General features: G+C 41.3%; 2 pseudogenes across 1 annotated transcript; one reads left to right on the top strand and one right to left on the bottom strand.

The window, feature by feature from the left end:
- Nucleotides 1-26,487: 26,487 nt before the first annotated feature.
- LOC148035875 (14-3-3-like protein pseudogene) lies at nucleotides 26,488-27,013 on the top strand (annotated as a pseudogene).
- Nucleotides 27,014-64,204: 37,191 nt separating this feature from the next.
- On the bottom strand, nucleotides 64,205-65,780 carry LOC148035874 (uncharacterized; annotated as a pseudogene). Its single transcript, XR_015690985.1, has 2 exons — nucleotides 65,077-65,780; nucleotides 64,205-64,981 (listed from the first exon to the last, which is right to left on the bottom strand). The product of XR_015690985.1 is annotated as an uncharacterized LOC148035874 (transcript).
- Between the last annotated feature and the right edge of the window lie 6,309 nt (nucleotides 65,781-72,089).

The raw sequence follows: 72,089 nt of genomic DNA, 5'->3' as shown, positions 1-72,089 counted from the left end.
GTGGCAGATTCATACCCCCACTTGAAGTGGGTAGACTTGGTGGAGGAGAAGAAGATCTTACACTTCCTCCTGCACCTAATGGAATAGGTGAAGTAGTTAAATGACTCCTTTCAGGAGAATAATGGCTTACAATCTCTAACCGCCGTCTAGCCCTCTCAGCACATTCTGCTTTCTGGATTTCAGCTTGACGGTCCTTGTCAGAGGACATAAACCAACTTCCTTTTGGTCCCTAGAAACCCTAGATCCAAAAGCCACTACTTATAAGTGGCTCCCGACAGACGCATCACTGATGGGACCTGAAATGGGTCGGCACTAGCTATAGCACTAGCCGGACCTCATGCTCATGACACACAAATAACCTCACGGCCTTGCAGACCAAGAGCGTCAATCTAATGCTAAGGGACACACTGCCCTAAAGCTTAATTCCTACATTTATAGTTCATAGTCCAACGTTTCCCTAAAACTCCTCAGAGGGATATCCCTTATACATTGGCAATGCCATGATTACACACATATAGGAGGCACTTCACTGACTAATAGTCGCGGAGCCCCAGTGCAACTCTCCTACATCGCAGGGATTGGCCCTTTGATGCGCTGCTAAACATATAACACAAACGAGCACAAACTCCTCTCTTTTATATTTCTCATATTTCCAGGAGATATACCATGCTTCCTCACTTCACAGTCCCTTAAAAAACCGACCCTCTACCCTACGACAAGGGATAACCTCACACTCTCAATCGTGGGTCAAAGTCCTAAGAAAACAATTGCTATGCAGTCCAGGAGATTTTTCCTTCGATACCATGAACCATGCATAGTGCATAATGTGAATGGTTTAGTGCAAAAACAATAGAAAATCAGCATTGTGTATCGTGTGAAACCAATCTTTTCATGATTTTCATGCTAACGTTTATGTATTGAAATGAGTGGAGACACCGAGCCTTACGCTCATGCTGCCTTTTCCTTTATTTTAAAAAAACGTCCTATAGCCATGATGCAGCACATAAATCAGATTTAAGAGTGTACTTTGATGCTCAAACTCCCCTCTCACCCTACCGTTTAATGTTTTGCAATCGTTGATAGATGTAAGAGTCGTTTTATGTGTATTTCTTTGTAGAAAAAGCAATAAATACGGACAAAAACATAGAAATGAGGGTAAACCAAGGCTAACCTTGTACTCTACCTTCATTATACATTGCACAAACACTTATGTATTTTTTTGGAATTTTTCTTTTACCGTTTTCTAATTTTCTCCCATTTAAAACACATTTTTCACCATTTTTTGGTATTTTTTCTCTAATATTTTCAATAAAAAATGACTAGAAATTGAGATTTATTGTGGGCTATGGCCCTTAGATTCTTTGATAGCAAAATTTCAGGTTTTATTGATGTTATATCTCATGTTTCTCCTTTATTTTGCAAAAAACCCCCATTTTGCCTCTTAAACACGTGTTTTACGGGTTTTATACCATTAATTTCAGTCATAACACTTATGTTTTTCTGATTTTCTGAGCATAAACTGATCAAACTCATAGAAAACAGTAACATAATGCATAATCAGCTCATGGGAACAATATTTCATCAACCAAATAGCATGAAAACTCATTCTTTCTTCATAAAAATTGAATTATCGCTTAGGCTTTGTGTCTTGGGATCTTGGTTTTGCTATGGGACTGCGTGTCAGCCCTCATTCAATGTCCAGCATCTTCAAAATCAGCATTCTTTATGTCTTCATCCATCCGGAAGCAATCCGGTCTCATCCGAACAAGCTTTCCTCCATCATTCTTCATTGTCTTCTTCCACACAAAAACAACCCCTTAAGGGAGAGAGAGGGAGGAGAGAGAAATACTAGAATTAGAGATCTCCAACCAGGCCACCATTTGACGGGCGAAGGGTGGCAATAGACTCAGCATCCAGAGGGGAGTCACTGCCAATGATCACTTGGGTGGGTTGCATTGAGGCTGAAGATTGATCATCAAGAGCATAAGCGCAAATTTCGGGCGTAGATGGCGCCATGTTCTTCCCACGATTTCATGCTTCTCTTGCATGAAACTTTCATGCCACATTAACAGTTGGGCTCTGAAGGGTCACTTACCCATTTTGGCCAAACTTTGTCCACCCCTTCGCATCTTGACCGTTTCCTTGGCCTTTTCCCCGTCCGGACTCCGAATTGAGCTCTAAAAAATCTTGGGCGTCCGGCTTGACATCCCGCATTGGCCGCTAACTCTTGACAACCCGCACAGTAGTCTGAAAAATTATCAAAAATCAACAAGTGTCGCTCGGGCGCCTTTAAAGCACTTTGACGCTTAAAATCATCCTAGGTTGAGCCGCCGCCTTCGACGTTGAATATTTTTCCCTTGATATTCATAAATTTTAGCTATTTTAAAGCACTTATTGACATCAAAATTCCGCTCTCAACTAGGAAGTGACTGTGTGGTCAAATACCACTTTCATCAGTTTTGCAAATTTGCCCTTGTGAGGCTGAAGCTGTGTTTTTTGCAGGGATAGAATTTTTTGCAGTGTTTTGTAATGGCATCTGATTCTCTTTCACAGATTATCACTAAAAAGCTTGACAAGAACAACTTCCAAGCATGGAAGTTTAGAATGACAAATTTCCTTATGGGAAAAGGATATTGGGAATTCGTTGAAGGAAGTGAAGAAGAACCAGTTCTTCCTCATGTTCCCAATCAACAGCAAATGCAGGCATTTAAAGGATGGCATGAGAGAGCCAGAAAAGTTATGTACTAGCTGTCTATCAGTATTTCAGACTCTATGATTGTGCATATTCAGGATGCAAGTACGCTAAAGGAGGCATGGGATACTCTGTCAAAAATGTATAGCACAAATACGCAAGCCAGGAAAATGCAGCTCAAGCAAGAGTTGCACAATGTGCAAAGAGAAAGTATGAGCATCAATGACTACCACATGAAGGTGAAGAAGATTGCAGATGCGCTTGTTTCCATTGGGTCACCAGTGGAAGATGATGATTTAGTTTCTGTGACCTTGAATGGTCTAGGAAAGGATTATGCACAGTTTCAAACATCCATTTCCGTCCGTGAAAGATTTCCTGATTTTGAGGAGTTGATTGCCCTTCTAATTTCTGAGGAGTAGAGAAATGGTGGTGCATCTTCTTCAGGAGGAACTTCAAAAGAAGTTGTCTTCTACTCAAATGCTAGAAGAGAAAGAGGCAGAGGTAGAGGAGGCGGATCTGGAGGCCATGGTAGAAATTAGAATATGCAGCAAACTCAAGAAAACCAGTCCTATGGAGGAGGACGTGTTAACTCTAGAGGCAGGGGGAGCCAAAGAGGTCGTGGTGGATGGCAAAGAGGCCAAAATGCAAACAGCAATGTTGAATGCTACTATTGTGGTAAAATGGGTCACATGGCTAAAGACTACTATAAAAAGCAGAATGACATCATGAATGGAAAATTGCAACAAGGAAATTATTCATCTTCTAGTAGACAGGGTGATGACAGAAATGAGCATTTGTTTATGGTACAGCACATGACCAATTCTGTGACAAGTGTAGAAGAAAGCAACAATGTGTGGTATGTTGACTCAGGTGCATCAAACCACATGACAGGCCATGCAGAATGGATACAGGATGCAAGGAAAATGGAAAAACCAGGATTTGTGGAGACTGGTGATGATACTGCACATCCTATTGTGCAGATTGGAAATATTCCTTTGTCTATGCACGATGGAAAAAAGAAATACCTGTCGGATGTATTTCATGTCCCGAATATCACCAAGAACGTGGTTTCTGTTGGTCAAATGGTTGAGCAGAGCTTGCAGGTCAGATTTAGTTCTCATGGATGCTTTGTTGAGGATATGAAAAATAAAGGTTGCTTGATAGCAAAAGGAAAGAAGAAGGGCAGAATGTTTACGTTGGAAGCAGACATGCCTGAATTGAGTGCAGCAATGTTTGCACATGGGACCGGTGTAGTTGTAGATATTGATATCTGGCATAAATGCATTGGTCATGTTAATGTACAGCGACTTAAATCAATGCAAGCCCAAAATATTGTTGCAGGATTGCCTAAATTCAAGGTTGCAGAAATGCATAAGGTATGTGAAGCCTGTCAATTTGGAAAACAGGCAAGGAAACCATTTCCTAGACATGTTCAAGAGAGTAAGAAGCCATTGGAATTAATCCGCTCTGATGTGTGGACTACTAAAGCTACATCTCTTGGAGGCTGTCATTATTTTGTCACTTTTATTGATGACTATAGCAGAAAAGTTTGGGTGTATTTTATGAAAAAGAAAAGTGAAGTTTTTGGGCATTTCAAAACTCTTAAAGCTATGGTTGAAAAAGAAACAGACATGCAAATAAAATGCCTAAGGTCAGATGGAGGGGGAGAGTACCTCTCAAATGAGTTTGCAAGGTTCCTGCTGGAGTATGGCATAAAGCAGCAATATTCATGCAGTCATACCCCACAACAAAATGGAATTGCAGAAAGGAAAAACAGGCATATTAGAGAGGTATCTCATGCCATGCTCAACGAAAAAGACTTGCCAAATTTTTACAGAGTTGAAGCAGTTGCTACAGCAGTCTACATAATGAACAGGACTCCCACTGTAACAATACATGGGATTACTCCAAAGGAGAGGTATACTGGTAGGAAACTAGATATTTCTCATTTGAAGATTTTTGGTTGCATTGCCTATGTTTATGTGCCAGATGAGTTGAGATCCAAGTTGGATCCAAAAGCTGAGAAGTGCATCTTTATTGGTTACTCTCTACAGCAGCAGAAAGGGTATAGATGCTATAACCCTTCTACTGGTAAGTTTACAGTGAGCAGAGATGTTGTTTTTGATGAGATGAGTAGCTGGTATAAACCAGTAAATGTGATTGATGATGTAGATGCACAAAATGGTAATGCTGCACAAAATTCATAGCAGCAGTCACAAAATATTAGTGGACTTGGAGTGTCCTCTAGGAGTGGTTCACATTCTTCGCCATGGACAGGCAGATTGAGATCAGGAAAATCTCCTCAAAACAATGCAGATAGTGGTATGCAGGTTTCACGAAAAGGAAAAGAGAAGGTAGATCAGCCCATGTTTGATGTGAATGTAGGTCACTCTTATGTGGATGGTGAATCTAGTGGCTCAGAACAGAGCATTGATGATGAGTTGGGTATTCATTTTATTGTTACACCTGGAGTAAGGAAGATCAGGGATGTTTTGAGAGCACCTGGGAGTGAACCTACTTTGCGCAGGTCTACCAGAGCTAGGTATCCTGTGGATAGGCTGAAATATGATGGATTTATAGCCATTCACTATGCCTATATGGTCAAAGTGATACAAGAACCAGAACCCACTTCTTTTGAGCAAGCCATGGGAAAAGAAAAATGGGAGAAAGCCATGGATGAAGAAATGGATGCCTTGGAAGCAAATGCTACATGGGAATTGGTACCTTTGCCTAAAGATAAGAATGCAATTGGTTGTAAGTGGGTTTATAAGGTGAAGCACAATGCAGATGGTTCTATGAACAGATACAAGGCAAGATTAGTAGTCAAGGGGTATGCACAAACATATGGCATTGATTATGAAGAAACATTTAGTCCAGCTGCAAGGATGGCAACCGTAAGAGCAGTCATTGCTATGGCTGCATCAAAGGAATGGTCTTTGCATCAGATGGATGTAAAGAATGCCTTCTTGCATGGTGATTTGCAAGAAGAGGTATATATGGAGCAGCCACCAGGTTATGTGCATGCTGTTCATCCTGAGTTTGTTTGCAGGTTAAAGAAAGCCTCGTATGGCTTGAAGCAAGCACCTAGAGCATGGTCTGACAAGATAGGACAGTATCTTGTCACTATTGGCTTTCAGATTTCCAAGGCAGATTTCTCACTTTATGTGAGAAAAACAAAGAAAGGTATTATGCTACTTGTCATTTATGTTGATGATTTGATTATGACAGGGGATAGTGATGAAGATATCCTTCATGTGAAAATGCTATTGAAGCAGAAGTTTGAGATGAAGGATTTGGGAGAGCTATGTTATTTTTTGGGCATTGAGGTGATTAGATCACCAAGTGGGATACGGCTCTTGCAGAGGCAGTATGGATTGGACATGCTGTTGAGGGCTGAAATGATGAACGGATTGCCTCTTACCCATCCAACCTCCAATCCTCACTAAGAGAACTAAAGAGGGGCACCACCTAGCCAAAGGGAGGATGGGCTAGGACATCCCTTTTCTCAAAGAGAATCAAGAGAACCAAGACACAAATTTACAAGAGAGAATATATGTGCTAGACACCATATTGGAATATAAGAGAGAGAGATGAGAAGAGAGGGAGACAAGAGGAGAAGAGGTAGAAGAAGCTTGCCATTATGCTACATGGAATGAGAAGATGAGAAGAGAGGGAGATAATAGGAGAAGAGGTAGAAGAAGCTTGCCATTATGCTACATAATAAAAGAACTTACTCATAGCTTACCTCAAAGAGATGAGGATATTGTAGAGTGCTCTCATGGACTTGTCATTCTCCTTCCTCCCTCTTTTCTAAAAGAGAATCAAGAGAACCAAGACACAAATTTACAAGAGAGAATACATGTACTAGACACCATATTGGAATATAAGAGAGAGAGATGAGAGGAGAGGGAGACAAGAGGAGAAGAGGTAGAGGAAGCTTGCCTTATGCTACATAATAAAAGAACTCACTCATAGCTTCCCTCAAAGAGATGAGGGTATTCTAGAATGCTCTCATGGACTTGTCATTGTCCTCCTTCCCCTCCTTCATTCTCCATGGGCTCTTTATATAGCCTTCATGAGGGATTAGATTAAGCTAATCTTCTTGATTAACATAATCCTAGATGATGTATGGCATCTTTGAAAATATGGAGAGTAGTGGATGGGACAAGTCCCCACCTTGGTCATCATGCAAGAAGCCAAGGGTGGTGGTAGACAAAATAGATAAATGGAGCTAGATTACAAGAGGTGGGTGGCCAAAGCACATTATTATAATATATTTACAAGAAGGATAGAGTGGAAAGTTGGTGTGGTGAAAGAGAGAAGAAAATTGCATGTAGCCAGCAGTCTGCGCCTTCGTAACTTCAAATCCGTGAGGAATTTGAAAAAAGTTTCTTCTGCAACTTTGTAGACCAGGTCGAAACCGATCGGCTTTCGCGGGAATTTTCTTGAAATTAGCTTTTTCTTGGGAGTTATTGAGATTATAAAAAAGGCTTCCAAAAGCTGCTTTGACTTTAGTATCCCATATGTATATAAATACATATAAGCATGTGACAAAAGGGGTCCATGCTTGTAAGCTTTTGTGCAAGATCCAAATGACACCATGATGTGGATATTGACTTGTGTGCAAGGGTGAGGTGTCCTCTAATGATGGTGATAGATTCCAAATCTTAGTGATGCAGACGGGGCCCATGTGTAGTTGGAGGCTAGTCCTTTGAAAAATCCATGCATTCACTCAACTCCTAGGTGTAATCCTTTTTCATCTTCACTAAGATAACCATCCCTTTTACCCTTTACATTGACATGCCTCCTAAGAACTCGTTCTCCCCATTTGCTAGAGTTATCGTAATCGAGAAGCAATGTAGCATACCTAGTGCTTGAAGAGTAAACCCAGAGTGATATGGTAGGCTCTTGATAGGGGCTTTGGCCAAAATTTTGTGGTAGTAATCCGGGTTGTAAAAAACCCGGATCATTAGCCCTCCCCTTAGGCTAGAGGTATTCATGCCTCTAGCTTGATAATGATGGTCCAATAGAGCAAGGAGGACTACACCCCCTCATTGGTGGCTCTTCATTGAATGACTGCTCCAAAGTGTTCATATTTCTTTGAAAATAAGGCTTCAGTCGCCATCCATTTACCCTTGTCTTGTGAACCTTCCCTTCCATGTCACCTAGCTTATAGCTGCAATTTGGATATCTCCTTATGACCATGAATGGCCCTTCCCACTTGAACACAAGTTTAGCATCCTTTCTGTTATCGAAGCGGTTATCATAGCGTAGCACAAGTGATCCTTCCCTTATGTGTTTGCTAGCCAGCTTCTTATTAAAGGTCTTCCTCCTCTCTTCAGCCTGCATGGAATAGTGTTGGACTGCTGCTTCTCTATCTACCTCCAGCCTCTCTAGATCCAAGATCCTTTCCTCTAACTTCTTATCTTGATTCTTCTCTTGACTCGCTACTAAAACACGCAAACTGGCCAGCTCCACCTCTATAGGAAGCAAAGCTTCTTGGCCATAGACGAGGTGAAATGGAGTATAGCCAAGCGAGGTTCTAAATGAAGTCCTGTAGGCCCAAAGAGCTGCATTCAATTTTTTATCCCAGTGCTTGGGGTGCATGTGTACCTGCTTGGTAATTATCTTACAAATCAGCCCATTCACTTTTTCGACCAAACCATTACACTGTGGATAGTAGGGAGTAGAATGCCTATGCTTGATTTTTAGCCTTTCCATTAGCTCTCCTACTAGGTTTGCCCTAAAACCAGGACCCCGATCCGAGATAATTTCCAAAGGTGTGCCAAACCTGCAACAAATATTTTCAAACACAAATTTTTCCACTTCTTGGGCTGTGATCCTACTAGTTGCTGAAGCCTCTGCCCACCTCGTCATGTAGTCCACTCCCATTATGATGTATTCCTTGCCAGATTGAGTTCGTGGGAGTGGCCCTATTGCATCAATTCCCCATTTCTCAAATGGGCCATATGTAGTTATGGGATTTTGTTCCTCATGCACTAGCTTCCTTGGTCCGGCCTTTTGGCAATCGTCACAAGTGCGGCACCAATGTTGCACATCTCGGTGTAGACTAGGCCACACAAAACCGGCTTGGAGAATCTTTCTGCTGGTTATTTCTTGAGCAAAATGTCCGCCACAAACCCCTTCATGGCAGCTCTTAATCACATCTATAATCTCCTTTGCTGTTGGCACCCTTCTAAGCACTGCATCCTTTCCTTTGCAGTACAACACATCATTTATCAAGCGGTATTTAGTGGCCTTAGTAGCCAGCCACCTTTTCTCACTTTTACTCATATGTGTAGGTGCCTCACCTTGCTCGAGAAAATAAAGCACATCTTGTAGTTGAAACTTTCCTTGAAACAAGGGAAGCTTTACGGCAATGATGCCCACCATTGCCTCTTTCAATTTTTCAGCTGCTAGAGCATCTGCGTCGCCATTTGTGCGCCTTGGCACAAAATAGATTTGGGCTTTCTGTAGCTTTCTCATGAGAGTTTTAGCTTCCCTCATTTTCACTGCTAAGTTATCATTTTTACAAGCCCAGATTCCTTTCATTTGCTTAACAATGAGCATAGAATCCCCAAAAACATTAAGCCGAGTGATACCATGTGAGAGACACCACTTCAAACCTAAAAGCAAGGCTTGATATTCTGCCTCATTGTTAGAATGGACATCCTCCAAGCTGATACCTTCTCCATAAAGTTTGTCACCTATGGGACTGAACACCACTATTCCTGCTGCCGCTCTGTCTTTAATACGCTTGTAGGCTCCATCAAAGTAGAGGGCATGGGCATTCTCCACCCGTGGCGGCTCCTCAAGAGGAGGTGTCTCCTCTTTTACCTTTCCCTTCTCATTTTCCTTCTTTTGATGGCATCTATGGGTCAACAAATCAGCTAGGCAAGCTCGAGTAGAATCCTCCACTTTGAAGGTGTAGTCAAACTCTTGGAGTTGTATCACCCACTTAGCGATTCTAGCTGAAACATCCATGTGCTGTAAGGCATAGGGAAAATGCTCTTCTGTCGTGATCACTGTGAATGGCCTAGGGAGAAGATAAGGACGAAACTTTCTTATAGCAAACATTAGAGACAAAACCATTACCACGACCATCTTGTACCCTCGTTCTGATGCTGTCATTACTCTACTAGAAAAGTAAACCGGTCTCATTAGTCCAGTTTTAGCATCCTTTTGTATTAGTGCTGCCCCTAGAGCATTGTCCCCAAAACTCGGGTTGACAAAAAACTCTTGATCCCAACAAGGCTGTAAAATTATAGGAAGGGTGCTAAGAGCCTTCTTCACCTCGTGAAAGCACCTTTCGCTTTCGTCACTCCACAGGAGCTCCTCAGAGTGGGTTAACTGTTGCAGTGGAAATATTAATTGGGAGAGGAGATGAATGAACCGCCCCATATATCGCACCTTCTGAATGAAAGAGGTTAGTTGCTTCACAGAAGATGGTGATGGCACCGCCAATAGGGCCTTAACTTTGTTTGGATCAGCTTCAATGCCCCTCTCACTTACGACATGCCCTAACAAAGTTACACTACTTTCGCCAATTCGACACTTCTCATGGTTTAACTGCCCCCCCATTTGTGCGAGTCGGTTGAAAGCTTCATCCACCTTCCCTAGATGTAGAGCCTTAGAACTATAAATACAAAAATCATCAATAAAGACCCTGATGGATTTCCCAAAATATGGCTGGAAGACATAATTCATGAATCGTTGGAAGGTAGCTGGGGCATTTGTTAATCCAAATGGCATTACTTTGTAAGCAAAACAACCCCAAGGTGTAATGAAGGTGGTCTTCTGTTGATCCTCCTCAGCTATTCGGATCTGGAAATAACCTGAATACCCATCACAAACAGTGTATCTCTCATGCCCAGCCACCTCGTTGAGTATTTCATCCTGAAAGGGAAGAGGAAAGTGATCTCTCTTAGTTGCGGCATTTAGCGGCTTGTAATCCACACAAATCCTCCATTTTCCATTCTTCTTGGGTATCACCACCACAGGTGAAACCCACTCTGAATCCCCTATTGGATAGATAAAGCCTGCCTTTAAAAGTCGTTGCACCTCAGTGAGTAGAGCGTTTTGTTGAACTACTCCCAATCGTCGTAGTCGCTGCACCACTGGCCGTGCTCCCTCTTTTAGATTAATGTGATGTTGTACTGCTGTCACACCTGTGATGTGTTCATAATCAGAAATAAAAAGTGCAGAATGTTTTATCACCACTTCCATGTAGGCTGCCTTCTCCTCAACTGATAGATCCTTAGCCAACATTTTTTCTAACCCCTCCTTCTCGACCTTTGGAAGCTGCTGCGGAATTTCACTACTAGAAGGCCCTTTTAATGTAATCCCCATCACTTCTAGAGAGCTTTCTTCCTCCTCATTAGAAGACTCTCCCTCTGTCATAGATGACCAACCCTCGCTGGAACTCCATTCATCAGCGGTGGTTTCTAACACAAGATCCTCCTGTCGGCCCTCCTTCATGTGTGTCTGGCTTTCATTCCCATTAGCCATGGTCGCCCAAGAATGAGCGGATAGCCATCCCCCTTCACTGGCATCACATACATGTCAAGCTCCAATTGCACTCCACACACCTTTACCTTGACTTTGTTTATAACTCCCAAACAATTTACTACCACATTGTTAGCCATTTTGGCCCCAAATTTAGTATTTTCATTTACCTCTAATCCCAAACGATGCATCAACTTTTCCGTCATGACACAAATCTCTGCACCTCCATCCACATATGTCTTTGACACTCTCTGCCCATTGATTTCGGCTTCCACTAGAGGTACAATATCTTTCATCTTTCTAGCCTGGATTGCATTCACATGTCTATTCTTCATGGGTCTAATGCTTACCATCTTTGACCATTGTCGCCGCACTGTTGGAGATAGATGTAGTAATTGTGGCCATGAAATTTTTGGCCCTTGATTCCTCACATCAGCAAGCAAATCATAAGCTCTAGTACCTTTACCCAAGGGAAAATCATCTGGCTCAATGTGTCGGCGTGAGCGAGTCCTCCTCTTTTTACTGTTGCGTGTCTTTGCAGCCACTGATGACTCTGCCTCCTCTTCCATATTTTCAACCTCCTTTTGTGGTGTAGGCTCCATCTTCTCAATTCTCCGGGCTTTCTTCACCGGCATTGCTTCAACCTCTACGACTTTGTCATTTCCTTTGACATCACTCTCATCTAAACTAATTATCCTAACATCATGATTCTCTGGCAGTTGAACAGGCAAGGGCGGCACCTCTGCAAGTGGTCGAGGATGCTGGAGAACTTGAACCGGTGGTGGAGGCCTTGGATTCGGTGGAACAAACCTTTCTCTAGGTGGTGTCACTTGTTGTCCCCTCCTTCTTGGTTGGAACCCATTTCCTGGAAAACGCCTAGGATGAGGGCAAAAGTACATACCATGGCCAGTCTCCCCACAATTATAGCAAACATACTCTCTTTCTTGTCTTCTTGGACCTCGATTGCCTTCATTTATGAGGGGAGGGGGCCGCACTCCTTGCACCAAATTTAATGAAAGGCTTTCGAGTTGATTAGTAATGCGTTGTAGGAGCTCTTGCTGTGGTATCTCTGGTTCAGGTGGGGCCTCTGCTATTTCTCTAGGCCTTGGCATGGTTGGTAAAACCTGCATGGGCTCAACTCCCCCCTTCAACTGGGCTTGATACTTCAATTTTCTATCTTTCTCCCTCGCATAAGTGACTGATTCTTCATATGATGTGGGAAACTTTCCTTTGACTTTCTCCCTTAGTAGAGGATGGAGTCCGGCTAGAAAACAATCTTTCTTAAGGCAATCAGGTACTCTTTCTCCCTCGGCTAAAGAGGCTGTCCATTTATCCCACAATTTTATAAACATGCCTTCATAGGTTTGGTACTCCCCTGCTATGGTTTGGCGAAGATCTAAGAGTTGTCTCCAAATATCTTCAGGTGGCTCTGTATCTTGGTACTTGTGCATGAATGCGGTCTTGAGATTCTCCCAATTACCCCTTGTAGCCTCTGGGAGAGCTTGATACCACACTCGAGCATCACCCTTTAGAACTAAAGGGAAGGCCCGTACTTTGGTTGCTTCGTCATCCCGGCCTGTGACTAGGAAGGCCATTTCTAAGTCATCCAAAAAGTCCAGAGATTTCTCCCCTTTGTGCCCAAAAAAACTTGGAAAAGCCATGATAGGAAGATGTTGATCTAGCTCAATACAAAATAAAGATGAACACGTCTAGGCCCAAGTCATATCTTATTAAGGGTAGAATAAATGGATTTACAGATGCATTAATCTCAGCAAGACGACGAGGGCCCAATAAGACCCTTATAACATTTTGAAACCTGAGCTTTGTGCTAACAATTATATGCACGGTTTGTCTAGCAAGTGGACGGATAGGTCCATACAAGTCCCTATGGTTCATGGGATACACTTAGAGTAGAATGAATATGTGTACATTAAAGGAGATGTTATAATCCAAAATAGGGAGTATTATGGGATCAGGTGACAACAAGATCTCTCTCAACCTCTCAGCTCCAAAATAGAAGACCAACCTTTGCTGAAAATGTATCTTTCTACTAATGCACACATCCACTCGAATGTTTTGAACCGATTGAAAGTTGTAGAAAGTAGGAGTAGTCATTTATGCATTAACTACAAATTTACACTACAAACTTTCATGAAGCGTGTCGTTGAAGCTATGGCCTCTTAGATCCCACCATTCGAGAGATGCGAAGGATTTGCTCACCACTGATTAGCGTAGATTTTGTGTGACCATCATCAGCCTTGTAAAGTTCATAGGCTTCGATAGCTATCTTTTCAATTACTTTGAGTCTTCTTGCTAGTAGTAGTTGAAGCGCATCACCATATGTAGCCTCTCGCCAATACCGCACACCATTGATGTGTAACTCACCCTCCAAAAACTTGTTAATCCCCGAATTTGAAAGCGCCTTCACCACTTGAAGACGAAGCTCCGTAGGGAGTGTCTTTACACTAGACACCAAGCACTCAACACAATGCCTTAACGTAGAGACTTGATGAGAGCAAGATTTCTCATGAAGCAAAGAAGGATGTGTGTAATTAACTTGCTTTACCCGCATACGTGCCGTTTGTCGATAAAGGTCCTTCTTCTCTTGAGCTTCTTTTGGAGACCATTGCGGTACTCTTGAGCGGCGAATCCCTTGAATAGGGTTTGATGAAGATTCCTCCTTAGTGATTTCTTAACAAACACTCGTTGAAGAAGAGGACAACTCCTTAGATGTTTCTTTCTTCATGGAAGTTGTAGAGCATAGCTTGAGAACTCCTCAGTGGGGGCACCAAAAATGAGGGCTGAAATGATGAACGGATTGCCTCTTACCCATCCAACCTCCAATCCTCACTAAGAGAACTAAAGAGGGGCACCACCTAGCCAAAGGGAGGATGGGCTAGGACATCCCTTTTCTCAAAGAGAATCAAGAGAACCAAGACACAAATTTACAAGAGAGAATATATGTGCTAGACACCATATTGGAATATAAGAGAGAGAGATGAGAAGAGAGGGAGACAAGAGGAGAAGAGGTAGAAGAAGCTTGCCATTATGCTACATGGAATGAGAAGATGAGAAGAGAGGGAGATAATAGGAGAAGAGGTAGAAGAAGCTTGCCATTATGCTACATAATAAAAGAACTTACTCATAGCTTACCTCAAAGAGATGAGGATATTGTAGAGTGCTCTCATGGACTTGTCATTCTCCTTCCTCCCTCTTTTCTAAAAGAGAATCAAGAGAACCAAGACACAAATTTACAAGAGAGAATACATGTACTAGACACCATATTGGAATATAAGAGAGAGAGATGAGAGGAGAGGGAGACAAGAGGAGAAGAGGTAGAGGAAGCTTGCCTTATGCTACATAATAAAAGAACTCACTCATAGCTTCCCTCAAAGAGATGAGGGTATTCTAGAATGCTCTCATGGACTTGTCATTGTCCTCCTTCCCCTCCTTCATTCTCCATGGGCTCTTTATATAGCCTTCATGAGGGATTAGATTAAGCTAATCTTCTTGATTAACATAATCCTAGATGATGTATGGCATCTTTGAAAATATGGAGAGTAGTGGATGGGACAAGTCCCCACCTTGGTCATCATGCAAGAAGCCAAGGGTGGTGGTAGACAAAATAGATAAATGGAGCTAGATTACAAGAGGTGGGTGGCCAAAGCACATTATTATAATATATTTACAAGAAGGATAGAGTGGAAAGTTGGTGTGGTGAAAGAGAGAAGAAAATTGCATGTAGCCAGCAGTCTGCGCCTTCGTAACTTCAAATCCGTGAGGAATTTGAAAAAAGTTTCTTCTGCAACTTTGTAGACCAGGTCGAAACCGATCGGCTTTCGCGGGAATTTTCTTGAAATTAGCTTTTTCTTGGGAGTTATTGAGATTATAAAAAAGGCTTCCAAAAGCTGCTTTGACTTTAGTATCCCATATGTATATAAATACATATAAGCATGTGACAAAAGGGGTCCATGCTTGTAAGCTTTTGTGCAAGATCCAAATGACACCATGATGTGGATATTGACTTGTGTGCAAGGGTGAGGTGTCCTCTAATGATAGTGATAGATTCCAAATCTTAGTGATGCAGACGGGGCCCATGTGTAGTTGGAGGCTAGTCCTTTGAAAAATCCATGCATTCACTCAACTCCTAGGTGTAATCCTTTTTCATCTTCACTAAGATAACCATCCCTTTTACCCTTTACATTGACATGCCTCCTAAGAACTCGTTCCCCCCATTTGCTAGAGTTATCGTAATCGAGAAGCAATGTAGCATACCTAGTGCTTGAAGAGTAAACCCAGAGTGATATGGTAGGCTCTTGATAGGGGCTTTGGCCAAAATTTTGTGGTAGTAATCCGGGTTGTAAAAAACCCGGATCACTGTCTAAATATGGGATGACAGGCTGTAAGCCTATTTCAGTTCCTTTGGAGCAGAATGTGAAGCTGAGCGCAGATGCAGGTGAGCTTCTCGAAGACCCTACTATGTACAGACGCATAGTAGGAAGTTTGATTTATATGACTATTACCAGGCCAGATTTGAGCTATGCTGTTGGATTGGTAAGTCAGTTTATGCAGGATCCAAGGAAACCGCATTTGGATGCGGCTAGACGCATACTCAGGTATGTGAAGTCCACATTGCAGTATGGACTATTTTATGAGACTGGGGTTCAGATACACTTGCATGGATACACTAATGCTGATTGGGCTGGTAGTATTTTTGATAGATGATCTACCAGTGGATATGTGTTCTCTTTTGGGAGTGCTGCAGCCAATTGGAGCAGCAAGAAACAGCCTACAGTTGCCTTGTCGAGCACAGAGGCTGAGTATAGGGGTGCAGCAATGGCTGCATGTGAGGTAGCTTGGTTGCTATATTCTTTTAGTTCAAACCTATGTACTAAATAACACTAGCCCATATGCTAGTACTTAGTAAGCACTTGGCCATGTTAGTTAGCTCTACTATGAATTGTCGCTAGGAATACTGATAGATGTTGAGCTAGTAGCATGCAAGGTATCATAGTAATATGCAAACAATGCTAATTATACTACAATATAGCTTGAAGCCAAGAGGATTGAGTGTAATTAATACACTTTCTCATTAAGTATAGACATATCATTAGCCAACTTTTCTATACCATCCTTTCCAAAATTTGGATTGAGTGGTAAGCTTGTCTAGCATAGGTGAATTGCACCATCCTTAAAGAAAATCAAATTCCTACATCTTTTTAATTCTTACAATCCTTCTAGTCATTCTTAGTCTTGTCACACTAGATACATCATCATATAAAGCCTTCATGAATCAAGTTTCTTGGTGCAGCAAATAAACCTTTATCCTCTAACATTGCAAGCTTTATTTTTGGGTCACACATACTCTTATAACCAAGTCATCTATCACATCCTCTTTTACAATGATAGCTTTATAAACAAATTACTTTCTTGTATGCTTTCAGAACTTGCTAGACGCCAAAGGGATAGGCCTAGCATGGATCCTAGCCCATCTTCTTTGTCTCTTAACAAGCATAGAGACAACATCCTTAACATCTTGCCATTTTTCCTTTAAACCCTATTCTATGGTTTTATCCTTAAGAATATCTAATATCAATTGCAAAGTAGCACTCTAAGAAAATCAAAGTAGAGGTCAAGATGCATAACATCATTAGTGAACATTCTTATTTCTTGTGAAAACTCACCTATATGCATGTGGTGGTATGTTTCATTCAAATGAATATATAATGCTAATTTTGACAAGTTTTCCAACATCTATTTATTGAGTCAAGAAAAAAAACATACACGTGATCTTAAGATTACATATATGTGTGTCTTTGGTTTGGCTTCTCTTTTGAGCAAAAAAATAGAAAGCACATTTGAGTCTTAAATATTTTTTAAATAGAAAATATCTAGGATGTTCCCACATGTTATTTCATGTGTGATTTACACAAGAGACCTTTTAAGTCACAAAATACGATTATATTAAGCATTGAGAAAAGCTAAAGAAGGAAAAAATTTTGATGTGGCAAACATAGAGAGAGAGAGAGAGAGAGAGAGAGAGAGAGAGAGAGAGAGAGAGAGAGAGAGAGAGAGAGAGAGAGAGAGAGAGAGAGAGAGAGACATAGTTGACTGAAAGTGCTACCATGTGCTAGAGTTCTTATACCTCTTGTTCTTAGAACATCCAAGGTTAGCTTTGTTTCCAATATCTATAGAATTATCTATGGTTTGCATATGTTTGTGTTTGTTATTTAAAACTTGTTTGGTGTTTTTAGACAACTCAAATCCACAGTGTAGTCTGTAGCTCCTTGGTTTTTAGTTTTTATTATTGTATACAAGTTGTGTGATGTCAAAGACAATTGCTTTAATAGGCATAGAGTTGAATGCTTCACTTCACACCTTCATAAAAAAAGCTTTACACATGCATCCACACAATAAATCCCTATAGTTTCCTTGCTTTTTCTCCTTGCTTCCCTAATCAAAAACCATGAAAAAATATTATGTTCTTTTCCATGCACGTTCTAGCCTTGCTGTCATCTTTACATCAGCATATTTTGGTGCATATCATGGACACACCATTCGTTAATGTTGTTTTGCCATGAAGATTTGAAAGTTTGGTATCCCTAGTGTGAATATGGGGAGATAATGTTACCATGTGAGGATTTGAAGGAAATAACAGATGCTAAAGTTCTAAAGGTATGTTAGTAGTAAGGGTGTGTGGCAAATCTATCTCAATATGTGAGAAAGCTAGGTTCATAGGTATAATAATCCTTCTATAAGTTTGAAGCTTAACTTTCAAGATTAAGGGATTACAAGAAAAGGGAATTTGCATATGTGTAAATCCATCATATCATTCTATGTGGAAGCAATGTGGGTGGGACCAAGTCACCCTCTCCCTACATTGGTTATGACCTCTAAAGGTGGCTAGAACATTGTTTTGGTTGGGTCATGAGGTTGTACTACTTTATAACTCTAACTATTGTAGTAATGCCTTGAAAGGGTTTAAGATAGATGGATTTACATAAAGTTTTAAACAAGAATCAATAGAACAACTCCTTGTATTTTCCTTACTTCCCTTGTCAAAAAGCATGACCAAAATTTTTTGTGCTTTCCTATATGTATTCTAGCTTTGTAGCCCTATTTAAATGTGCAATTTACAATTCATTTCATGGAAACACTATTTGATAAGATTGATTTGCCACACTCCGTTGCATACATGTGGCCTAAGAAAGATCTAAATGTTGGGTATCGTTAATGTCAATTTGGACAATTAACATTATCATGCAAGGCTTTGAAGTGTATAATGGATGTTGAAGTTTAGAAGGTATGTTAGCAAGGGCATGTGGCAAATCAATGTAAAAAAATGATGTATCCAAGGAAGATCTGAAAGTTAGATCCATAGATATAGTGATCCTTGGGTGAGTTTGAGGCTCCACTTTCATGCTTAACAAGGAAAGAGCATTCCCTATATGCAAAGCCATCATATCACTCTATGTTGAAGCAATAAGGATTTAAGATAGATGGGTTTCATATGAGAAAATTGTTTAGAATCCAACAACCATGTGCTTAAAGATAGGACATGTAAGGATCCCTTTTTTTTCTTTCTTAAATTAGAGTCATTCACAACTTAGTACTTATGGAGTCATTTAACGACTAGGAGAGATTTAGCTTGGTCTCTTTGCATTAGAGTATTACCACTCTAGTGACCAGGGTTTAGGCTAGGTGGCTTCTACTATAAGTAAAATTTTATGATAAAAAAGTTTGCATCTAATGAGTTTTGTAAGAGTTTCATTAGACAAATCTTCCACCCTTCAATTCACAAGCATATTTTGAATTCCATCCAATCGTACTTATATGGCCCTCAACTATTATTGTATGGTCAAAAACTTTACTAAAGACACTAGTGCTCAAAGCTTCTCATGAGTTTTTGTACTCTCCATGGAATCTCAAATTTTCTTAGGAAGGTCTATTGGGTAGATAGGATGATCGATTATCCTAGCTCTTGGATGGGTTCTAATATTTCTTGGTTCACTAGAGCTATGACTTCATTCATAAGTTCGAAAACTAGAGTATTTTCAATGATCAAACTCCTAATTAATTTCTTGGGAGTAAGATTCCTTTTTTCTTTTGAAGGGTTGTAATCACATGACCACTTCTAAAGTTCATGTAGTTCTAGCATTCCAAGGCTCTTCTCTAACCTTATGTAACATGAAAGAGTCTGACTTTTTGAAAATTTTTATGTAGCCTCACACATTTTTCATGAGATATGAATACAATTATCCTTCATTAAAAGAAATTATTAATGGTTTTCACTTGTTCGATTTTCTAGATCTAATTTTAAGTTTTTTTTTAATGGTTTTTTTGAATATGGGTGAGATTAGCAGCATGAATTGTGGTTGTAGCTATATTGATTTATACAATACTAGCTTTTATTTTTAGAAATTATTTACAAGACAAGGTGGAGGATTGTGATGAAGAGAAAAACATTACACTCACATGCATCATACTACAGCACATCATCACAACAAGATCTGAATCCTCCTTCACAACTTGGACTTCCAAGGTGGCATCCCTACATGCATTAGTGAGACATGGATGATAGAAATGTCTCATATGTAATTCTAGTGGGAGTTGAATTTTATTTTATAATGATATCTATCAATGTTGAGTGTTGAAATGACTTGTTTTTTGACTGATTTTTGTTGTTTTTGAGAGCTGAATGGTTGATTTTATGAGATGATTGATTGGTTTGGAAGTGGTTTGAGAGTGTTTTGGATGATATTGATTGTGTTTTGGAAGTTCATGATGTTTATTAGTAGAGATATGAGGTTCTGATAGGTTTTGATTGGTTCTATATACCTTCTGTATAGCTTCTGTTTTGTTCTGTTTTGTTCTGATTGTCTCCTGTAAGGAGGGATGGAGTATTGATTGATGAAGATTGAGATCTTGTGAAAGCTTATTGAATAGTTTTTGAGAGTTTGGAATGGTTTGAGTATGAGTTATGTGGTTTTGATGACCTTCTGTAACCTTCTGTAGGTCTTCTGTAGAGCTTCTGTTTCTGTTCTGTTCTATTCTATATTGTAGTTGTTCTGGTACTATACTGTGACTGTTCTGTATGCTTCTGTATGTGTTCTGATGGATGAGAGTGTAGCTTGGGAAAGTTTTCTAGCCTTGGAAAGAGGTGAATACAAGTGCAAAAGAGCTGAAAGAAGTGAAAGAAGTAGCTGCTGAAGACTCAAGTGAAGACTGAAGTGAAGTGACAGTAGTGAGCTATGAAAAGACACTGTAGTGGCTCTAGTGACTCTTAATATCAAACATACCTCTTGGGAGGGGTATCCACGACCTAAGAAGGTTTATTAAGAGTGATTTATGAGAGATTGTAGTGAGAATATGATGTATTATTGATGGAGAGAGAGAGAGAGAGTCAGAGATAGTCAATTCTACTGAAACAGAGTGATTGTATGTGAGAGATTGAGAGAGAAGACTATGAAGATATTGAAGATGAATACTATGTGATGTATTTCCATTCAAAGATGGTGTATTTCTTTGCTTTCTTTGATCTATTGATGGATTTTGTGAAGATATTGAAGAATATGGTTGATTCTATCAAATCCGTGGGAGATCTACATGATGCTACATGAAGATTTGTTGTGCCTGGTGTTCTTTTCTTCATTGTGATCATATGAAACATAATAAAAAAGCTTGTTGATGTTACAAGATAGATTTTCTTGCAAGATAATTCTCTTTTTCTTGGTGTTCCTCTTGGGGCTCCATGTTTTTGGTGCACAGCCGGGGAAGCTTGCCATCAACAAGCACCAGAAGAGGCTGAAAATGAAGGTAATGGCATTGCCAAGAAGAGAAGAATTCAATGGATGTTTGTAAAGTTCCTTCTTCCACTGAAGAGTTGGAATTTCTCATAATCAAAGCCACTTTCCACAAGAAGTTCATCCCATAATGGCGGAAACACATCACCATCATGATGCATGCTCTATGTGGTGGACAGTTTCCTCTTCCTGTTGAAGCAGCAGAAACTTGCATCTTGGTGGCAAACTGTTTGGGAACAAACTGAAGAGAAGAAATAGAGAGAATGACCATCCATGGAAGATTTGGCATTCATTGAGAAGTTTCCAGACATCACCAAGTGGGAGATTGTGAAGAAGCTTCAGGAGTCTTGGTCTGTGGAGGTTCACAGAGACAAGAAGGAAAAGAGTTGGAATTTGTTCGTGGATGCTCAACAGCAAGATACATGGGATGCTTGGTGTACTGATAATCTTCTGTTTGTTCAATTAGCAACCCACTGAAAGTTGATAGACAGAGTGTTCTTTACAACATACACTGTTGAAACCATCAGAAGCTGGCATTACTATGATGATGGCACCACCACAATGCTCAGACGTATGCATTTTGACACCTTCAGAACCGAATACCTTCCTCTGCGCAGTGGAATGAAAGCAGAATTCAGGGACGTTGAAAAGAAAGAAGTAGAAGAAATGTTGGCAAGAGAGTCCTCCAGAGACTGAAGCCTTATGTTAACCCTCTGTGGAGCACTAACAACATAGTGAAGCCAACCCCCTGATGAATGACGCAATAAAGAGGCAAGCGTTAGAACGAGTCCAGAGGTATGTGAGAAGAGAGAAAGTAAAAATCAAAGCTAAGAATGAGCTCGCAGCAGAAGCCGCCTTTGACGCCCTTGCGGAACTCTTTACAGAAGTCCCAATGGCACATCAAGCCCTTCCTCCTCCTGCTGGAGGTCCACTTCCAAGCCAGATCCGTCCTGGAAATATTGATGACAGGCCAGCGAATGTAGTTCCATTGCCAGTTTTTAAGGAAGAGTACAATGAAGACCCCGATCTTCATGTAGTAGAGTTTATGGTAGCATGTGTGGCTAACAATGCCAGATCCCCTGAGCATTGGTTGGCAATATTCCCCGCCACTTTCAAGGGCGCGGCGTTTCAGTGATATGAGAGACAAGCAGCAGGAACTTTTGGCACATGGGACGACCTGAAGTTGGCCTTCCTCACTAAATTCAGGCGTGAAGGTTTTGAACAGCGAATGCGAGAGGAATTTATGAACCTAAGTCAGTCCTCTGGAGAAAGAGTAGAAGCTTATGTCTCACGAATGGAATCCATCCTGAAGAGATGGACTAACCATAATCTAGATGATGGCATTCAGAAGGGGGTGTTTCTCAAAGGATTACAACCAGAAGTCCGTAAGTTTATGGAGCTGCAAAGACCACCCACACTGCAAGCTGCAACAGAAGGTGCAAGACTATATGATGAAGTGGAAGCTAGATTGGCGATGAATCCAGGAAGAGGAGTCCTACCTCCTCTGATGCCAGGAATGATGTACCCATCAAATGCAGTCCCAGGGACTGTCCCCTACCCTTACCAACAGATGCCCCCAGTATCACAGTACAGTGCACCAAATCCACAGTGGCCACAATCAATGCCTCAACTGATGGTTCAACCACAACAACACTGGTCCCAATCAATTTCCCCAATGCCAAATCAGCAGCAACAGTGGAACCCTACCAACTGGAGCCAACAGCCAACAATTCAAACAGGAGCTCAGAATCAGAATCAGAGCAGAGACCCCTCTGTGCCAGCCCAACCTGTTTATGCAGTGATTACAGAGACTCCTCAAAACCCTACTGCCAGTACCTCAGGAGGAGAAAGCTTGAAGGATTACTTATCCAATTCAGTTGCAAATATCAAAAAGGAGTTGATGGATGTGATTACAGAACAGCTACAGACGTTGAAAGTGAATACTGCCAGTATATCCAATGTGGCAGGAGCAGGAAGAGATGTGATGCGATCAAATACTTGGTGTGGTAAGTGTCATCAAGCAGGCCATTTAGCCACTGAATGTACACGAAAACCAACCATTCCTGGAGCCTTCTGTTCCTACTGTTTGCGGAAGAACCATACAGAGGACATTTGCTCTCTGAAGGAGATGCATGATAGGAGAAGGAAGGAAGAAGACGCAAGATTCAACTTGCTGGAATCCAAAATGACAACACAGGATATTGGACCCAAGCCTAGAGAGTTTGGTCCTAATTTCGGACCCAGAAGATTTCCCTCACAAAGTTACAGAGGAAGACAGTCTGGCGGTGGTCAGAGATCAGAAGTGGAGTGTTACAGATGCGGAGAAAAGGGACACATTTCACCAAATTGTCCAAATCCCAGAAGGTCAGTGGATTATAAGCCCTTATGCAGTCGATGCAAAGAAGAAGGCCACACTGCAAAAGACTGTCCAAGTCCAGCCCCAGTGAAAAACAGTGCTACTGATAATCCGGCCAAGGCCTAAGAGCCTACCTCCAATTTAGTGGAATTGGAAGTTGCTGCCATCACACGTTCAAAGAAGAAGGAACCATCTATCCAGAAAGAAAATAATCCTCCTGCCAGGACAGTGAAGTTCAATCTTCCACCAGAAGAATAGAACAGAACAGAGCCTGACAGTGCCGTACAGAGCACTACAGTGCCACAAAGAGTTACAGAGACAGTTCCAGAGACAAGACCAGAGGTCCAGGAGATAGAAGAGGCGGAGGTGCCACAAGGGGCAGAAGAAGTTTCCATGGCCTCTGTTGGAAGAAAGAGGGAAAATGAAAATGGGTGTTGCCCCATTCCCTAACTGGTTAGAGAAGCCAGTGGATCCTATTAAGGAATACGATCTGGTCAGAAGCCTAGATACCTTTAAACCAAACCTCACATTCCCACAATTATTGATGTTGTCTCCCAGTTGCCGAAAAAGGTTCAAAAGTATACTGACAAGAAGACGTGGATTAAGGATTGCTTCTTCAACAGCAACAAAGTCCAATAAAGCTCCAGAGCCTGTAAAAGAAGTGGATGTGGCTAACACCTTCCTAGATCTGGGTACCCCAGAGACTCGCGTGTGGATAGAAGGCTGCTTAATTGCAAATGCACTGATTAATGGTGGTTTATCAGTAAACATTATGACGGATGTAACAATGAAGGATCTAGGCCTACAAGGTGTGCAACCCACCCAATGGCTCATCAGACTGGCGGATCAGAGCAGAATCAAGCCTTTGGGCATTCTCCCGTATGTGAAGACTACAGTGGCTGGAAAAGATTATTGGCTAACCTATGTGGTAGTGAAGCCAAACTCTTATGGTACATCCTACCCTCTATTACTGGGCAGACCATGGCTTTTTGAAGCCCGAGCAAGGACGGATTGGTTCAAAGGAACCTTGACCTTGGGTAGAGGACCCAACAAAGTGGTGCTGAAGCTATATGGTTCTCAAAAAGGACATGGATCCACCTCCTTGGAATTATCTTCTGACTCCCCTAATGAGGCTACAGATGGAACATCAGCAGACAAAGATGCTGTCAAACAGATCCTTCCCAAGAAAACAGTGGCATGTTCCTTAACAGTGGATACTGTAAGCCGACTCCCAAAAGATGCAAAGCCATTATCAATGGGAGAATACTTCCTGCCTGAACCAGGAACGATTTCCGAAATTACTTCTGACAGTGAGATAGAAGCATGGATGTACTGCTCTCCCTATTACATGGCCATAGCAGAGCCAGAGACAGAGGCAGAAGATGAAACAGAGAACCTGTTCTCTTACAGAGCTCCTACATAGACAGAAGCAGAGACAGAGATAGAGACAGAGACAGAAGCAGAGACAGAGACAAAAGCAGAGACAAAAGCAGAAGCAGAGACAGAGACAGAGACAGAAGCAGAGATAGAGACAGAAGCAGAGACAGAAGCAGAAGCAGAGACAGAGACAGAGACTGAAGAGGATGGATATGATATGGACGAAGAAGGTTATGAAAGTGAGACAGAAGAATCTATCCCACCCGAAGAGGTGATAAATGAAGAAGAAGTTCCAGAAGCATCAGAAGCAGACGAGCTCATGCTATGGGACAGAATGGTGATGGTACCATTTGGTCTGGTAAATGGATCTTCTCATATGCAAAATATTTTTAAGAAGTGGATTAAGAAGAATAAGCCGTCTTTCAACAGTGGCTCATGCCGTCCTCACCCATCCTTGCCAAAGAAAGATGATGATGATGCACCGTGCCAACAAGCACTAGTCCTACAAACCCAACAGGCATCAGAGAGTTCCTATTATGTGATGTTCTTGGATGTGTCATCAGAAGATGAGTCTTCGATCCAAGAGGTAATTAATCGTGAAACCAAACCCGAAACGGCTCTAATCCCATTTCAACATCTCAAGGAGCAAATTAAATCTCCATCAAAAGAAGAAGTTGGGTCTAGTGGGACATCAAAAGAGGACAACACTCCCTTGAAGGAGTCGGATCTGTACCCAGAAGCAGTCTATGGGACCTTCATCCGTGAAGTAGAAGGTGAAAGGCAGTTAACCTTTGTGGATGCAGAAGGCATTGAACGCTGTCGTATTGCTGCGCATTCGAAGTGTGTAAACCACCCAAAAGTTGTGCATGGGATTTGGTACTTTGTACATACTTAGTTGTTGTGATAACATTTATTTTATGCGTATAAGTATAGTGGGGAGGAGTTGGAGACAAAAGTGGCGAAAATGATGAGATGCTTTCAGCCTATGTTGAGCAAGGTTGAGTGGAAAGCACAACTGATGCTGGTGAACATGTTAGGACTTTGTCTTCTCCTTCTCCAGCTACATCAAAAATACCTAATGATAACCACATCCAGGAGTTGGAAAGAAGGAGGCTAAGCATTGAAATGTGCTATGAGAAGCTTGGAGTTATCACTGTTACAGTGTGTGCTTGTTTTGGGTTACAATGTGTTGTTTACATGGGCGCCAAAGATATGGAACGACAGGCTCTTAAAATATTCAGAATGAGACTTTTTGGAGTTGAGGTACGTGTTGTCCAGTTTGGTACAGGTACGTTGAAAGATGTGGCATCAGAAGCAATAAGATACTTGGTTATAAATGAAGAGACTACACATTATATTTTAAGGTCCATAATTGGATCTCATCCTTATCCAATGCTGGTGAGAGATTTTCATGCCATTATTGGCAAAGAGACTAGACGAAAGTGTTGTTAATGAGGGATTTAAAAAGCTAAGAAGGGAGGGAAAAGAGGAGCGTGTGACGAAAAGGAAGGAAGGGGGCAATGCTAATTGGGGGAGAAAGGTGAGAAAAAGCAGGGGAGGTCACGAACGGAAAGAGGGGGGAAAGAATTTGAATGAGAAAGCTTTTTCTGTCATTTTTGGGATCTCTCGGTCTGTTTTGTGTCTGTGGGTGGGTTTTACCTGTGTACCGCGGGTCTGCATTTTCGGCCTCTGGACTTTTTCGAGATGATGGCAATTGTTGAAGACTGCGAGACCAGAACAGGCCGCCTGTGGTCATGAGGTGGAAGTGGAGTTCAAATTGGGGAAAAAACGTCATCGGAGCACGTCGGGGCCTCTTGGCGCATTGTTTCCTTGATCGAGCAGAAGGAAGAGAGCAAGGGCAACAAAGAGCATGTCGCTCTCATCAAGGAGTACAGGGCTAAGGTGGAGGCCGAACTGAGCAAAATCTGCAACAACATCCTGGAGCTCTTGGATAGTCTCCTAATTCCTATTGCAAGCGCTGCCGAATCGAAGGTATTTTATCTGAAGATGAAGGGAGACTAACATCGTTACCTTGCTGAGTTCAAGACGGGTGCTGAGCGTAAGGAAACGGCAGAAAATACCTTACTTGCCTACAAAACTGCTCAGGAACTTGCAACAGCAGAGCTAGCACCTACTCATCCGATCCGTCTTGGGCTTGCTCTGAATTTTTCAGTTTTCTATTATGAGATTCTTAACTCTCCAGATCGGACTTGTACAATGGCAAAGCAGGCCTTTGATGAAGCAATATCAGAGCTTGACACCCTTGGAGCAGACAGATGAGTGAATGTGTACCTACAATTAAAGTAAATTTGTAGCCTTGTTACAAGAGCAGATTTCAGTGTCTACAGAAAGGAGGTAGTTGTAAGTGTGTATTGTAACAAAAGAGCTTTCAGAGATGGTACTACTACTTGATCTTGATATGGACTGCCCAAGAGTAGAATCCAGTGGTTGGCGTGTATGATTATTCCATTGGAGGTAGAAGAGGCTAAAGTATTTTGCTTTTGTGAATTGCTGTGTGGTGGTTCTGTATATGCAGCGGCACTGGCTATGATGCGAAGGCTACATTTTCTGTTCTTTGTATGCCTGGAGGGCTACTGTAGCTGTAGACAACAAACATCAAGGTTGATTGAATGGTGTATTCATTAGTGGTGATCCCTCAAAACTATGGCTTTACTCACTGAACTTTTTGTGAGGATAATGATTCCATGAATGTGCTGGTCCTTATGCAAAAAAAACCTGTTGTTCCAGGATATTTCCTTCGAACAAGAAAAATTGGTCTTATGCCAATGATAAAAACAGGATGAGAAAGATGACAAACTCACAGCTGTTTGTTCTGATGATTCTAAGTTTTGACATTACAAAGACAACTGAATCCTTCCTCCACACAGACTTGCTGAATTCTGAATGCAAGCCTATATGCTAAAGACATAATTGTCTTCAAAAACCTGAATGTAAACAGTTTATGAGATACTTCAGATTATTCTGAACATGAATTTCTTGTAACTCATTTGACAAGCAATATAGTGAACTTTGACATAAAAAATTTGAGTTCTTCTTGTTAGTCTCTTCCAGCTGTACCTTGAACTCCGTGTTCAGCAGCCCTTACACGAAATCTATGACAACGCCACTTGAAGGTGGGTAGCAACCTACCAAAAGAGGAGTTGTCAACTTTGTACAACTTGTTGAAAGAGAATTTGGAGATGTTTGCGTGGTCCTACAAAGACCTAAAGGGGATTGATCCCACAATATGTCAACATCATATTGACTTGGAACCTGATGCCAAGCCTGTACGGCAATGACAAAGGCGAATGAACCTGAATTATTCCACATCGGTGAAAGCAGAGCTGCTGAAGCTTCTGGAAGTCGAGTTCATCTATCCAGTGGCAAATAGTGAATGAGTTTCACCCATCGTGGTTGTACCCAAGAAGAATGGAAAATTGCGAATATGTGTTGACTTCCGGAAGCTCAATTCCAAGACAAAGAAGGATCACTTTCCTATCCCTTTCACAGACCAACTGTTGGACACAGTGGGCAGGACATGAGCTTTATTCCCTTCTGGATGGATTCAACGGATACAACCAAGTGCAGATAGCAGAAGAAGACCAGTCCAAAACAACCTTCACCATAGAATGGGGGACCTACGCTTACCGAGTGATGCCATTTGGGCTCTGCAATGCCCCTGCTACTGTCCAGCGAGTCATGATGGCCGCATTCCAAAATCATCTGCATGATTTTATTGCGGTATATTTGGATGATTTTTGTGTCTACAATTTGATCCGAGAACACCGGGGACACTTGGAACAATGCTTTGACCGATGCCGGGAGTATGGGATTTCCCTCAACCCCGACAAATGTATCTTTGGGGTCTCTTCTGGAGTTCTATTGGGCCACATTGTCTCTACACAAGGGATATCAACAGACCCTGCAAAGATCGAAAAGATTGCAGCTTTGATAGCATCCACCAACCTCAAACAGTTGAGGGGATTCCTAGGCCATGTGGGTTACTACAGAAGGTTCATAGCCCATTTTGCAACAAAGGCAACCTCCTTGCACAAAATTCTGAGGAAAGATGCAGAGTTTACTTGGACGGAAGAATGTGACAAAGCCTTCAACACTCTAAAGCAGTGTCTGATTGAGGCACCCATTCTTCAACCTCCTGATTGGACGAAAAAGTTCCATGTACACACTGATGCATCTATTGAAGGCTTAGGTGCAGTTCTCTGCCAAAAGGGCTCCTACAAATTAGATCAACTCATCTATTACACAAGCCGAAAAGTCACTGATAGGGAACGGAACTATACAGTGACAGAGCTGGAGTGCTTGGCAATGGTGTTTGCCCTAGAAAAGTTCCGCCACTACCTCCTGTCTACCCACTTTAAATTTTATGTGGATCATGAGGCCCTGTCCTTCCTGATGAACAAAGTGGACGTGAAAGGACGAATGATGAGATGGCTCCTTCTATTCCAGGAGTTCGAATTTGAGGTAATTACTAAGCCGGGTCGTTCCCATGTTCTGGCTGATCATCTGTCGCGTATCCCACAAACTGCAGACGAGGAGCAAGATGATCCAGACCTCCCTGATGCTTCCCTATTCCTGGTAGAAATCGTAAATCCCTAGTATGCAAACATTGCCAATCTGCTGGCAACCCAACAGTATCCTCCTGGCATTTCTAGTCGGGAAAGGAAGAATCTCATGTTAGAATCAGCCCCCTACACCCTGCTAGGCGGCGCATTGTACAAGAAAAGCAAAGATGAAGTGCTCAGAAGATGTGTTGCAGGAGATGAGATTGGGATTGTTTTGAAGGCTTGCCATGACGAGCCATGTGGAGGCTACTTTGCAGGAGAAGCTACAGCCAGGAAGGCTCTGCTAGCAGGATACTGGTGGCCTACCATTCATAAGGATGCCTATGATTACTGTAAAAGATGTGATGCTGGTCAGCGAATGGGGAAACCCACGAAGACAAGTGCCATGCCACTACAACCTATTCTCCCCTTGAAGCCTTTCGAGAAGTGGGGCATCGACTTCGTAGGTCCAATCGATCCTCCTACCAAAAGGAAACAGAACCGATACATCCTCGTATGTACGGATTATGTTACAAAGTGGTGTGAAGCTAAAGCCCTAAAGCGGGACGATGATAACAGCGTGGCCCTGTTCATGTACGAGAATATGATCACCCATTTTGGCAGTCCCTTAGAGCTGGTAAGTGACAGAGGCACTCATTTCATTAATAAAGTTATGGAAGAGTTGGCAGAGTTATAAGATCTGCCATCGCAAGTCCACTCCTTATTACCCCAGAGCCAATGGCCAAGTCGAAGTCACCAATCGCATCCTCTGCTCGATTCTGACAAGAACAATTGCCGCACATCATCGTGATTGGGACAATCGACTTACAGAGGCCCTCTGGGCGTACAGAACCTCCCATAAAGTAGCAACAGGACAGACACCCTTCCAGCTGGTGTATGGTACAGAAGTTGTTTTCCCTGTTGAACTGGAATTACCCTCTTTGAGAGTGGCTATCAAAGAGCGTTTGGGGAATGATGATTCACTACAATGCTGTCTCCTGCACTTGGAATGTTTGGACGAAACTCGTAGGATGGCTCTACAGTGCATGGAAGCCACGCAAGCTCGACACAAGGCTTACCATGACAGCTTCATCAAGCACAAGGAGTTCAAAGAAGGTGATTTGGTCCTAGCCTATGATTCACGATTTGGCAAGTTTCCTGGCAAGCTCCAACAGCGGTGGATGGGCCCATATAAGGTACTTGCCGTCAACCCTAATGACTCTGTCCAAGTGCAGACCGTTGATGCCTCTGATGATCCCTTTTTTATCAATGGATATCGCCTAAAGAAGTACTTCCCTCCTTGGGGATCCTGACAATCATGGTCACTTGATCCTTTCCCCCGTTGGCGTGGCACTGTACTTCTTATGATGCTACTTCTCATAGCCATTCTTCGGCCACTCCTGATGAGGTGGACACGACCCTCTGTCCCCTCAACCCTACCTTCCAACCTTGATTTCTTATCCTCTATTTTCCACCAGCGACAGTGGCGAGGTGGGTTCTGATACATGGTCTTTCTACCATTCCCATGCTTAATTCGAAGAGAAAGAAAAAAAAAGAAAAAGAAAAAAATACATATCGGTCATGGGAGAAAATGACTTAGGTCCCTGTCATGCTGACCTATTCTTCGAAAAAAGGTGGAAACACCCTCGGGAGTAGGAGAAAAAGAAAAAAAAAGAAAAAAAAACCACAAGAAAAGAAAAAAAACAAATGTGTTGTGGGAGAAAAGGAAGTAATTCCCTGTCATAGCAGACCTTGCTCCAAGAAAAGGTGGCCAACACCCTTGGGCGAGAAGCTGGCTGTGGAAAAGGTGGCAACACCCAGCAGTCAAGAAAGTGGATTCATCCATTGATATCTCTAGGATCCAATTCCGAAGCTACCTCCCTTGGTATGCTGTGTCATGGGTCTCTCTGCAGAGCGTCTAACTGTCCTCTAGCAGACGACATGTCCTATCCAACACAATGTTCGATTTGATGGCTACCTCCCTCGGTACGCCTCTTCAGCAAACTGATGCTACGATCTTCATCGACAGACAATCGAGTGACGTGAGCTTTCATCCTAACCGGATGGGGAAGTGAGTATGGGTTGCCCTCTGTAACTATCAACAACGAGTGAGACAGAGGGTGGAGCGAGTGACCAATCTTTTCCCTTCAAATCAAATGAGAGGTGAGTAGTGTGAATGAAGTGTTGCACGCACGGGATGGGCCTCTCAATGCACAAAGCACAATTTGTTTCTGTGCACTGCACCATAAGGCTCCCTGGCCTTCCTTCTCGCACCGTATGCTAGCACAGGGCGGGACGCATAGTTGCACCATCAAATGGGCACAAGGCATACAACCTTTGCACAAGTGACTGTGAGGATTACATCAACGGGTTTCAGGACATGGTTGCCCTCCTGTATATATCAACAGAGCGTGAGACAGCGGGTGGGCTGAGTGTGACTGGAGTTTCTTCAATCAATTACCGAGAGGTGAGATTGAGGGATGTTACGACACTTGGAGTCAGGTATGTTCCCATTTCCCTATGCACCCACGGGATGGGTCTTTGCCATCATCACAGGACACGTCACCCTATTCTGCACACTGCACTGTAAGGCTCCCTTGCCTTCCTCCTTGCACTTATGCCAGATGGGTTGGACGCACTAATGCACCATCAACTGTGCACTCTGGCATACTCCTTCTGCACCATTCCCCTGTTGATTCCTAAACCTGGGTATGAGATATGGGTTTCAATCATTCTTCCTCGAGGGATATTAGTTATGGGGCGAGTGACAGTTCTTTCATTCTATTTGAGTGACTGTGAGTTGAGTGTCATATCCCTCATCATCGACAAATTTCCTGCGATTCCTTCAACCAGCTACCTTCCTGGGTGCTGCCGCGTGGTCCCTGCCATGACGGCGGACGTGTGCCGAGAAGATGCCTTGGTACCTCCAGCAGCCGACAACAACACAGGACGTGCCATCGACACTCAACCGTGATCCTCAATAAAATGGACCAAGTTTTTCTAACCTTACACCTTCTATTTTTCAGTGACGTTCAAGTTTTAAGTGTGGGGACGTTAGTGGATGATCTGTGGCGTGGTCCTAGGTCCCTGTTGCTTGGTTAACCCTATCCGTTAAGGTCTTAAGTGTGGGGACGCGTCCCTGCGCGTCTACATTGCATACCCTTCTGCATATGCCTTAACCTGCTAATGCATCTATGCCATGCCTTGCTGTTACCCTGATGGGGTCCCTTCCCACCCAATAGTTCATGTTCCACCCACCCTTGGGGCTGTTCCCTTGCAGCTTTCCTTTATTCCTTGATTTTGAGGTCCTGCCATGTGAACGCATCCTACGTTCCCGGAAGTCCAAATCTAATCTTATAGCCCCATTTCTCCCTCTGATCTAACCATTTTTCCTTTTTACCTACCCTTGCTCCAGTGCACGGTTTTCGAGTTATTAATTTTTGAAGCATTTTGCGCAAATTAGCCGGTTTGCCATATGAACGCACTTTTCTTGCTTCGGAACCATGATCTGACGTCATAGCCCTGACAACCACTTTTCCCTGACATTTTTCCTTTTTACTCCGAATCATTCTGATGCACAGTTTGTCCAATATTAATTTTGCGGTTTTTTAAAGACTTTTTCGTGCAACTTTTTGACTTTTTTTATGTGAACCTGCCCTGTTTGCATCGGAATTCCAATTTGATTTGACAGCCGTGTCCCCCGTGTGTTCCCCCACATTTTTCCTTTTTCCTCCACCCTTTTTCGACTTCTGGATTTTTACTTATTCATTTTTAAATGAGTTTTCGGGCGTATTTTTGGTGTCTTTTGCATATGAACCCCTCCTACTTCCACCGGAACTGCGGTTTAACGTGAGAACCCTATGCCACTCCTTCCTGCGGAGATTTTTTCTTCTTACTGCATGCCATTCCGGCAAACGGTTCGGCCAATATTAATTTCTGATTCTATTTTCGGGTCTATTTTTGGGTTTTTCCCATGTAAACGTGTATTCTCTCAGTCGAAATTATGTTTTGATGTGATAGAATTGTCGGGCACATCTTTCTGCATATTTTCCCTTTTTCTTGCACCTCGTTCCGATGCACGGATTTTCCGATATTAATTTTTAATGGCATTTTTAGACCCGTTTTTTGTGATTTTTGCACGTGACCGCCCTTTACCCCCCCCCCCCCCCCCCCCCCCCCCCCGAACTCCCGTTGCACATTTTTCATGTCTTCGCCCTGTCGTCCTGCCCACTCTTTGTTTTTACGATATTTTGTTTTGACGTCCGGATTGGGAGTTATTAATTTTTCTTTATTTTTTATGTGTTTTTACGCCCCCCGTCCCGCGCGTGAACGCGCCCTTTTTCAATTTTATGCATCTTGACGCTCCCCGGTCGCATCCACGTGCCTCGTCCCCGCATCCGGGTGTCCTTTCAATCCCGTCACGGTAAATTTTTTTATCCCCACCCCGCGCACGCGCGCGGGACGGGGGGGTACGCCTCCTTTGTGGGCATCCTGCCCACTAACCCTTACTCCCATCCCCCTATGGGCACCCCCCCATGGGCCCTGCCCTTCCCTATGCCCCTCCCTTCCCATGGGCCCCTGCCCATACCACTCCCATCCCCCTATGGGCACCCCCCCATGGGCCCTGCCCCTTCCCCATACCCTTCCCTATCCCCCCCCACCCTTCTCTCTCCCCGACCCCTCCCCACCCCAACTACCTCCCCTCCCTCTCTCCCTCTCCCGCTCCTGCGTGTCCCCCCTCCCTCCCTCCATCTCCATCTCCCTTCTCCCTCTCTTTCCCTTCTTCTCCCCTCCTCCTCTTCTCCTCTTTCTCTCCTCCTTCCTCCCCGTCATTCTCCCTCCCCTCTTTCTTCTCCCTTCTTCCTCTCCCGCCCTGCCTGCTCCTTCCCCTCCTTCCTCTCCCTCTTCCCCTCGTCCTCCTTGGCGTCCCCTCGTGCAGCGCCGCCCACGCCAGTCACGCGGATGCTCCGCCCCTGCTTCTGTCGCTGCCCTCCGCCGCAGAGCCCCTGCCCTCGTCGTCTGCCTCGCCACTACTGCCGCCGAGCCACCCCCTGCTCCAGTCACAGCGCCGCCGAGCCGCCTCGTGCTTCCATTGCAGCGCCCTCCTCTGGTGCCCTACGCCCCTGCTTCACCTCCGCCCTGCCACGTACACACCTCCCCCACCCCCCGAGTTCCCATTCACACCCACCCCCACTACACACAACACCCCCACACTAAACCCCCTTCACACCCCAGAACACACAACCTCCCCCATCCCCACACTAATCCCTGTTCCCACCCCCAGAACACACACCCCCCCACCTCCACATTAACCCTCATTCCCCCCAGCACATTCACACCCACTCCACCTCCTCCTTAGCCCTCATTCCCACAGCAACCACACACACACCCCCACCTCCCCCACCCCATATAAGCCCCCCTTCACACCCCCCACTAAGCTCACCCATCCCATCTAAGCCCCTGTTCCCACCCACCACTAACCCACCCTACCTCCACACAAGCCCCCTTTCCCCCCCACGAAACCCGCGGAACCGCTGCACTGCAGAAAACCCCATGTAAGCCCCCTGTCCCACGCTGCAGCCCCGCTGCCCGGCTGCACCACAGCGATTCCCTCCATCAACCCCCATCCCACCCGTCGACACCCTCGTGGCATCGACCCACCCGTCGGTGTGTACGCGCGCGTGGGAGCTTGCGGTTGATCGTGTGATTGATCGTGCGCGGGTGCGAGCCTTTGATCGTCGGTTGTTGCTGACACGCAGCTGCCACGCAGCCTATTTCTGGGTATTTTCCCAGATTTTTAATTCACACACCCGCAAACCCTTTTAAAATTAAAAAAACAAAAAAAAACATTAAAAATTTTAAAAACAAATCATTAAAAAACACTTAAAATCCTGAAAAAATTACAAAAAAATCTAGGAAACTTTCCTACTATTTCTGCAACCCATGGCCATATTTTTCTACACCTATAAATTTTAGAAAAAACATTTTCGACCATTTTAAAATTCCAAAATCTTTTAAAATACCCAAAAAAATGAAAAATTTCATTAAAAATGCTAAAAAATTCCAAATTAATTTCTGAAACATTACTTACACTTCCATTAACATTTTTACTTATTTTTTGCATATTTTTCTAAGCTGTCACAATATTTCATTTCACACCTAAATTCCTTAATAAAATAACCAAACCAACTCAATAAAATAACAAAAAAAAAACTCTTTTTCATCCAAACACAAACTAAACATCTAGAAACAAAATCTAGATATTTTTGGATTGTGGAGAGCGCATTCTTTGCATTTCCATACACTCACTACCAAGTATTTTCCCTTTTATTTGTTATTTTTTTCAGCTACCCCAAAACCCACGGTTAATATAAAAATAAAAAACACACAAACAAAAACAAAAACAAAAACAAACAATCAAATAATTAATTTAAAACAAATGAAAAAAATGACACCTAAACACCACCATGGCACGCGCACTCGCGCTAAACATACCATATTTTTTTAATAAAAATAAACCCGCAGTTCACTTAGCACGCGCTAAGTGCGCTAAAGAGGCACTTTAATTTTTAATTAAAATGAACCAGCCATCACAAGAGCACGCGCTGGCAAAAAAGCGCTCCACATCACCTTAATTTGTAATCAATGAACTTGCATTTAGAGACCCAGTTTGGGTATCGAAGTCCGGGATTCGAATTAAAGCACCGCTTTCACCTAATAATTGGTAATTAAATTTTTAAGAAAGAACCGTCGTTTTCTTGCTAAGGTTTATCACTTAATAAAAATTTACCCATTCTTAATAATTTATTAAAATAAACCTTTCATTACATTAATTTCCCCCTCACTACACTTAATTCCCTTTTTTAACGAACCCGTTTCGTGGGATGGGTATGCGCAGTCATTGGAGTTATTTCCATGGTCAAACACTGGTTTATCAACGTTGTGGTCTTGATATGTGTAGGTTGTGGTGATGTTTTGGTTTAGTGTCTTTGTTACGGTTAAGGGTACGGTGTGTAGTTTTTTTTTTAATTGCCTGATCCGGGGTTCTGGGTGTTTGCATGATACATAGCATGAAGCTTTCGGTCGCATATGTCTCAAGGTCATGTCAAATTTTTTCTAGGCTGTGGTTTGCTTGGGGTTAGTTGGTCAAGTCACGTTTTATTGTTTTGGTTGTTCTCTTATCCTTGGTTTTTTGTATGTTGCTTTGCATGCATTCTCCTTGATTGTATGTGTTTGTGGTGTGTGTGTAACCATCTGAATGGCGCCTTCTCACGCTCCTCCCCCTATCCAGTACGTCCCATTAGTCAGTAGGGATTACTCTTCCCTACTCACTTTTGAGCCTCTCACGAAGGCGGGACTCACTGCTTTTGTGGCTACCTCCTTTCCATTGCTTTCAACAGATCCATCGTTGTGTGATGAGTTTTTGGCCTCCTACAGTAAGAAGTCGGGACTAGTCCAGGGTATTTCTATGACTTTGACACCTCGAGGCCTAGGGAAAGCTCTGTCTCTTCCCTCCAAAGGTGAACCTTTTGTTACCACTCGTCAGCTTTTCTCTAATGAAGAGATTTTGAGCTGTTACAAAAACAGACAAGGGAATTGCTGGATGTTAAGAAGGCGATCAACTCTTCAGGAGTTTCCTTTTCTATGATCATTGATCCCGTATGGAAGATGGTCTGTCAGTTTCTCCAGGACAGGTTTATGCCTGCCAAAATGACATCCCAGTACTTGTCCAAAGAGCTTTTCACAGCTTCCAGGATGGTGTTGAAAGGAGTCGCTATTGATTGGAGCACTTACCTCCTCACTAAAATGGATCAACATTTCGTCAAAGTCACCAGGGGTAATGTTACCAATGTCACATATGGATCGTATTTGTCTGCCTTCTTGACTTATTCAGGTTTACAGAAGAGTGTGCCTCCACCTCCTCCATCAGATCCAGTACCTCCTCCTCCACCTTCAGATGAGTCAGAACCCATTGATATAGAGGATGATGATTCTCCACCTCCCCTGGTCATCCAACGCAAATGCTTGAAGCGGGTAGCGGATAAAGCTCCTTCAATACTTCCTTCAGTGCCCATTCCTGCTACCTCTGGTAGTGATCTCCCTGGGTATCTCTGGTGCACAGATCGGTCGCAGATAGCTCACGTGGTGAATCCCGGAAGGTCCCCAAGAACAATGAACTCTACCTTTTTGCACAAAAAACAATGTAAAAGCATGCACGACAAGAGGCAAGAGACAAATTGGGTTCAATCTCCCCCATGCCTTGTGTGAGCGCTTCACAAAGCATGTATTTTATGTATATTTCCAATCTTCTGCTCAATAATAGCCCAATTACAAAAATATGACAAGCTTTTAGCTTTTGAGTTTGCTTTCTACAAAAATAGGAAAATAAAGCTAATGGACGGTGCCCATAGAGTCTGGCACGCCCAATCTCAATGTCCAAATAGAAATAACATATCCGGGCGCATAAGCGCATACAAAATAATAATCAATAATCAATGTCTCTATAGACATAACAAAATATAGGCGTGGCACCTATCAAAATATAGTCCAAATGTCGAATACCCGCTAGACTCCAATGCTTTCCTCCGCCACTGCTGCTATCTCTATACATCAACTGAAGCATTCACAATCGTTAGTAAAATAATACAATTAAACCGACAAAAGTGAATACCTAGCAGTCTTCAGCTTCATAAATAAATCAACTGGTTAGAAATAAATCCTAACCTTAATTTATTACGAGTGCGCACTCTAAACTCATAAACGTTTATTAATTTAATATGCATTTTGCGGAATCACCCGCTATGGAATCACCCATGTACACACTAAATTAATGAAACGCACGAAAAGGACAGGCGTCCCCATCAACTTCTCGCACAAAGAATCCTCTTTGTTTATGAGCCCCGGTCATCTAAGTTTACGGAATCCACCGTAAAACCTCACGGAATCCACCGTGGAATATGCCTCCTGGCATCATACCCCCGGGGTGGGATAGCAATTGACCTCAATTGCTATTAGCTCAATGTGGAGCTAACAGAGTGGGGAAAGCATTTAAGTCTCTAGCGTGCATCCATTGTGCTTCCTCTACACGATGGTTCTTAAATTTGACTAGATATCTAGAATACCTTCGGCCAGTTCTAGTGGTCATGTAGTCAGTGTCTATGATGGCTTCTGGTTCAAGTATTTCAGTCTCTTCTTCTAATAAAGGTGGGTTTTCATAGACAGGGTGGATAGGTAATTGGCCTCTAAATGGTCTCAATAAACTAATATGAAATGTATTATGAATTTTCCAATGAGATGGCAATTCTAACTTGAATGCATTATCATTAATCTTATGAATGATTCTTGAGAGCGGAATTTAGGTGATGGAAAGTGCTTAAAAATAGCAAAAAATTATGAATATCAAGGAAAAAATATTCACTGTCAAAGGCGGCGGCTTGATCTAGGACGATTTTAAGCGCCAAAGTGCTTTAAAGGTGCCCGAGCGACACTTGTTGATTTTTCATAATTTTTCAAATAGTCGTGCGGGTTGGCAAGAGTTAATGGCCAATGCGGGATGCCAAGCCGGACACCCAGGATTTTTCAGAGCTCAATTCGGAGTCTGGACGGGGAAATGGCCAAGGAAACGGTCAAGATATGAAAAGGTGGACACTTGGGAGGCCAAATTTGAGCATGCCTTTTGAGTTTGGACCCCCCCCCCCCCCCCCCAAAAAAAAATTTATGCACCTTATGAAGCAAAAGACGTGGAGAGAGAATGAAGAGGGATGAAAAAACGTGGAAGAAGATGGCCCCCGAAAAATGTGCCATGAATGGATGAGAGGCATCATGGCTGCTGCAAACAACCCCCCCAATGGATTATGGGGCTTCATTCCCCTCTGTCTGTGGACTCTATCGCCGCCTCTCGCCCAAGAAATGGTGGTCTCTATGAAGAATTCTGATTTCAGTCTTTCTCTCTCCTCCCTCTCTCTCTTTTCTAAAGGCAAGTTCATGTGGAGAGAAGAAGGAAGAAGAAAGAATGATGGAGGCTTGTCCGGCATGGATCGGATTGCTCCACGGGCTGGAAATGATGATTGGTGATGGTGCTGGACATGAAGTGCTGCTGATTTCCAAATCTACAGCCATGGACATGAAACCCGAAACACGCAAATAAGCGGTAATTTAAAATTTTCAAAGGAAATTTGAGCTTTTATGGCTTTTGATGGATGAAATGTTGTTCATGTGGGATAAAAACTGTTCATGTTGCTATTTTCTATGAGTTCTTGCTGGTCAGAATCAAAAAATCAGAAAAATATGCATTTTGTGGTTCAAAATAATATGCTAAAACACGTAAAACATGAAAAAATCAAGGGAAAATGGGGGTTTTTGGCATAAAAATGGGGAAGTAAATAGGAACATCAACTAAACTTTCATTTTTCTGCAAGAAGGAACTAAGGACCACAGCCCATAACCTGTTTTGAATTTTCAGTAATTAAATAATGCAGGAAAATAAGGGAAAATACAAGAAAATGGTGGAAAAACCCTAAAAAATAGGGGAAAAATGCATTTTGGGTTCCGAAAAATAAGGATAAATAAGAACAATGTTTGTGAATGTTTGTGGGGAGTGAAGCATGAGGATTTGCCTGAGTTCAACCCCACCTTCTTGTTCTAGTGTGTCTTTTTCCGATTTTTTTCACATAAAATGATGAGAAAATACCTTATAAACCTATCCAACGATGCACTATTTAAACGGGGAAGGGTAGAGGAGTTGAAATATGTCTAAATTCCGTGTGAAATGATGGAAAAGTTGCTGATTTCTATGCATAGCATTTAGGACGGATAATAATTAAAATTAAGAGCTTAGTAGCACGAGGATCACCTTGGTGCTAGGCCCATGCAAGGAAGCATGAACGGTAGTTGGAAACCATTAAAAGAATGTTTTTGCACTTGTGCACGATACTGTTTTACTAAATGTTTGAGCACTAGGCATCCACCAAATGCATAGAGCATGAAAAAGAATTTAAACATATCAGTGACCAGCTCCTGGACATGCATTGCAATTGGTTTTATTAGAACATGACCTACGTTGAGAGGCAGTGAGGTACCCATGCTGTAGGCTAGTCGTGGGGTCTAGGGGAAAGAGAAGTAAGGACAATGGTACATTCCTGGACACGCTTATTTGGTACCTTGAGCGACTTTTGTGCGATGTGTCTATTTGTTGAGCGACGCATTGAGGGGCCAATCCCCAAGGTGTAGGAGAGTCGCAGAGGGTTGACGGCATTCAGCTGTAGGAGGAACCCCATGTGTATGTGATTCGAGCCTTTCGGCTATGTGAAAGGGACTCCCTCTGAGGAGTAATATTGGGTTAGGATCAGTTGGACTACAACGTATTACAAACGCAATGTTTAGGAAGGCAGAGATTTTGATAGACGCTCCTGGCCGCGAGGCCGAGGGGTTGTCTTGTGCGTAGTGACGAGGCCCGGCTAGTGCATGAGCCAGTGCCGGCCCGTTTTTTGGTCCATCAGTGGTGCATCTGTCGAGAGCTGCCGATAAGTGGCGGCCTCCGAATCTTGGTCTCATAAGGGACGTGTTAGTTTTATTGGTCGATAGCCGCCTTGAAGCGGTGGATATCAAGTTAGTCTGATAAAAACTTTAGTCATTAGTATGATGGTCAATCCAAGAAATTCCCAACACCCAAAGGATACTTTGCCTATCTTAAACACTCTAGTGGGATCTTTAACACGTTGGGTGATTGACTATTTTACCCTTTTCCCTGAAAGTGATACCATGCTTGAGTTTGGGTCCCTATGGGAAAATACCCATGGAGCTACCTCTAAGATTAATAGCCCATGGCGATTAGAGAAAAGGGAAAGTGAAAGTAATGTTAAGATGACACAGTCATCTATGATAATTCATGATGATAATGTCATAGAAAAGACTGTGACAATGATGGTTAATATGCACATAGGAGGACATGATGATTATGATCTAAAGATACATCCGATGCTAGTGCCCGACGCAGTTGGGTACCGTAGTGTGATTGTCAAGATCCATAATTCATTGGATGATGTCCATGTGTGTGGAAAACCATTGTTAGTAAGGAAGATTTCATTAGGACCTATCCTAAGTTTTAGCAAAGTGGTGGTAGATGAGAATAGGCTTACTAGAACACCACTAGCAGATGATGGGATAGATTCCCTATTGCATAGTGTTGGATTCCCTAAACCACTTTGTGAGTTGGCGGAAAGGGAAGTTCATGGCATAAGTGACTCTTCCACACTAGTAAAGGTGGAAATGGAAGAGGTTAAAGACCCTAATACACTGGTATTAGGTCAAGAGGAATACGAAGATTTTAATGACCCAGTCTTGATCCCAAAAGGGAGGACTAAATGTCCTCCTCTTTATAGGGATCTCCCAGTGTTTTATGGGTTGCCAAATGAGGATCCGATGATTCATTTAAGAGAATACGACCTAACTTGTATTGCAAGTGGGTTTGACGATATACATCGGATGCTTGTATTCCCAAGTACCCTAAAGGGGGAGGCAAGGAAATGGTACTGGAACCTCCCAAGAGGGTCGATCAAATCATTTGAGGAGTCTTGTGATAGATTTCTAGATGAGTATGAAAAACAGCTCCCTATGATTCAGGTCTTAGGGCAGCTTATGCAGTTTAGACAAGAGTCTTATCTTTTTGTTAAAGAGTATGCTAGAGCCTTTGATAGTACTCTTAGGCTTTGGCCAAGAAGAGCCAGTGCACTACCAGATGATGTGCTATGTGAGCTCTTTCTGAATGGCTTAGAGATTAATACGCAGATCCAAGTGGGACTGCGGAATCCTAAGTCGTTAAGGGAAGCAAAAATGCATGCCATCGATTATGAGGGTCATATTCAGAGATGTTGGGAAAACTTTTGGAGTTTTCCCCACTCAGTACACGTGCATCCCAGCTTCCAACCATTTCTGCAAGAAGACAACTCACTTGTTGATACCAAGGCAGCCTATGAGGGGAACCTTAGTGGCCAAAATCTCAAAGCAGAAAATGGCCATCCTATGAGTAGTAATGACATGCCTCTCAGTGAACAGGTTCCAAGCCATGTAAGTCCCATTAGGGCTTGCAACACTTCCACGAGAGATAGTTGTGATGGAAATATGGATCGCACCAATGGGCCTATGAGTGTTGATAAGAATTTTGTGTGTGGTTCTAACTTTGTTGCTAGTAAGGCTCTTGAGAGACCTTTGGTATTGGAATCATGCTTCCGGGTGGATGTTGTTCCTTCCAGTGAAAGCATGGTTCTTATGGAAGAAAATTTACAGTATGGACGTAAACAAGTAAAGACATCTTTTGTAAAGAGGATGCAAAATGCTAAAAGTCCACCTGTGCTTCACAAAGGTCATAAGGATGTGAGGCCATTTAGCCATAGGGATAAGTTTGCATTGAGTTTGTTAGACCAGTGCAACAAATTGAGGGAGTGCAAGAATATTAAGGGAAATGTGAGATGGGTTTGGAGACCCAAAATCTCCAAAAGTATGGCAGGAGTGTCAGATGCAAGGTCAAGGATCCCATCTGGATATATTCTGTTGAACCCCCAAGAGGGTAAGATTGGATATACATCTGACCATATACACTGCCTTGGGGCACACCCATGTGATATGCTTAGGCTTGAAGTTCTACCTAGTTTGGGTCCCAGCACTGATCTACATGAAAACCCAAATAGGGGAGGTTTGAATGAGTACAAAGCTATGATTCTTTCTCCCAAAGGAGCCACTCAGCCGCTTGAACGACTAGGTTATTCGGATTACAATAAATGTGGGACATGCGAGCCCATTAAGGTTGTTCATTCAGCTCATAGTGCCCAAGAAGGGATCGGTCTTATTGATGAGTTATTTGTGGAAAGACTTGGACTTGTAGCTCTACAAGAAGAAAACCATAAGATTAAAAATAAAAAAAGGAAAAAAAAAAGAGGAAAAAAATACAAGATCAAGCTTTTAGCTAGCTTGCATGAGTAGCATGGGGCTAGTCGACCTATGATATGCTATCTTTGGCACCTTGGGTAGTCTGAGAGGGTGTGATGTATATGCCAAGGACATCAGTATTACGTGGACTAAAATGGCCTATCTAGTTTTAAGCTAGGAAGGCTAGCTGCTTTGGATATTACCTCCAGATTTTGTTAGGCCAAGGGGGCCGATTTAGTTTTGTAGTGAAGTATTTTATTTCATTAGGCCAAGAGGGCCATTTCCCTGTCTAGTGCGGGTGCGTTTAATTGGGTTTTTGTTTTAAGTGTTGTGCTGGACAGATTTCGTGGCTCGTGGAATTTTGTGGAGCCTGGAGGAGCCTTTGCTGCGATGGAAGCTTCTTGCGGCCAATCCAGGTGATATTTCTCCTTTACGAGTACCTTTCTTTCCTGTTATATGTGTATTTGTACTTGTCGAGGGGATACATTTTTGTTGGGGACCGACAACCAAGGCATGAAGTCCCAGGTTTAGGCTTAGTATGTTTGAGGGAGGTCAGAGTAGTCATTGCCTCCTGTAAAGACATTGTTAGACATTGAAAGACCTATTTTAGACGGAAGTCCTAGTGGCCCTGTTCTGCTAGCCTGCTAGGCAGCCGTTCTAGGAGTTCTTATTAGTAGTGAGGCAGTTAGAGAAGCCTGCCAGAAGCTAATAATGATGATACCAAGAAACCCTGAACATCCCAAAAGATGAATATAAATACGAAGGTGTGTAAAAAGGGGTTCTAACCCCTATCCCAAGAAAAAGAAAAGAAATGAAACTATATAAGCAGTTGATCATTGCCTTGCGAAGGCCTGGTAGGTTCTTGGGGACGAGTCAGACCTGGGGCCGATACCTTGTCTTCCTAGGGGTGGCTTCTTGCTGAAAACAAAATGAAATGACAAAACAAGGAAGGTTGGAGCGAAAATAAAAGTGAGCGTTAAAAAAGGATTAAGTGTCGCCTTGCGAGGGCTTGGTAGGTTCTTGGGTGCCGAGACAGGTCCTGAGGCCGATGCCCTATTCTCCTTGGGTCACTACGCTCAGCTCCCTCCTTTTTACATGCCCAAGTATATTGATCAAATACAAATCCTCACAGAAGAACTATACTGAAAGAAAATACTCTTTGATCAGGCTATAGGAGACCTCGCCTTGTAAGAGCTCCTAGTTGTGTTGTTTTTAGTTGGTAAGTAGTGCAGACTACCATTTAGGGCAACCTCTTTGATAGGTTTTTTTTAGTTTGGCTGTGTTGGAGCAGCTGGTTAGTGACTCACTTCGGATCTTCTATTAGATGATGCTAGGCCTATTCCTTGTGGATATCATGCTTTGGTTCTATCCAGGGGTAGGGGAAGCATTGTGCTGAGTTTTATTATATAATTGTTTTGTATCAGTTTGATGCTTCTTTGGTTGTTTATGTGCAGATATGTTCGTGGATTCGACGGGCTGAGGAACCCTATCCCGTGGTCGCCAATGAGAGCGGAATTTAGGTGATGGAAAGTGCTTAAAAATAGCAAAAAATTATGAATATCAAGGAAAAAATATTCACTGTCAAAGGCGGCGGCTTGATCTAGGACGATTTTAAGCGCCAAAGTGCTTTAAAGGTGCCCGAGCGACACTTGTTGATTTTTCATAATTTTTCAAATAGTCGTGCGGGTTGGCAAGAGTTAATGGCCAATGCGGGATGCCAAGCCGGACACCCAAGATTTTTCAGAGCTCAATTCGGAGTCTGGACGGGGAAATGGCCAAGGAAACGGTCAAGATATGAAAAGGTGGACACTTGGGAGGCCAAATTTGAGCATGCCTTTTGAGTTTGGACCCCCCCCCCCCCCCCCCCCCCCCCCCCCCCAAAAAAAATTTATGCACCTTATGAAGCAAAAGACGTGGAGAGAGAATGAAGAGGGATGAAAAAACGTGGAAGAAGATGGCGCCCGAAAAATGCGCCATGAATGGATGAGAGGCATCATGGCTGCTGCAAACAACCCCCCCAATGGATTATGGGGCTTCATTCCCCTCTGTCTGTGGACTCTATCGCCGCCTCTCTCCCGAGAAATGGTGGTCTCTATGAAGAATTCTGATTTCAGTCTTTCTCTCTCCTCCCTCTCTCTCTTCTAAAGGCAAGTTCATGTGGAGAGAAGAAGGAATAAGAAAGAATGATGGAGGCTTGTCCGGCATGGATCGGATTGCTCCACGGGCTGGAAATGATGATTGGTGATGGTGCTGGACATGAAGTGCTGCTGATTTCCAAATCTATAGCCATGGACATGAAACCCGAAACACGCAAATAAGCGGTAATTTAAAATTTTCAAAGGAAATTTGAGCTTTTATGGCTTTTGATGGATGAAATGTTGTTCATGTGGGATAAAAACTGTTCATGTTGCTATTTTCTATGAGTTCTTGCTGGTCAGAATCAAAAAATCAGAAAAATATGCATTTTGTGGTTCAAAATAATATGCTAAAACACGTAAAACATGAAAAAATCAAGGGAAAATGGGGGTTTTTGGCATAAAAATGGGGAAGTAAATAGGAACATCAACTAAACTTTCATTTTTCTGCAAGAAGGAACTAAGAACCACAGCCCATAACCTGTTTTGAATTTTCAGTAATTAAATAATGCAAGAAAATAAGGGAAAATACAAGAAAATGGTGGAAAAACCCTAAAAAATAGGGAAAAAATGCATTTTGGGTTCCGAAAAATAAGGATAAATAAGAACAATGTTTGTGAATGTTTGTGGGGACTGAAGCATGAGGATTTGCCTCAGTTCAACCCCACCTTCTTGTTCTAGTGTGTCTTTTTCCGGTTTTTTTCACATAAAATGATGAGAAAATACCCTATAAACCTATCCAACGATGCACTATTTAAACGGGGAAGGGTAGAGGAGTTGAAATATGTCTAAATGCCGTGTGAAATGATGGAAAAGTTGCTGATTTCTATGCATAGCATTTAGGACGGATAATAATTAAAATTAAGAGCTTAGTAGCACGAGGATCACCTCGGTGCTAGGCCCATGCAAGGAAGCATGAACGGTAGTTGGAAACCATTAAAAGAATGTTTTTGCACTTGTGCACGATACTGTTTTACTAAATGTTTGAGCACTAGGCATCCACCAAATGCATAGAGCATGAAAAAGAATTTAAACATATCAGTGACCAGCTCCTGGACATGCATTGCAATTGGTTTTATTAGAACATGACCTACGTTGAGAGGCAGTGAGGTACCCATGCTGTAGGCTAGTCGTGGGGTCTAGGGGAAAGAGAAGTAAGGACAATGGTACATTCCTGGACACGCTTATTTGGTACCTTGAGCGACTTTTGTGCGATGTGTCTATTTGTTGAGCGACGCACTGAGGGGCCAATCCCCAAGGTGTAGAAGAGTCGCAGAGGGTTGACGGCATTCAGCTGTAGGAGGAACCCCATGTGTATGTGATTCGAGCCTTTCGGCTATGTGAAAGGGACTCCCTCTGAGGAGTAATATTGGGTTAGGATCAGTTGGACTACAACGTATTACAAACGCAATGTTTAGGAAGGCAGAGATTTTGATAGACGCTCCTGGCCGCGAGGCCGAGGGGTTATCTTGTGCGTAGTGACGAGGCCCGGCTAGTGCATGAGCCAGTGCCGGCCCATTTTTTGGTCCATCAATTCTAAATGGTCCATAGAATCTAGGAGCTAATTTGACAACTGGATGTCTATCTACACTTTGTAGTCTACGCTTTTCTATTCTAAGCCAAACATAATCATCAACTTTGAAACTCATGGCTTGTCTTTTCTTGTTGGCTTGTTTGGTATATGATTGTTGGGCTTTAGCAATCATATCCTTAACCTCATCAAAAATACTGTTATGCATAGTAGCAATATCATCAGCACTCTGTATTCTATTAGACAAAGATGCAATAGGTGTAGATAATCTATATCCATAAATGACTTCAAAAGGTGCTTTCTTTGTAGATGTGTGCGGTGTATTGTTATATGCAAACTGTAATAAATGTAAATGAGTATCCCATGTCTGAGGTTTAGAGATAGTATATGCATGTAAAATATCTAAAATGGTACTATTTGTGGCTTCTGTTTGTCCATTTGTTTCTGGATGAAATGCAGATGAGAAATCAATCTTTGTGCCTAGATTTGTAAACAGTGTGATCCAAAAATTATTATAAAATCTAGAATCACGATCTGAAATAATCACTTTTGGCAATCCATGGTTAGTAAAAACAGTTTTCAAAAATAACTGTGCTGCTTGTGATGCTGTTAAAGTTTTTTTACATGCAATGAAATATGCTTGCTTACTAAATCTATCTACAATTGTCCAAATCATGTCATGGTTAGATTTAGTATTTGGTAAACCAGTAATGAAATCCATAGAAATATGTTCCCAAGGTTTAGATGGAATAGACAAAGGCATTAATAATCCATACTGTTTACCATGATGTCTCTTTATTCTTTGACAAATCAAACATTCAGAAACGAAATTAGATACATCTGCATCCATATGCGGCCAATAAAAATCTTCAGTTAACATGCGTAATGTAGATATGATACCTCTATGACCTTGATATGGGGGACAATGAATTTCATTCAAAACAAAAGATCGGAAGGGAATAGTAACACACAGTCTCTTTTCAAAGAACATAAATCCATCATTATATGACAATGAATCAACAGGAATGAAATTATTTTGAACTAATTTTTGCCAATCAGAATGAAAAGTAATATCCTGGTGATATGTATCTTTCATAGCAATCAAAGAATCAAAAGATATGATAGAAATATTATGAATTGCAGGTCTTCTACTCAATGCATCAACAACTACATTTTCTTTTCCAGGTTGGTATTGAATGATAGGATGAAAACTTTGAATGAAGGAAGCCCATTTGATATGACGGTCAGAAATTTGGGGTTGGCTAAGTAGATGTCTAATGCTTTGCTGGTCAGTCTTTATCATGAATTCTGAACCCATTAAATAATGCTTCCATTGTTTTAATGCTTGTACAACTGCTAATAGTTCTTTGTCATAAGTGGAATATTTGAGCTCAGAGGGTTTCAGCTTAGAACTAGAATATGCTATTGGATGGTTGTCTTGCATTAGTACGGCTCCTATTCCTAATCCGCTAGCATCGGTCACAACTAGAAAGAATGGTCTATTAAAGTCAGGCAATTGTAGAACAGAGGCATTAGTTAATGCACGTTTCAGTAAATCAAAAGATTTCTGCTGATTTTCTGTCCATTGATAAACAATTCCTTTCTTAAGAAGTTTGGTTAATGGTAAAGCAAGTAATGAGAAATTACGTACAAACTTCCTATAGAAACTAGCAAGACCAAGGAATGAGCGTAGTTCATGTACATTTTTAGGAACAGGCCAATGCAGTATTGCATCAATTTTCTTAGGATCAACTTTAATTCCTTCTTTTGATACAATATGACCTAGATATTCTATTTCTGTCTTAAAGAATTCACTCTTTTCAAGATTTGCAAACAATTGATTTTCTTTCAGTAATTGAAAAACTAATGATAAATGCTCATAATGCTCTTTTTCACTTTGACTAAACACCAAAATATCATCAAAGAAAACAATCACACAATATTGATATTTCAAAAAAATACGGTTCATCATTCGACTGAAAGTAGTAGGTGCATTAGTTAATCCGAATGGCATGACTAAGAATTCGTAATGGCCAAACTGTGCTCTGAATGCAGTCTTAAATATGTCGGATCTATCTAGCCTCACCTGATGATATCCAGACTTAAGGTCAATTTTACTAAATATAGAAGATCCTTGCAGTTTGTCCATAAGATCATCAACTCTAGGTATAGGATACCTATTCTTTACAGTGATATTATTTAATGCTCGGTAGTCAATACACATACGATAGGTATTATTCTTTTTCTTGACTAAGAGCACAGGTGCACCGAATGGAGAACTGCTAGGTCGAATTAAGCCTCTATTTAGTAATTCTTCAACTTGACTCTGGATTTCTTTTTGCTCTATTTGATTGTGCCTATATGGTGCTTTGCAAGGTGGTTGTGTGCCAGGAATTAGATCAATCTTATGGTCTTCTGGACGTGAAGGTGGTAAACCTGGTGGTAGGTCTTCTGCAAAACAGTCCTTAAAATATACAAGAAATTCCTTATGCCTAGGGTGTAGATGATTTTCCTTTGCGTGCAATTCATTCACCCAAATGAGATATGATTTAGTATTCTTGCGTAGTGCACGTTTTGCTTGAGTATGCGAAAGCAGTGGAAAAATATGAGATGCATGCATACCATATAATGTAATAGATTTTCCTTGAAAATTAATATTCATTGTGTGCGTGGAATAATCTATATTTGGATTATGCTGGTGTCTCCATGGCATTCTTAGAATAATGTTGCTTGACTGTAATGGAACAACTAAGAAATTTCTTCTTTCAATATATGAACCAATTTGAATTTCTAAATCTTGTACTTCTTGTGTGCCATTGTACCTAGTGCCTAAAAATGCAGCTTTTATGCGATAATGCGTAGGTACAGTATGCAATTTTAATTCCTTTACCAATTTTGCTGAAATAAAGTCATGGGTACTACCGTCATCATGCAATATAGTTCTTTCTTTTCCATGCACCATACATTTCATAGTCAACAATGAATGTGGAGTAGGCATACCTGGTAAAGTGTCGGAAGTAGTAGTAGGATCATCCTCATCTTCAGTAAAGTCTGGCATATCCTCATGCTCGTCTTCGTCCATAGCTCCAAGGTAGTTGATATGTGCTGGTGGCTTCTTTGAATGACAATTTGCTGCGAGATGCCCTGGCTGGTGACACTTGTAGCATACTATTGGCTTGGCTTCGGTTACATTATTTGCAATGGCTGGAAGTCTGGGTACATTTGGATTTGCTTGTGGAATAGGCTTTGGATTTGGATTGACAGTGGATGGTAATGCAGGTGGTTTAGGCCAATTCTTGCGGAAAGATGGTGATGAGAAACGACCTGGATTAAACCTTCTAAAATTAGAATTGAATTGTTTAGATCCATAATTACCGTTGGCTTGGAATTGCTGTGGTCGTCTGTCTCTTCCGCGTAACTTATCTTCAATGTCGTGAGCTAGTGAGACGGCGTCTTCAAGGGTAGCAGGCTTGAACATGTTCACTTCAGCGTAGTAATGTCCAAGAAGTCCAGACATATACTTCCGCTTATGTGTCATCTCTGGTACGTCTTCAAGCATGCGTAGCTGTAGGAGTGCATTCCAAAAATGCTCTGTATACTGTGGAATAGACTCACGATCTCGCTGTTGAAGTAAATCCCATTGCTTGATAGCCTTCTCATGAAATTGCGGTGGAAGGAAATTTTGCATGAACTTTTTCTTGAAATCTTCCCATGTAGCAGGACATTCTATGCTCTTGCGGACTACAGTCCACCAAAGTGATGCTCTGTCTATCAGATGATTAGTAACACACTTGATTTTATCTTTTTCGGGATAAGTTTCCTCATAGAAATAGTCATCAAACTGGCTAATAAATGATAAAACAGTCTTTCCTTCTCGTATGCCATTGAAAGTGCGAAACTTGAAACTTCGTTTACTTATCTTGGATTCCTTGCGAATGGTTTGTGCTTCAAGAGTGGCGTCGATGGTACGGCGAATCAAATCTTCAGCTTGTGGTTCTTCTTTGTCGATGGACGCTCTTTGTAGTTTTGTCAATTGCGCTTGCAATGCTTGCCTAGCCCTTCGCTCTTCTTCCAATTGTAGCATGATTAGATCCAGCTTTTGTTCCATGGTAGGCTCAGGTAAGTCGTCTTCAGCCATAGGATCATCCATATGTGGGATAGTCATCCTGTAAAACTCAACAAACCTTTCTCACTCAAAATCAGGTTAGCGGGATGAGCGTAGCTCAAATTTGGGGTTACAAGGCTATGTATTTTTGGGTATATCTTCTTCAATTTTTAGAAATTCTGCAATATTTCTGTCTCTGTTTGCTGAAAGTACTTCAACGAACTTGTAGATAGGTAGAACAGCTTGCTGCGAACAACTTTCCAGTTCAGAGTTTTTGCATACTAACAAGTCTTCTATGAGTTTTAAGCACTAGTCAGTTCTGATTTAGTCTGACTTGCAGAGTTGCAGACTTAGCAGACTTGCAGAGTTGTTGACTTGCTGAACTTAGGCCGACTTGCAGAACTTGCAGAACTTGATTACCGTCGACTTGCAGAACTTAACTTCAAAAGTGCGAGACCTGGAGTTACTGAACTTGTCTGCCCTGTGTAACTTGCAGAAAGCCTTAAGCTTTAGTGATTAAGCTTAAGCTTTAATAGCTTAATGGAGGACTTAGCAGGCGGCATGAATTTTTGTGGGGGGGGCCGTTTTTGATCACGCGGAATTTTCGGAAAGATCTCCTGAGGCCACGATTTCGAATTATGAAGCTTCTTAAGCTTCTTTAAGGATTAGAAGCTTAAGATTAAGCTTTTAATAAAGAGGATTAAGAGTTTGCTCACTGTTTTTCAACGACTTGATGATGGAGATGTATGAGTGGTCCTCCGCCTGCAGAGCCTGGTCCTTCGCGATCTGACAGTGGAAACAGGGGTTCTTGATCGCCAGAAGTCTGCCTGTATCGACGGTTCGCGATGAGATTGACTGTAGAGCCTGTTTGTTCTTGGAGCTCCGCCTTCGCCCGAGATTGGTAGCGATTGGAAGCTCTTGATCTCTGCTCAGCTCTGATACCACTGGTGCACAGTTCGGTCGCAGATAGCTCATGTGGTGAATCCCGGAAGGTCCCCAAGAACAATGAACTCTACCTTTTTGCACAAAAAACAATGTAAAAGCATGCACGACAAGAGGCAAGAGACAAATTGGGTTCAATCTCCCCGATGCCTTGTGTGAACGCTTCACAAAGCATGTATTTTATGTATATTTCCAATCTTCATGCTCAATAATAGCCCAATTACAAAAATATGACAAGCTTTTAGCTTTTGAGTTTGCTTTCTACAAAAATAGGAAAATAAAGCTAATGGACAGTGCCCATAGAGTCTGGCACGCCCAATCTCAATGTCCAAATAGAAATAACATATCCGGGCGCATAAGCGCATACAAAATAATAATCAATAATCAATGTCTCTATAGACATAACAAAATATAGGCGTGGCGCCTATCAAAATATAGTCCAAATGTCGAATACCCGCTAGACTCCAATGCTTTCCTCCGCCACTGCTGCTATCTCTATACATCAACTGAAGCATTCACAATCGTTAGTAAAATAATACAATTAAACCGACAAAAGTGAATACCTAGCAGTCTTCAGCTTCATAAATAAATCAACTGGTTAGAAATAAATCCTAACCTTAATTTATTACGAGTGCGCACTCTAAACTCATAAACGTTTATTAATTTAATATGCATTTTGCGGAATCACCCGCTATGGAATCACCCATGTACACACTAAATTAATGAAACGCCCGAAAAGGACAGGCGTCCCCATCAACTTCTCGCACAAAGAATCCTCTTTGTGTATGAGCCCCGGTCATCTAAGTTTACGGAATCCACCGTAAAACCTCACGGAATCCACCGTGGAATATGCCTCCTGGCATCAATCTCACTTGTAATAACCTGTTCAGAGCACATCAAGAAGGTTCATTGGATATATCAGTTCCCTCACTGAACAGTCTAGTCTCAGGAGATGCAATTCCTTTCCTCTGTAAAGACTTTCAGAGTTCCATTGAATTGTCAGTGAGTTGAACAGCCTGTGTTCAACAGCTGTATGCTTCCTTTTATGAAGAACTCATGCAGTCTAAGGACTAGTTGCATAAGGCAACATCCGAGTTAGCTTCTGCTAAGGATACCCTAGCAGATTTGTTTAAGCAGATGGAACAACAAACTCAACTGGTTGCAACCCAACGAGATGAGATCTCTTCTTTGAAGATCTAGTTAACAGAGGCTCAATCCGAGGTTACCAGCCTTTCAGAGGAGAAGGAGAGGATGTCCAGAGAAGCGCAGGAGTTCCAAACTCTCTTAGATGACAAACTTTCAGCCTTACAGACTGCTAATGACACAGTGGAATCACAAGCCTCCCAAATCAAGCAGTTGCAAGATCAACTGGCCAAGTCACGGTCTGTTCCTCCAAGCCCTAATGTTCCCTTGATTCCTTCTCTCTCACAGCAGGACTTGGCTGCTCTTCAGAGACAGGCTACCTTGTGCCCTCTATTCCAAGATAAAGTGGAAAGATTAGAATCCAAAATGGATTTGTTATGGTCTACATTTGAGCAGTTTCAGGAATATGTTCCACCAGACCATTCTTTCTTTGTCCACTACCACTTACAGAAGTTGGCCTTCTACGTGAAGCTTTCCACGATGGATTTACCTCTTCCAGAGGATGGATGGAGTGGGGCTTGGTCTACTGAGTTGCTGACAGAGCTAGTAAGGATGGTGTTTGAAGATTCTGTCACGATAGATACCATGTTGATGTCATACATGTATCTACGAGGAGACTTGTTAATTCCAGATGAGGTGGATATGGCATGGTATGTGGGAGATGTGGTTCTACAAGCTGTTTTGTATGTTAACCATTTGGAGTTGCGCATAGCTGACATGTTCCAGGGTTACTCCTCCAAAGTGGCTGATTGTCATGATAATTCCTGGCATACCATGATTGATTCGGTGGTCTTGAATCAAAGACAAAACACAGCTCCTACCTATGCCCAGAGTACTAATCAACTGAGGCTGGATCTCTTAGCTTATCTTTTAAAACATAATCCGTTTGATTCTACCTTCTTTGATGCCTATCATAGACGATCTCTCTTAGGACCTTCTGTTCCTACCCTTCTGTATTACCAACAAATGGCTCACCGATATGATCTATATCTTTCCCTTTGTCAATCTAATTCCACAACTATTTTACCCCTTCTTTTCCAACCTTCATCTTTCCCTCAAATTCCCATTTTTACATACTGCTCCTTTATTGAGGATAGAGTATTTTCCCCTTCTCCACCATGTCCTTCTCCATCCATTCATGTACCTTCTACCTTTCCTATTTATCAGTTAACACCCTTTTTAATTGATTCCCTACAAATTTCAGCCACTCCTTCTTTAAACTTTTCTTCCTTTTATGATTTTGCCTATCCCTTACTTCATCCACTTTTCCTTATTCCACTTCCCTCTCCTAACACTTCTATATCTCAACCACCTCAGTTGGTTAGTGACTATGACGGGTTTGATCATCAGATTTCTAGAAGAAGGGGATGGAGCTCGAATGATTCCCTTACATGACCTCAGATCAATTGGCCAGTAATTCCAGGAGAATGGACAGCTACCAGTCAAGCTTATCAGAACTATATTCATTTTGCTCAGTAGTATTCACAGTCTGCAGATCCTTCAGTGAGATTAACTGCTCACTTTGCTTGGTATTTGGCGTATATGCATAGGCACTCTCATAATGATTCCAAGCCTATTCCAAAGTTGTGCATGAATGTCAATGTGAGCATTGTTTCCTAGCAGCTAGATATATTGTATTTTCATGCCCTTTGTTTGCCTAGCAGATACCTGGTCTTGTTGGAAAGGATGTGCTGTCTTCAGTTTTTTCAGAATCCTCCCAAAACATTTGTAGATGAATCCTTGTCTATGGATCGTTTCTGAAATCATCAATCTTTCAAGAGGGATCATCTTCATTGATACCTTTCCAATGTATGGTGGATGCTTTTTAATGAAAATCTCTCTTTTGGAGGAGTCATTCAGATGGTTGTGTTGGTGTAGTGTTTGTGTTGTGAGTTATTTTATGTAAAAAGAACCTATTGGATTGGATTTCGTGCGAGCTACATTTTTGGAGAATTGTGGTGATGGGGTCGTGGTTGGAGAGTTGAAGATGATGCAGATGAAGAAGAAGAAAACTCTTATATTCTTTACAAGTTTGTTGTGATTTTCTAGTTTGATAAGAAGTGTTAATGTATAAAGGGTTTTCCTTTCGTTGTATTTTTATATTAGATACAGGTGATAAGTTGGGATCGTGGTTGGATGGATTGTTTTTGAAGAGATATTGAAGATCAAAGTTGAGCTTTTTGAATGAACTTGTATTCCCTTTTCCTGGGTCATGAGGACGCTTCCTTATTAAGTGTGGGGATATGTTGAGTGTTGAAATGACTTGTTTTTTGGCTGATTTTTGTTGTTTTTGAGAGCTAAATGGTTGATTTTATGAGATGATGATTGGTTTGGAAGTGGTTTGAGAGTGTTTTGGATGATATTGATTGTGTTTTGGAAGTTCATTATGTTTATTAGTAGAGATATGAGGTTCTGATAGGTTCTGATTGGTTCTGTATACCTTCTGTATAGCTTCTGTTTTGTTCTATTTTGTTCTGATTGTCTTCTGTAAGGAGGGATGGAGTATTGACTGATGAAGATTGAGATCTTGTGAAAGCTTATTGAATAGTTTTTGAGAGTTTGGAATGGTTTGAGTATGAGTTATGTGGTTTTGATGACCTTCTGTAACCTTCTGTAGGTCTTCTGTAGAGCTTCTGTTTCTATTCTGTTTTGTTCTATATTGTAGCTGTTCTGGTACTGTACTGTGACTGTTCTGTATGCTTCTGTATGTGTTCTAATGGATGAGAGTGTAGCTTAGGAAAGTTTTCTAGCCTTGGAAAGAGGTGAATACAAGTGCAAAAGAGCTGAAAGAAGTGAAAGAAGTAGCTGCTGAAGACTCAAGTGAAGACTGAAGTGAAGTGACAGTAGTGAGCTATGAAAAGACACTGTAGTGGCTCTGGTGACTCTTCATATCAGACATACCTCTTGGGAGGGGTATCCACGACCTAAGAAGGATTATTGAGAGTGATTTATGAGAGATTGTAGTGAGGATATGATGTATTATTGATGGAGAGAGAGAGAGAGTCAGAGATAGTCAATTCTACTGAAACAGAGTGATTGTATGTGAGAGATTGAGAGAGAAGACTATGAAGATATTGAAGATGAATACTATGTGATGTATTTCCATTCAAAGATTGTGTATTTCTTTGCTTTCTTTGTTCTATTGATGGATTTTGTGAAGATATTGAAGAATATGGTTGATTCTATCAAATTTGTGGGAGATCTACATGATGCTGCATGAAGATTTGTTGTGCCTCGTGTTCTTTTCTTCATTGTGATCATATGAAACATAATAAACAAGCTTGTTGATGTTACAAGATAGATTTTCTTGCAAGAAAATTCCCTTTTCCTTGGTGTTTCTCTTGGGGCTCCAATCAATTCACAACTCCTTGAGTTTTATTTGGATTCTTAATGAGATGCATTTATAATTGTGTATAAGTAGGCATTGCTATGCTTTTTCTGGAAAATATTGAACAACTCTAACTTGTTGTGGAATGGTTGGTCTTTGAGACCTCATATAGACCCTTGGTTAATGATTGTTGGTTTCAATAGCCAATAAAAATCAAACTTTTGGTACCCTAGGAGTTCAAACATGTTTGTCCTTTGTATTTTTTAAAGCCTATAACCTTTCTCCTTAACTTTTGGATGTTTGTATAGATAAACAATGTGTAGAAAGCTAGGCTACATGAGGGAAATGTATATTCACTTAACTTAAAACTTATACACTTAATAGGGGAAAAAGGGACACATGCACAATACACTATACAATTTTTTGGGCACATTATAGGGCAAGAAGTAATTAAAGGTTGAACATATATACCATGTTTATCAATCATGGTCTCGTGCGATGCTGATGATGAAGATGAAATACCATCATTCTCTGCTCTAGTCCATTCATCAATGAAAACCTTGAATTAAGCACACAATTCATGTCCATATTGAATTGGCTCCTATCCATATCGATCAAACTTAATGACTTCATGTGCATCATGGTACTTGCTTAAGCGAGTCAAGTATGGTAGAAGTTCTTTGATCAAGATAGAGTCTCCACAATCAATATCAAATGTTTTTAGATAAATGCAATTCTGAAGAGGATTTGGACATCCTTTGTAAGGACTATCATCTATGGGAATAGTCTTGGTATACTGATAAATTTCTCCATATTGATCCCATACATACTTGAGAGGCTTGAACATTGCTTCTACTCCCATCTTATCTGGCCTATATATGATTTTGAGTCGATGTCTATGACATTGTTCTTGGACCCAAATCATGAAGAAAGGATACTTCCTTTTTGCATGGATCTCCAAGCACTTAATAAGTCCCATGACATTCTTATATAAAGCTGTTGACCAAAATCCCACTTGGAATCTTGCATAAGGCTTCAAGAAACTCCATACATCCTGGTCGAAGAACAAGCCATTACATTCCCATTTGAAAGCTTTGAAACTTTTTAGACTTAGCAAAGCATCGTTGTGAAAGAAGACCATTGAGATCAAGTATTACACATAATTGTGTTTAATTTCTTATCAAGGACACATCAATCACATCATCGTACTCTAGTGTTGTTGAATTTGTTAGATATCCAACCATAGATGTCTTAGTTAAAGTTACAAAGAAGAAAAAGAAGCACATTAGATTCATTTACTTCCTCATCATTCTACTTAATGTTTGAGCTATAAAATAGCATAGAACACTAAAGCAATTTAACTTCACATTGACAAATACATAGATAGTGTCAAGAATCGCATGGTGGGGGGACTTGCTTGAGCTGCTGCGCCAAACACACACTGTATACACAAGAGGAAGCTCACTCAAGAACACAAGAAGAGAGATGGAGGCCAAAACTTTTTCTTGCTAGTTTCTTCTTCTTCTTTCACATGCTATACAATGTGCACAAAGTATAGATAAGATACAACATAAAGGAAAGTGGCCTTCTAAGTCAAATAGTGCATAACCGACTACACTAATCGACTGGTGCTATATCTTTTCCATTTGTAGGTAGGTGTAACAAACTAAATATAATAAGTGACGAGTCAGTGGCCATGTGAGTATCATAATGACCACCAACGTGCTAAGTGTAGATGTGCGGACTCATCTAGCCAGGTGGTCCATCATCAATGTCCGTACGTGTTGAGCTTGCCATCTCAACACTCCCCTCGAGCTCAACTCTATCTCTGCAACTCCATGTAAGCTTCGGAACTTTCGAAGCTTCTCTGCATCCAATGCCTTTGTGAAAATGTCAGCTATCTGATCCTGTGTGCTGACATATACCAAGTCAATATCTCCTGCAAGTACCTTCTCTCTCACAAAGTGGTAGTGCATCTCAATGTGTTTTGTCCTATCATGGAACACTGGATTTCTAGCTAACTCTATGCTGCTCATGTTGTCACAATGAATGGCAACTGGACCACCATCTCCTTGCATGTCCAAATAACCTAATAACTTCTGCAGTCATACCACCTCACATGCTACCATAGTAGCACCTCTATACTCAGCCTCTATACTCGATAAAGCAACTGTAGGTTACTTTTTAATGCTCCATGTAAATTCTGCACTACCAAGGGAAAACATGAATCCACTCGTAGATCTTATGTCTGACATGCTACCAGCCCAATTTTCATCTGTGTATCCAAAGACCTGTACGTCCTTACCTGCCTCATGAAAAAGTCCATAATGTAAAGTGGACTTCACATACCTCAATATACGTCTAACTGCATCCAAATGAGGCTTTCTAGGCATCTGTGTAAATTGACTGACAAGGCCAACAACATAGCTGAAGTCTGGCCTTGTGATAGTCATGTAAATAAAACTCCCCACTATCCTCCTGAACATAGTAGGGTCTTCTATCATCCCCAACGTCAACACTCAACTTCACATTTTTCTCCAATGGTACTAAAAGAGGCTTACATGCTGTCATACCATACTTGGATAACATATCCGAGCCATACTGCATTTGGGACAGCCATATACCATCATCACATCTGATCACCTTAATACAAAGAAAGTATCTCAACTCACCCAAATCCTTCATCTCAAACTTCTTCTTCAAGAAGTCCTTAACTTCAGCAATCCCATTGTCACTGCCACCTGTAATAATCAAGTCATCCACATAGATGATTATGATGACCAAACATGCATCTCCCTTTCTCACATAAAGTGAGTGATCAACATTAGAAATACAAAATCCAATATTGACAAGATACTCTCCAATCTGGTCAGACCATGCTCTAGGTGCTTGCTTCAGCCCATAGAGTGCATTATTTAATCTACACACATATGTGGGATGCTCTAAATCCTCATAACCTACTATCTACTCCATATACACTTCTTCTTGCAATTCACCATGCAAGAAGGCATTCTTAACATCCATTTGCTGCAAAATCCAACCTTTGGCTGCTACCAAGGCAATCACACACCTAACAGTTGCCATCCTAGCAACTGGATTGAATGTCTCTTTATAATCTACGCCATATGTTTGAGCATAGCCTTTTGCAACCAGCCTAGCCTTATACATGCTAACTGAACCATATGCATTATGCTTGACTTTGTAAACCCACTTATAGCCAATAGCTTTCTTACCCTTAGGTAAGGGTATCAAATCCCAAGTCTTATTGGCTTCTAATGTAGCCATCTCCTCATCATTGCTGTATCCCAATGAGCATGACCAATAGCATTCTCAAAACAATGGATAACCTTCAAAACCAAATCTTTTAATAGGGTATCTGACCCAGCTAGATCTGCGTACCACCGGATCATTCAATGGAGCCTTTACATTACTATGCACTCTCTGTACACTTGGTGTCCTGACTGAAGGAATGCCAAGCTCATCATCCAAACTCTCTAAACCACTAGAATCTCCATCAAATCCCAAATGACTAGTAGATGCATCATTGCCATCCAGCACTTTTTTCTTTCATTTGTCCTTCCTTGCAACACTTATAGATCCACCTGAAGATGTGGGGCTACTCCTTAGTTTCCCAGACTAAGGGCTCACTATAGGTTTATTACCAGATGATGTTTCTAGTCCACTAGGACTCCGAATTCCAGCATCTAAAGTGAACATTTGGTCAACTCTACTTCCTTTTGCGACCAACCACTTATCATTAAAATCTTCTATAAAACAACCTTTTGCATTGAATCGGACCTGCAACCCCTGCTCTACCATTTGGCCAATAGACACTAGATTTTTTGTAATGGCACATGTAATACATCTGTTAGACTCTTTATCTGGCCATCATAAAAGGACAAGGGAACCTTTCCAATGTGTGAAATTGGGTGGCATAAATCATCACCCGTCTAGACGCACATAACATGGGTTTTGTAAGTCATGCATCTCTCCAAACCATTCAACATGACTAGTCATATGATTAGATGCACCTGAATCGGCATACCATACATCATCATGTGTCCCCTTTCCTGTAAGTGCATTCATCATATGCTGCATAATAAAGAGATGCTCATTTTTGTCTTCATTCTGTCGTGAAGGCGATGTATAGTTTCATTGCTACAATTTACCATTGGGAATATCATCCTTCTTAGCATAAAAATTGGCTGCAATATGTTTTGCCATAATAATGTCAAACAATAGCAAAATTTCGAGAACCTCTGTTTTGCCATCCACCTCTTCCTCTAGAGCTCCCCTTGTCTCTAAAGTTTCCTCTAACTTCAGATTCCTGCATTTTACCAAACTGTTGATTGAACCTATTTTGCTGGTTATCGCTAGCATGTCCCATACCACAGCCTCTCGAAGAGGATCTACCACATCCCCTTCCTGAACTCGAGTAAAATACTTGGACTTGTTCACCATTTCTTTCAGACGAACCACCTTGTATATTGATCTCTTCAGTAAACATAAGAGAGATCAACTCATCAAAATCTGAAAGCTTTCGTACATATACTAAAGTAACAAATGATTTTCATGCCTTCTCATTGTTAAGGCCACTCAGAGTGGATGAAACCAAACCATCATCATCCAGCATTGCATCAATCGCTACTAAAGCATCTACAATGCTCCTCACCTTCAATGCATACTCATTGATAGACATTTTCCCTTTCTTCAAGGCATTCAACTCTTGCTTGAGTTGAATCTTTCGTGCCTTTGTATTTACTAAAAACATGCTCTTAAAAATTATCCAAGCTACATGTGAAGTTTCTGCATTCCTGATATGTCTCAGCTTAGTATTATCAATGATTGTAGATAGTCAGTACATCACCTTTTTTTCTTTTACATTCCACTCTTTCCATGCTTTTAACTCATCTGTTGTCGTAGGGATACACACCTCTGACTCCTTTTCTTCACCTGAAACAAACTCATAAAGACCCTTTCCAATGAGGAAGTTCGTCACACGAAACTTCCATGAAGGGTAGTTGTTCTTGTCAAGCTTCTCAATAATGGGATTTCCACTATTCTCTACCATTATCACAAACAAGGATATAACACAGCAAGCTAGTCTTCTACAATCTTTCACAACACGTGCATAACAATACACCAAGCAACCTTTTTCACTGATTTCTCAATAGTACATGTAATCTGTGACCTGTTTGTAGATAAAGCTTATCTTTCCTTCCTGCAAACACCTCAAAAATTACAGATTCGCAATCTGTAACCTGCACATCCACTTTCGGTCAATACAGCTGAAATCACAGTGTACCTTGAAACTGTTGTCCGCAACCTTGCGGTTCTAAAACGGGGCCTGAAATGGCCTCAGATGCCCAAAATAACTACAGCGAAACCCTACAAGACTTAATTTACAGAATATACAGTGATCTTCTTGAACACCAAATCTCACACCAATCTGAGATTTTTGCTCGACCCTACTTCCGGTGCCTCTACAAGCACTATCCAAGAGAGAGAGTGGAAGAATGAGAGAGATTCTTACCCATTGCTTGCTTGCTCAAACCTTGCTTCTTCTCCTTCACTTCAGCCTTCAAAATCAGTCTCTCTTAGTGGCATGGCTTTGATACCATGTCAATAATCGCATGGTGGGGGGACTTGCTTGAGCTGCTGCGCTAAACACACATTGTATACACAAGAGGAAGCTCACTCAAGAACACAAGAAGAGAGATGGAGATCAAAACGTTTTCTTGCTAGTTTCTTCTTCTTCTTTCACACGCTATACAATGTACACAAAGTATAGATAAGATACAACATAAAAGAAAGTGGCCTTCTAAGTCAAACACTGCATAACCGACTACACTAATCGACTGGCACTATATATTTGCTAGCTGTAGGTAGGTGTAACAAACTAAATATAATAAGTGACGATTCAGTGGCCATGTGAGTATCATAATGACCATCAACGTGCTAAGTGTAGAGGTGCAGACTCATCTAGCCAAGCAGTCCATCATCAATGACCACACATGTTGAGCTTGCCATCTCAACAGATAGGTACTACTTAATAAGGGATGTCATAAGAAAAGAGACATTCGACCATGTGGACAAAGCTAACCAAGAGTAATATCATGAGGTGAAAAAAATATATATGATGATTTCTTTGAAGTAAAATCTATTCTAATTTAAAATTCATTTCTCCATACCTACTTTTTATTGCTTATCATAAGTATACTTGGGATACTAACAGTAGAATCTTGTAATTAATTGCACAAATTTTCTTATCATTATAATATTAAACATACTCTGTTTTTAAAAGGCCTTCAAAATGGCATGTACAAAGAAGGTGTTTATTAGTCCTAATTATTAAAAGAAAATTTAAACATGATACTTTTGGCCATGTGACCAAAACTATGTCACATATAAGTGACACATTATAATTTGATTGAGATAAGTTATACTCTATTTGGATAATTTTTCATAGTTTCTTCTTAAGGACTAACCATTCTATTTTTGAGTAGTTATATCCCATAGATATTTAAACTCATGAATTGTAACAAGGATTTTACCTTAATATTCCATATACACATCGCAAAAGATACATTGGAGGTCAAATCTTTATTGCAATATTTGCTGCTAAGGTAAAACTTCTTTGGGAGGTGCAATGAATCTTTTTTGGGGTGTGTAATATATTGTTGGCTCTCTTATTCTAAGGTACATGCATAGACATACACTAGTGATGTAGTAAAAGAGGTTATAAGAGATTTGACCATGTGGACAAATCTAACCAAAACTAACATGACAAGATCATTAGACAATAAATATAAGAGTTTAATTGAAATAAGATATAAAATAGACTTAAGTAAATTTTGAATAGCTAGCTTAAAATTTTCATTATGATAAGTATTCTTACACATTAGATTACAATTGAACAGTTATCCTTACAAATGATGATAAATTTTAATGAGCTCTTTAATACTATATTCATAAAATATTTACCTAAATAGATTTTTTAAACTAAACATGCTTGGTACCTTTTGTAAAAAATTTAAAAACTAAAGACATAGTTTATTTAAGTAATATCACCAAAGAAAGAAAATATTGCAAATGCTAATGGAAGTAACTTCTTAAGAAAAAAATCAAAATTACATCAATGTGTCTTCCTTGATGAAAGGAGAATGAACAGAGTTTAAACACCTAATGTAGCCTTTAATTTCTTGCTATATCTTGGCTTGATTCTTCTATGCCCTCGGGTTGTACTTCAAGAACTTTACCTTCAGTAGGAGGAACCTCTTGGGAGTTTGAATTTTGTTTGGTACTCTCATCGACCCTCCACAATTGTGCTTCAACCTCTCTTTGCTCTTGAGTGTTGCAAACCATTGCAATAGTCTTCATATGATTTACCAATGCCACCTTAGATACAAGTCCACTTGCATATACATCAAATACAACCTCATGAGCATCACTGAATGCTTTGATTTTATTTTCTGTAACTTTCATTTTGTTTCTCAAAACTGCCTTTGCAATCTTTTGTTCTTCATCAAGATCTTCATCATTGCACTCCTTGTCCAAGTCTTCAAAGTTCAAAATGGAAGGCTTGTTGACATTGTTTATATATCGCTCAAAATTGATGAAGATTTTCTCCATGGTTACTAATGTCAAAACCACAAATAATCTATAGATAAAAAAGCAAAGGTTCTATCCATTGGTAGGAAGTCAACACTACCAACTAGCATGTGATACTTGCAAGAAATGCTTTCAAGAGCATTTTCCAAAGCTACCATTTTCTTTCGATCAAGAAATGATAACAACATGAATCATTTAGGTTCACATGTCATTTGTAGTAGAGTGGATACAACCTTTCCAAACTTTATAGAGTCCCATTTCATTCCCTCAACCCCATGTGCTGCATCTAGAACAACAACCCCAATGGTAATTGGATCTCTGTAAACATTATGTATAAGATCAAAGGTTTCTAGATTGCATCCGACAACATATACATGCCAAGGGAAAGTAGTGGATGATTGAAGAGGATTTTATTATTTTCCAATTAGGAAGTTCACATTATCTTTTTCTCCATTTGGTAGGGACCCTACATCAGCTCCACGTGTGAGCTTCTTTGATACCTAATCATTGCAAATGCCTAAAATCTTTGTGTAGACTTCATCATTGATATCATAATTATCAATAACCTCTCCCCAAGTCTTCATCACAGGGCTACATTCAAGAACTGAGGCATTGAAAATAGTGATTAATTCCTCCTGTAGGACCCTATCTTGCTTGATTTTCTTAGCCCTTGTTTCCATGTCAATCATATCTTCCTTATCCCATTTGTTTCCAAGAAAAAGGATATGACCTTCATTGATCTCCTCTTGTAGTGTAAGGATGTCTCCATCCTTTAAACTCATAAGACAACGAAATGCAGCAAGAGAAGGTTGCCTTCCATTTTTTCTCGAACTCTCCTCTTGGGATTTAAGCTCACCTCTAGAGTATCTATTCATGATTTTGATCCAACTATCAAATATTTCTTGGGAGCTAACAATCATATGGAAATCTCTAGATGCACAATTTTCTCCAATGTATGCCACAAATCTCTGCAAAAAAAAGATCAAAATAGTGAGCAGAGAACAAAAGAAAAAGCAACACACTAATCTTCACAAAAAGGGAAGGTAAGCTTATATGTGATTACCTGCTATGGTACTCTTTGAGAGCTTGTCTTAGAAAGCCCTTGTTGGGGTTTTGGTGGAGAACCAAATGCTAGCCATTGATCTCTTGATGGTTGAAGTTTCTCAACATAAGGGGCATTCTTCATAACATTATGTGATTCCATATTTGTCATTCATGAAAGCTCAATGCATATTTTCGCATAAAAATCAACTAATATTCTAGCATTTCTCGTGGTGTATAAATGCTTGGTTGCTAGACAATGTGTAGTATTACTTTGAATATATATCTTTGTTGCATTAATTGGCTGAGGCCTTGATATAATCCAATAACTATAAGTGTCCAACTTATTAGCATCCGCCTCATCACGATCCATGGGTCTTTGCTCATTATTGTCTTGTACAAAGGCATAAGATATGTTGTTGTTGATGGATCAAAAGAAGTTGTCTTCTACTCAAATGCTGGAAGAGGTAGAGGCAGAGGTAGAGGAGGCTGATCTGGAGGCCGTGGTAGAAATCAAAATGTGCAGCAAACTGAAGAAAACCAGTCCTATGGAGGAGGACGTGGTAACTCTAGAGGCAGGGGGAGCCAAAGAGGTCGTGGTGGATGGCAAAGAGGCCAAAATGCAAACAGCAATGTTGAATGCTACTACTGTGGTAAAATAGGTCATATGGCTAAAGACTGCTATAAAAAGCAGAATGACATCATGAATGGAAAATTGCAACAAGGGAATTATGCACCTTCTAGTAGATAGGGTGATGACAGAAATGAGCATTTGTTTATGGTGCAGCACCTGACCAATTCTATGACAAGTGCAGAAGAAAGCAACGATGTGTGTTATGACTCAGGTGCATCAAACCACATGACAGGTCATGCAGAATGGATGCAGGATGCAAGGAAAATGGAAAAACGAGGATTTGTGGAGAATGGTGATGATACTGCACATCCTATTGTGCAGATTGGAAAAATTCCTTTGTCTATGCAGGATGGGAAAAAGAAATACATGTCGGATGTATTTCATGTCCTGAATATCACCAAGAACCTGGTTTCTATTGGTCAAATGGTTGAGCAGGGCTTGCAGGTCAAATTTAATTCTCATGGATGCTTTGTTGAGGATATGAAAAATAAAGGTCACTTGATAGCAAAAGGAAAGAAGAAGGGCAGAATGTTTACGTTGGAAGCAGACATGCCTGAATTGAGTGCAGCAATGTTTGCACATGGGACCGGTGTAGTTGCAGATATTGATATCTGGCATAAACGCATTGGCCATGTTAATGTACAGCGACTTAAATCAATGCAAGCCCAAAATATTGTTGCAGGGTTGCCTAAGTTCAAGGTTGCAGAAATGCATAAGGTATGTGAAGCCTGTTAGTTTGGAAAACAGGCAAGGAAACCATTTCCTAGACATGTTCAAGAGAGTAAGAAGCCACTGGAAGTAATCCACTCTGATGTGTGGACTACTAAAGCTGCATCTCTTGTAGGCTGTCATTATTTTGTCAATTTTATTGATGACTATAGCAGAAAAGTTTGGGTGTATTTTATGAAAAAGAAAAGTGAAGTTTTTGGGCATTTCAAAACTCTTAAAGCTATTGTTGAAAAAGAAACAGGCCTGCAAATAAAATGCCTAAGGTCAGATGGAGGGGGAGAGTACCTCTCAAATGAGTTTGCAAGGTTCCTACAGGAGCATGGCATAAAGCAACAATATTCATGCAGTCATACCCCACAACAAAATGGAATCGCAGAAAGGAAAAACAGGCCTATTGGAGAGGTATCTCGTGCCATGCTCAACAAAAAAGACTTGCCAGTTTTTTACTGGGCTGAAGCAGTTGCTACAGCAGTCTACATAATGAACAGGACTCCCACTGCAGCAATACATGGGATGACTCCAGAGGAGAGGTATACTGGTAGGAAACCAGATATTTCTCATTTGAAGATTTTTGGTTGCATTGCCTATGTTCATGTGCCAGATGAGTTGAGATCCAACTTAGATCCAAAAGTTGAGAAGTGCATCTTTATTAGTTATTCTCTGCAGCAAAAAGGGTATAGGTGCTATAACCCTTCTACTCGTAAGTTTACAGTGAGCAAAGATGTTGTTTCTTATGAGATGAGTAGCTGGTATAAACCAGTAAATGTGATTGATGATGTAGATGCACAAAATGGTAATGCTACACAGAATTCACAGCAGCAGTCACAAAATATTAGTGGACCTAGAGTATCCTCTAGCAGTGGCTCACATTCTTTACCATGGACAGGCAGATTGAGATCAGGAGAATCTTCTCAAAGCAATGCAGATAGTGGTATGCAAGTATCACGAAAAGGAAAAGAGAAGGTAGATCAGCTCGTGTTTGATGTGAATGCAGGTCACTCTTATGTGGATGGTGAATCGAGTGGCTCAAAACAGAGCATTGATGATGATTTGGGTATTCCTTCTATTGTTACACCTAGAGTAAGGAAGACCAGGGATGTTTTGAGAGCATCTGGGAGTGAAGCTACTTTGCGTAGGTCTATAGGAGCTAGGTATCCTATGGATAGGCTGAAATATGATGGATTTACAGCCATTCACTATGCATATATGGTCAAAGTGATACAGGAACAAGAACCCACTTCTTTTGAACAAGCCATGGGAAAAGAAAAATGGGAGAAAGCCATGGATGAAGAAATGGATGCCTTGGAAGTAAATGCTACATGGGAATTGGTACCTTTGCCTAAAGATAAGAATGAAATTGGTTGTAAGTGGGTTTATAAGGTGAAGCACAATGCAGATGGTTCTATGAACAGATACAAGGCAAGATTAGTAGTCAAGGGATATGCACAAATATATGGCATTGATTATGAAGAAACATTCAGTCCGGTTGCAAGGATGGCAAGCGTAAGAGCAGTCATTGCTATGCCTATATCAAAGGAATGGTCTTTACATCAGATGGATGTAAAGAATGCTTTCTTGCATGGTGATTTGCAAGAAGAGGTCTATATGGAGCAGCCACCAGGTTATGTGCATGCTGTTCATCCTGAGTTTGTTTGCATGTTGAAGAAAGCCTTGTATGGCTTGAAGCAAGCACCTAGAGCATGGTCTGACAAGATAGGACAGTATCTTGTCACTATTGGCTTTCAGATTTCCAGGGCAGATTTCTCACTTTATGTGAGAAAAATAGAGAAATGTATTATGCTACTTGTCATTTATGTTGATGATTTGATTATGACAGGTGATAGTGATGAAGATATCCTTCATGTGAAAATGCTATTGAAGTTGAAGTTTGAGATGAAGGATTTGGGAGAGCTACGTTATTTCTTGGGCATTGAGGTGATTAGATCACCAAGTGGGATACGGCTCTTGTAGAGGCAGTATGGATTGGACATGCTATCCAAATATGGGATGATAGGTTGTAAGCCTATTTCAGTTCCTTTGGAGCAGAATGTGAAGCTGAGCGCAGATGCAGGTGAGCTTCTGGAAGACCTTACTATGTACAGACGCATAGTAGGAAGTTTGATTTATATGACTATTACCACGCCAGATTTGAGCTATGCTGTTGGATTGGTAAGTCAGTTTATGCAAGCTCCAAGGAAACCGCATTTGGATGCGGCTAGACGCATACTCAGGTATGTGAAGTCCACATTGCAGTATGGACTACTTTATGAGACTAGGGTTCAGATACAGTTGTATGGATACACTGATGCTGATTGAGCTGGTAGTATTTCTGATAGATGATCTACCAGTGGATATGTGTTCTCTTTTGGGAGTGCTGCAGTCACTTGGAGCAGCAAGAGACAACCTAGAGTTGCCTTGTCAAGCACAGAGGCTAAATACAGGGCCACAGCAATGGATGCATGTGAGGTAGCTTGGTTGCATAAGCTACTTTATGATATGCATCAGCCTACAGATGGGCCAGTTGTCATTTATTGTGACAACATGAGGAGTATACACTTGGCAAATAACCCAATCTATCATGCTAGAACAAAGCACATTGAGGTGCATTATCACTATGTGTGGGAGAGGGTTTTACTAGGACTTATTTATCTAGTTTATGTCAGCACAGGGGATCAGGTAGCTGACATATTCACGAAGGCATTGGGCGCACAGAAGCTGCGCAAGTTCAGAGACATGCTTGGTGTGCAGGAATTGGGATTGAGCTTGAGGGGGAGTGTTGAGATATCGAGCTCCACTCGTGATATGCCAGGGTGACCGTTGTGCATTTATGTCACCGACTTGTCAGTTGCACATGCGGTTCCTATACCGCCTATGAATAATAGCTAGATGACAGCTATCCTTATCTACTCTAGTTCGTGGCTCAGTTAGTATGCCACCTTAGTTAGTTGAGTTTGGTTTGAGACCCATATATAGGGTTCTTCTATTTCTATGTACTAGAGTTCTTTTTGGCTTACACAACTAAGAAGAGGAAAACTGTTTTCATCCTCCACCTGTGTGTGTATTCTCCCATTGTGCAAGCAAGAAAGCTACAAGTGAGACTCCTTCCTTCTGTCCCACAATCTTGATAGAACCATCATCAAGCACCTTTGTTTCCATACGCACACTTGTAATATAGGGCTGTCCCAAAATAACTGCATATGAGGAATTATCTTGCACAAAGAAGTGTTGCTCTTCCTATACATCGCCAATCGTCACTTTTACATTATGACATGCAACATTGAGCTCCCCTGAAGAATTATTTGCATCCACCATATGCCAACCATGATCAGTGTCCACAGGCCATGCACCATTTTCATACAATCCCCATTGGATGACATTTATCTCAAACCCATGGTCAAGTAAAGCAACACAAGAGTTTCACCTTCCCCTATTTTCACTATCGTTTCAGTGGTAGCTCTAGTCCAATGATTTATTTTGTAGTGACTTCGAGGAATAAATCCTAGAGTCTCTTCTCCATATTGTTGCATTTGCCTTACTCCACCATGCATATTGCTACAAGACAATGCATTTTCAGCCACTTTCTTCTCTTTTCCACATGCTATCCACTAATTAGTAGTATCTTGCATAGATAATCCAGTACTTACTTCATGCTCATATTCAACCTGAATACCCAACAAACTAGTTTCCTCTTCAAATTGCAGCAATGCACTAGTGGTATCACCAAGAAATTGACTTTTCCTTTAAATTATGTCAATGATCTCATCATGAAATTCTCTCTTGGCAATGCCAAGCACCTCTCCCAAGGTAAATTCCACCCGACTGTTTAAGATCCATTCTTCAAGAACCTTCTTAAGATTTGTGCTTGTCTCAATGTCAGATTGCAACCTATATCTTGGTCGCTTGCCCTTCTTTTTGCCCTCTCGTTTGTTATCCCATTTTTTCTGCTAACCTCTTCCATAACATGCTCGGGAGGTGACTAATTTGCAGCTTTAGGCTGATCCACACTTCTTCTTGTCATTCTTTTAGATGTCCCTGCAATATCTTCATCTCTTTTTCATTTTTCTTCCATAAGTACATCTGTGTTTTGTACCTTTGCTAAATATGCATACACTGAATATGCATCTACCGGTGATTCCCAACCAGTTATGCCACGAATGTCTTGCCCTGCATGAGACATTTCACTATCAGTGACCTTTCTCTTTTCAGCTGCATGTAAAGCATGTGTCCATATTTCAGCCTTTGGACCAACCATCACTTGGCCATGCATTCTATCCAACTGTAAACCAAAAGTAGAAGCATGTACTACCGCATAAGCATTTTGGACAGCCAAGTCTTCCAACAACTTCTACATACCTCCCTTTCCAAAATTCAAAGCAAGAGGCAATCCCGTTTCTTGTGCATGGATCTTGCCATCTTTCCAAAAGATAAGCTGTCATGCCAAGGCCTCCTGATAGGCAGCACAATCCTCTCTCGTGCTGCAAACTGTCACACCACATACATCTTTTTCCAGGCTTAGGGGCTACTGCCCGACCGTCCCCTTTCCTCTTTTCCATTTTTGTCCAATTTTGCAACCTTCAATTGAATATCCTGCATCCCTTTGACCAATTCATCCAAGACATCTTGCCTAACATAGGGAACAATAGCACGTACAGCCATAGGGTTAGCCACAGAAGTGGGTAGCTTACTGGATACTTCAACTGTTTTGCCTGTAATAGTGGGTAAGCTAGAGACATGCAATCTTTCTCTTCTTCTATGCTTCTTCACAAGCGCAGTAAGAGCTTCCTTGACATGTCTCCACTTTGTTTTCAAACCTGTCTTTGTAGTCTGATCCTCTAGCAAATCATCAAGCTTCTCCTGAAGTTTAGGATCAGCTGCCTATAGAAACAATTCAATTTTTTAACTTGCAAAAGCTTGTTGTCCTGCGAGATCCAACTGCTCAAATCGACTTTCAAATTCTCTTAACAATTCTGTAGCCACAAGACCCTTATTGGGTTGTATAACCCACTCTTGAAAAGTCTTGCGCGTAATCAAACTGGTGTCCTCAATGTAAAATTCTTCCCTGAGTGTCTTCTTGAAGGCTACCCAGTCTGGATCTGCAAGTATAATTCAGTAATCCATGCTTTCAGTTCATGAATAGTAACACGTAAAAAATACCGGCTCCATGCAGATTGAGACACTCCAAAGAATTCCATCTTCTGAGTATAGGTATGTACATATGCAGATACATTCTTGCCATTGAATAACTTCACCTCATGCTCAACTGCTTGCAAAGCATTCATCACAACACTTTCTGTTTGAGCTAAAGCTTGCATCACCTGTTATTGTTGTACCTCCATAAGCATATTCATATTTTGCACCAACTCTTGCAAAACATCACTGGAGAATGTATTCGAAGATTCTCGCATCTTATCTTTCCTTCTTCTGAAGACCTTTCACGTTGAGTTCACCAATGTCGGAGGGGTTTTTGTCGAAAGGTCGAATCCACCGAGGATCAGAAGTAGAAGGAAGTAGAGATAATGGATGGAAGAGAAGATAGAGAATACCCAAGTGTTAAACACGACCAAAAAAAATCACAATGAATTGAATCAATATGTATTGAAAGAACCTGGAATCTTTGCACTACTCAGAAGCAATCTCCAGGCATTAGTTCTCCTGGAGCTCCTTCGTAGACC

This window comes from Lygodium microphyllum, chromosome 5 (assembly GCF_053477565.2).
Source record: "Lygodium microphyllum isolate KBCC chromosome 5, Lygodium_microphyllum_v1.1.10, whole genome shotgun sequence".
NCBI classification, from domain to species: Eukaryota; Viridiplantae; Streptophyta; class Polypodiopsida; order Schizaeales; family Lygodiaceae; genus Lygodium; species Lygodium microphyllum.
Note: the sequence above shows the minus strand (reverse complement) of the source record. Positions and strands in the feature narration are given on the sequence as shown.